General features: G+C 38.7%; 1 protein-coding gene across 1 annotated transcript; it reads left to right on the top strand.

Annotated features, from left to right (window-relative positions):
• Positions 1–39,815: 39,815 nt before the first annotated feature.
• Positions 39,816–46,881, top strand: LOC112765057 (aldehyde dehydrogenase family 3 member H1). Its single transcript, XM_025810920.2, has 10 exons — positions 39,816–40,347; positions 42,957–43,025; positions 43,119–43,215; positions 43,342–43,548; positions 44,970–45,085; positions 45,188–45,292; positions 45,373–45,545; positions 45,658–45,748; positions 45,967–46,116; positions 46,371–46,881. Exons 1-10 carry the CDS (start codon positions 40,111–40,113, stop codon positions 46,602–46,604), a joined length of 1,479 nt encoding a protein of 492 aa, XP_025666705.1. The 5' UTR covers positions 39,816–40,110; the 3' UTR covers positions 46,605–46,881.
• Positions 46,882–72,089: the final 25,208 nt, after the last annotated feature.

The raw sequence follows: 72,089 nt of genomic DNA, 5'->3' as shown, positions 1-72,089 counted from the left end.
TATTTAATAACTCAATTCAATTATGGATTAGACTTGCTAGTCCTTAGCCCTTGTGCATATATGCTTCTTGGGAATTGATTTATTTTGACCAAGCAATTGTATTCATGTAGATAGTTGCATATAGGTAGATTGCATTTAGTTAGACTTCATTGAATAAATGTTGATACCCCTTGTTTCTCTCTTGGTTTAAGCATGAGGACATGCTTGGTTTAAGTGTGGGGAGGTTGATAAACCCCATTTGGAGGGTTTATCTTGTGTTGAATTTAGAGCATTTTGATAACCTTTTCCCACATTTATTCAATGAAATAGCATGGTTTTATAACTTCTCCTTTAATTGTGCTTAAGAGTGAAAACATACTTTTTAGGTCTTAAAATAGCTAAATTTAATTCACCTTGATTCTATTAGATGCCTTGATATGTTTGTTAAGTGATTTCAGATTTAGGAGGCAAATATTGGATCAAGAGAATGAAGGAAAAGCATGTAAAAATGGAGAACTCATGAAGAAATGAAGGAATCGCAAAAGCTGTCACGCCGACCTCTTTGTACTTAATCGACCATAACTTGATCTACAGAGGTTCAAATGATGCAGTTCCAGTTGCATTGGAAAGCTAAAATCTGGGGCTTCCAAATGATATAAGATTTATCATAGTTTCATTGCGGATAAGGGCGTGCACGTGCACGGTATACGTACGTGCCAATGGATCAGCGTGATTCACTAAAGTGAAATCGTGGCCAGCAATTTTAGAAGCCTTGTGGGCCCAATTCAACTCATTTCTGATGCTATTTAAGCCAAGGATTGAAGGAGAATTAACATACTTTGATCATTAGTCATAGTTTAAGTTTGAGAAGTAGTTAGAGTTAGTTTCTAGAGAGAGAAGCTCTCACTTCTCTCTAGAATTAGGATTAGGTTTTAGATCTAGATCTACTTCTTCTTCTCTCTTCTAATTTTCCTTTTCTTTCCTTAATTATTCTCTTATAGTTGTAGAATCCTTCTTCTCTTGTAATTCCTTTGTATTGTTAGTTGTAGTTTATGAACTTTCTTTTGTAGATCTACATTTCTCCTTCAATGCAATTGATAAGTTCTTTGTTGTTTCATAATTGTTTTGCCTTTCTATTGTTAATCTCTTGCTTTTGTAGTTGTAGATTCCTTTAATTCTTGAAATTAATAATGTTTACCTTTTATGCCTTCTAAGTGTTTGATGAAATGCTTAGTTGGATTTTAGTATAGAATTTTATGCTCTTGGCTTGGGAAGGTAACTTAGGAACTCTTGAGTTACTAATGTCCAAGTGATTAATGATTGGGAGCCATTAACTCTAGATCTCACTAATTGATTTGGTGGAGAACTAGGACTTATGGACTTGGATTGACATAGCTCACTTGACTTTCCTTTACTATTATTTAGGGGATGACTTAGTGGGATTGATCCTTGCCAATTCTCATGTTGTGGTTAGTGATTAGGATAGAGATCCTTGACCATCAACCCTTGCCAAGACCTTTTTAGTTGTTAGTTTATTTCCTTGCCATTTACTCTTCATGTTTCTCATCCAAAACCCAAAAAACATACCTCATAACCAATAACAAGATACTTTGTTGCAATTCCTAGGGAGAACGACCCGAGGTTTAATACTTCGGTTTATAATTTTAGGGGTTTGTTACTTGTGACAAACAAATTTCTGTATGAAAGAATTAGTGCTGGTTTAGAAACTATATTGCAACGAGTTTTCATTTGTGAAACTCTAAACCGTCAAAAGTCCTCTCATCAAGCATTTGTGTTCTTATGTGGTGTTCTTTCTTCCAAATCAGAATCATGATTGTTGTCAGGATTGTCTGCCATGACGGTGGGATGACTTCCAAGTTCCCTGGCAACGGCGCCAATGTTCTGAGGGTTACCTGAAACTGAAGGTTGATCTCGGATGAGATCTTTGAGTGTGATCGGAGCTGTTGTGTCCGACTTGCTGAATCTTGAGATGATGCTGATCCTTGGTCACCGGAGGGTGGTGGTACCTGCAAGAGACTCTGATGCTTAAGTTAGCACGGGCTTTAGGCAGGTCTTTTGTAGAATTGGAGTATGAGTTATACCTGGGTGCTCCAGTGTATTTATAGTAGTGTGGAGTGACCTTCCTTTAGGTAAGTTTGTTATCTTATCTTATCTTTTGTGGGTAAGATCACCTATCTTTTTGGTTAGCCGTCTCCAGGTGGTCTGTGATCCTCTACTTTGGGCCAGCTTGGGCCTCGATTGCGAGTTTGTCCGAGCTCTTTACGAAGTGATTGGAGACGACCAACCTTTACAAGAAGTCGGTCATTTTGACATTGTCCAACCCGAACCGTACATCTCGGCCCAGGGTATGAACAGTTTCCTTCCTAATTTTGCTTCATGGTTTAAAACATGCTTTTTTAACCCTAAAAATTCTATATTTTAATCTTTTTCTATTACCATTCGATGTCGTGATGTGTTTGTTGAGTGGATTCAGGATCTATAGGTTAAGAATGGTCTAGAAGATGGAAAGGAAGCATGCACAAATGAAAGGGACATGAAAAATAGAGCTTTGGAGAACTGGAGACGACGCGCATGCGTAGATTGGCGTAGCAGTGACTGACGTGCACGCATGCTCGACGCGTACGCGTGACTCGCAGAACTCAGATAACGCGCACGCGTGGCTGATGCACATGTGTGATGCTCAGCACGTGACTTCATTAATAAAATCGTGGCTGGCAATTTCTGGCAGGGGAAAAGACGCAAGGAACCAAGGGGAAAAGGGGGGATCAATCATTCACACCTTACATATAGTTTTAGCTAGTTTTTGGGTTCTTATTTTCTAGAGATAGAAACCCCCACTTCTCTCTAGATTTAGTTCGTTTTTGACCTTCTTTTGTTGAAATTCTGAATTGGGTCTTGTTAATTTTAGTTTCAATTACTTAATCTGAGTTCTCTAGTTATAATTTTGTTTAGATCTTGTGTTAGAATTGTGTTCTCTTGTTGTTTCCCTTTCCTTCTCATTTAATGAACTTTGTGGATCTTGAATTTCTATTAGTGCATTGATGCTTTCTATAATTGATAGTGTTAATTGAGTTGTTTTCTGTTGATAATTGTTAGTGGGCATTTGTGATTTCCAATTAATTTACAATTTTAATATGTCTTTTGTTAATGCATACCATGTGTTTGATGAAATGTTTCCTTTGATTATGGAGTAGTTTTCTATACTCTTGGCCTAGGCTAAGGGAATTACGTGAACTTGAGTCATTGGGTCTAATTAATTTAGTGATTTGAGAACCCTTAGTCGTTAAAGTGATACCCATTGACACTAATCTACTACTAAGTCAATTAGTAGTTGGATTAGGACTTATGAGTTGAAATTGATCAAACCATTTGACATACTTCAAGCATAGAAGTAGACTTAATGAGCTTGGTTCCTCATAATTGTCAAGATATGGTTATTAGAAAAGGATGGTGACCAATTCCCACGCCTAGCCAAGAGTTCCTTTTATTATTCGTATTTGAAACCCAAAAATTCCAATTGCTTAATTCTTGTTATAGTTAGTTTAGTTGTTTACTTAGTTCTAGAATAGAGGTAGATTTATACGTTCCCTTACTAGATTGAATTTGTTTACCCTTGGCTTTAGTTGCTTTGATTTTGTTTCTTGCACTTTAAGATTCCTTGCATGTTAAGTTTAGTAGTTTAAATTCTTATTTATAACTCTCAACCCCGAAATTCTAACCAATATTGATGCACATATTTACCCATTCTCTTGAGGACAACGCGAGACCAATACTTTCGGTTACTTTATATTGGGGTTGACTTTGTGACAACCAAATCAAAATTTGACCAAGAGGATTATATGTTGGTTTAGGACTATACTATGACAATGACATTGGTTTTCTATTGATGAAAATTCTAGACCAATGATAATTTTCTCATCAAACTCTAGACTTAATCGAGTTTGATCCCCAAATTGAAAGAACCTTGTTACACACTCGGCAGGCTAGACGGCGGTTGGATTACACGGTTAGTGCTTCGGCCTCTCTTGAGGAACCTTCCGAAACACTAGACGGAACCGAGAGTGACTTAGAGTCCTCAACTTCCTATTTCTCTGTTGGCACTACTGATACATCTTTGCATCCTACAGGTAAAAATCACATGGCAGAGCCACATAGGATTACCTTGCACGAACAAGGAGCATCGAAACTCATTCTTCAACTGTTGCAAGCTAGGTATCCAAATCTTGATCCGAATTTTGAGTTGAAAAATAGTCTGATTAACTTGCTTCCTAAGTACCATGGACTACTGGGCCAAGACCCCATTAGGCATTAGAGAGACCTTCAAATTGCTTGTTCTACGGCCCGAAGGCATGGTGCCGATGAGATTGCTAGCATGGTTTTTGCTTTTCCTTTCTCTCTTGAGGGGTCGGCAAAAGAGTTATTCAACTCCCAACCGGATGAAGTGGTGACTAAATGGGACTTATTGAGAAGAGAGTTCTTAGATAAGTTCTTTCCGCCGGAGAAGACTGACTACATCCGGAAGGAAATTTCTAGTATAATGCAAAGAGACCAAGAGACACTCTATGAATACTGGATTCGATTTAAGAGGTTGTTAGAATCTTGTCCACATCATAGGTTAGACACTCACTTGCTCATTAGCTATTTCACTGGAGGTCTTTGTGTAGCAGATAAGAGATTGTTCACCGCCTCTAGTAGTGGTTCTCTTTCTAAGAACAAGACGGCGGCAGAAGCATGGAGTTTGATCAATGATGTCGCCGAGGCTTCCCAACATGTGAGAGTGAGGAACAATCCTCCCAAGAGTGTGGTGGAAGCACCTCCTTCCGAATCGGCTTTAACTAAAGTTCTTGGAGACATGACCACTCTCCTCATGGAGATTCGCAAAGAACAAAAGGCATTTCAATCAATCCAAGCCATCAAAGCCCCACCTCAAATCCTCCAACTTGAAGGACCTCCTAGAGTATGTGCTTTATGCTCTAGTACTGCATATTACACCGACCAATGCCATCAAGTCCAAGAGGATTATACTCTCGCAGTAGCCAAATGTGAACTACAACAACTGTCCACCCTATCAATCTCAAGGCCAAAATAATTACTCTCACGGTAATAGTTCTAATCAAGGGTGGAGGGATAACGCTCAAGGGAACAACCACAATCAAAGATGGAACCAAGGCAACTCATCTTCTCATTACCACAATAATAACCAATCTTCTTCCCAATACCACAATAATAACCACCAAGCCAACCAAAACTACTATAACCAACCATACCAACACACACAACAAAACCAAAACAACAACTATAGATACCAAACGCCTCACCAAAGATAACAATCCAACCAATCCTCTTTCTCTTCCACCAACCAAGGTGATGACTCTAACCATGCACTCTACTAAGAGTAAGAGAGACTTAGGGCTATGGTAGAGAAAAATGAAGAGAACACTAGGAATCTTAATGCACAATTTGGTAACATGAGTGCTCAATTGTCCAACATAACCGAAATACTTTCAAGCCTCAAGCTCTTTTAACCTTCCATCCCAACCCCTTCCAAACCCAAAGGGCGGTCTCAATGCCATTACTCTACGGTCGGGGACTACATTGGAGGAGTTACCCCCTCGGGCCATGGAAGATATTCATGAGGAGGAAGTGGTTGTTGAAGTTCCGCATGAGGATGAGGGAGACACAAAGCAAGAGGAAGGAGAAGTGAGCCTTAAGGAGCCTAAGAGGAAGGCTATAATGGATGAATCCATTCCTATTCCATTCTCTTCCATAGTAAAGATGGCCAAGAAAATTCCGGAGTTTGATCCAAACATGCTTCAAGTATTCAAGAAGGTTGAGGTAACCATCCCACTTCTTGATGCCATTCAACAATTTCGAAGTATGATAAGTTTTTAAAGGACTTTTGCACACACAAAGATAGGTTTAGTGAGTTGGAAACATTGTCATATTCCAGAAAAGTATAGTGACCCCGGACCATGTTTAGTATCTTGTTGGATTGGTGGAGTTGCCTCTTACAATTGCATGTGTGATTTGGGGGCTTGTGTGAGTATCATGCCACTCTTTATATTCGCAAGGTTGAAGTTAGCCCTATTGAAAAGGTCGGCCACCAAATTTGTCTTAGCCGATAAGAGTGTGATCACTGTAGTAGGGATAGCAGAAGATGTGTGATAAACCCCATATTTAGGGTTTATCTTGTATTAATTTTAGGGGATTTTATCACCTTTTATCCACATTTATTCAATGAAATAGCATGGTTTCATGATTGTCTCCTAATTTGTACTTAAGTGTGAAAACATGCTTTTAAGCCTTAATTAGCTAAATTTAATTCACCTTTGATTCCACTAGATGCCTTGATGTGTGTGTTAGTGATTTCAGGTTTAGAAGGGTAGGACTGGATCAAAGGAATGAAGAGAAAAGCATGCAAAGTGGAGAAATCATGGAAAAGCAAGGATTTGGGATGAGATCAACGACGCACACGAGCAGCAGACGCGCACGCGTGGATTGTGACGTCGCATGGCGACACATACACGCACATGACGCGTATGCTTGGATGAAAAATTGTCAAGCGACGCGTATGCGTGACCTGCGCGTACGCATCGATGTTCACACGTGACCCACTTAAAATAAATCCACTGGGAGCGAATTATGGGATTCCTAGGCCCATATCCAACTCACTTCTGATGCTATTTAATCCAAGGAATGAAGAGGAATCAAGACACCACTTCATATTTTAGTTTTAGTCTAGTTTTTTGAGGGAAAGTTAGTTTTAGAGAGAGAAGCTCTCACTTCTCTCTAGGATTAGGATTAGGTTAGATCTAGATTAGGATTTCTTAGATCTAGGTTAATTTCATGCTTTGATTCACTTTTCCTTTTGTAATTCTTCTTCTTCTACCTTTCCTCTCTATAGTTTAGCATTTAATTCATGTAATTCTCTACTTTTATGTTGATGCACTTTTTGTTTCTTCTATTTTCATTTTAATGCAATTTATGATTCATGTTCTTTTATTGTTGAATTGCTTAATTCGTTTTACTTTCCTTTTATGCCTTCCATGTGTTTGATGAAATGCTTGGTTGGATTTTAGTATAGAATTTTCTCCTCTTGGCTTTGGTAGAGTAATTAGTGACTCTTGAGTTATCTAATGCCTTTGTTGATTGATAATTAGAAGTTGCTAATTGATTTGAATGCCACTAAAGCTAGTCTTTCATCTAGATTAGGCTAGGACTTGTGGACTCAATTTAATTCATCCACTTGACTTTCCTCCATGGTTAGAGGTTAACTAAGTGGGAGCAAGGGACAATTGTGGTCACAATTGAGGAGGATAACTAGGATAGGACTTCTAGTTCTCATACCTTGTCAAGAGCCTTGTTAGTTGTTAGTTTATTTTCATTGCCATTTACATTTCATGTCTCTTATCCCAAAAATCCCAAAACATACCTCATAACCAATAACGAGACACTTTATCGCAATTCCTTGGGAGAACGACCCGAAGTTTAAATATTTCGGTATACAATTTTAGGGGTTTGTTACTTGTGACAAACAAATTTTTGTATGAAAGGATTATTGTTGGTTTAGAAACTATACTTGCAAAGAGAATTCATTTGTGAAATTCTAAACCATACAAAATTCATTCATCAAAATGGCGCCGTTGCCGGGAAATTGCAATGGTGTTATGTTATTGGTTATTGTATATATGAGAATATTGTGAATAGTTTTATTTTTGGATTGCTTGTTAGTTTTTGCTAGTTTGAGGACTTTGTTTCATTAATTCCTATTTGCTTTTGTTTCTTATTTTCTCTTTTCATTATGAATTCTCACTTTGGCTCTAAATTTAGTTTGAGGGCTACAATGAGGATGTGTATAAAGGATGGGACAATTAAAGGTGGGAGGAGCCATGTGCATATGATCAATCTTCATGGCAACAACCTCCACCAATGCACTATGAACAAGAGCCATTCTATGATGCATATCAATCTAATGGCTATGGTGAATATCTTTGTGACTTTCAAGAACCACCACCATATGTCTATGAGTCATATCCTCAATATAACCCTCAACCACACTCACAAGCCCCTTCTTACCAACCACCTTCATATGACCCTAATCTATATCCACCATTCCAACAACCATTTGAGCCATATGAGCAAAATATTGAACCACCACCCTTCCAACCTCAATACTTCCAAGAACCATGTAACGACCTAATTTTCAGTACGCTTAGGACATACCAGAAACTGAGTGCTACCAATTTGTCATCCTATATATTATCTATTATTTATTATATGAGCCTGATTCGTTGTTAAAAGCGTAGTTAGTTAGCGAGGTACTTTTTTTTTTTGAAAACATTTGGATCAATAGATGGAATCATTCATAATCAACTCACAGCTGATAACAGATAAAACAGTTATAAGCAACCACACATAAATACATCACAAGTAGCTAGCAAGATTCAGTTATCCAGCCTTTATTAGAGTATAGACCTTTAGTTAGAACATCCCTAGGTATAGCTAGATAATAACTATATATATATACACACATACAACATCCCAGGTCCTGACCTGTTCAAGAGGTCCCTAAGCTGGCACCTAGGCTAGCCTAGACTCTATACTCACCTAGTCCCTCTAAACTACTAAAGCAAGGGAAAGTACGTTCTAAGTCTTCACAACTCAAGTCAGGTGGAACGTCATCAAAAGATAGAACATCATCTGCTACTCCTCTGCACGATCAGACTTTTCCACAGGACGTCTCTCTGGTACCTCATGAAGTATCCACAAAATAGGAATCTCGTACACAGGATTTAGGTTAAAGTGCGCATACGAAGGGGTGCAGACGCTGGCTGGTCTCACAGTATTTACATATAATCAGAGAACGATATTCACCCTAGACTCAAAAGACTATCTAGAGCAGAATTCTCTTCTTGCGAACGGTCATCAGCGAACTATGGTAAGGTACTCTTACTTCCATCTGAAGGGGGAAGGGAGACAGAAGGGGTAAGAACTGGGGAGTTCTTAGTAGGGTCGGGGTTATTAGTTACGTTCATTAATTCTATGTTGTTTAGTAGACTATTAGCAGAATACAAGGAAGCAGTAATTAGAAAACACAGATAAGTAGAGAAGATAGAGAAAACAGATAGTAGAACACAAACAGAAGAATATAAGAAAATATCACAAGCGCAGAGAATAGAATACAAACAAGGAAAGCATACATTCATACCATAAACATAACAAAGGAAATGCGCAACCAAGTATGATGCATGTCTAGCCCTAGTGCAGGTAATGAGCTCATCTGTCGGTTACTAACCCGCTCCCGACGTTATCCAGCAACCTCTGTCTGGATAAGGCTTTCCTATTGGCTATACCCCTATGTACAGGAAATAACCCCTCTCCCACCACAGGGTCCACTACACGCAGGAAATAACACATCTGCCACTGTAGGGATGTACGCCGACTCACCTTCTGTATACAGGAAATAACCCCTCTGCCACTACAGAAATGGAACAGGTGGTCACGGTACTTCTGTAGCAAGAAATAACCCCTCTGCCTTACAGAAATAAAATATGGATCTGTACCGTAGGAAAGCGTTCTCAGTGATCACACCATTATCTATCTGACTGCCTCACTGCAGCAGATGATCATACAAGTATATCTGGAGTTGCATTAACGCAAAAAATGAATAAACACATCTCTTGGGTTGCCTCAAGCAATAAATCATCACATAATCATTCTCATTATCATCATTCATCATCATTCTAATTATTCATCATCATTTTCACATTCTTATGCAGTACCTCTTTCTCTCTCTATTCAATCATACTGTACAAACTTTACATCTTTCACTTTTACAATATCCTGGCTCAAACCATTTCTCTTTATCATATTATTCTTTTCTCTTTGTATCTCTTTACTTTACTCTGGTTACTCTGTGCTTTATGTTACTTTATTCTGCTCTGATTTCTCTGTTTAACATGTGTATTTAAAGCTTATGTAAATTTCGGTATGAATAGTTAGCCTGTCCCAGGTATAGGTTTATTAAGTCTATACTGAAACAGTTTAACTTCTCATATAACACCTAACCCTAGTCTCAACTCAAGTACTAACTAAGTTGCCCTAGTTCGTTCACTAGTCTCTATCTGTTTTTCTGTCATTAAAATTTTACAGACTTTTTTTTTGGTTTTTATCTTTTCTTTAACTTTTTATCTTTTCTTTATCTTTGCCTCACTAATATGTTTTTACCACTCCCTAAGTGTTTTATGAAAGTAATTATGAGATTCTGTGCTTAAAGTTGTCTTTCTAAAGGTTTTACAGAAAACTGCCTTTTCTGTATTATTTTATTAATTTTATTAAAATATTATTTTTAATTAAATATTATTATTTAATATTTAATTATTATTTATTATTTTATTAATATATTTTCGAAAATTACCCCACTTTAACTTTTAACCTTTAAAAATTCACTTTTTACCACCCGTAACTTTTAATATTTCTACTTTAACCACCCTAACTCTCAGAAATTACAAAATAACCCCCCAAACACCAAATTAATTACTTCATTGCCCTTTTATGAATCAAAAAGTTGTTCTTCATTGTTCTTCATCACACTCAAAGTGTTCTTCATGTTCTTCATAAATTCTTCAGATTCCTTCTCTGTTTTTACCCGTTTTCAGTCTTTTCAGCAACCGATTTTTACTATAATTCATAATATATTAGCATCCACTAAAACCCCATCTTTTCTACATGATTTCAACACAAATTGAACCTCAATTTAAACTTAGGGTTTCGTTTTTCCAGCTTCCCCAAGAACATGAACTTTAAAGCTTAAATTTCATCAAATTTCATCAAAATTTCACCAAATTTTCACCAAGAATCAATAATATATGCAACCAATTTTTAGCACAGCCAAATCATACAACATTCACACAACTCAAACACAAATAATCAAGATTAATTTCGTGACACCCTATCTGGTTTTGTTGCTCCTAATTCGGTTAAACTTTCAGGTGGTCCTTAAGCACTTTTTCCTCCTAAATAACATCAAGAACAACTTTAAATCCAAAAATTCTCAACTGACCAAATCTCACTCAGTATGTTAGGAAGAGATATCTCACCTTAGACTTGCTGGAAATTAACGTTTCTTGGCCCTCAAGTCAAGTTAAGCATGATTCCTAAGGAAGAACATCAAGAAAACACATGTTTTGCATGGTTTTCCTTGAAAACCAAATTGAAATGGGAGGGAGACAGCCATCTCACCTTATTTTCATCCTTGATAAGTTACATGGTTATGTAGAGGAAGAAGAGAGGATCATTTTGGTGAAATCAGAGTCTTGATTTGAGTTTTAGTTCAGAAGAAATCAAGCTTTGAAGATTAAGTGTTCATGAAAGTTTCTCTCTTTTTTCCCTTGTTATTTTCGGCCAAAACGATGAAATGAGACAGCCTTGGAGGTCTTGGGTGTGTAAGGTGAGTTGTGATTGGTTGGCTTGGAGGTGGATTAAAATAATATTAAAATATCTCTGGTGTACAACTACTAAAACTAGGTGTATCGGAACACTCGTAAAAACATCTCTAAAAATTATTTTCTGAGCTACTAGCATAAATGACACTAGTAACATATTTATTATGAGAATAGTACATGTATAATGAGGCCTTAGCATTGCAAAATTCATCAGAGAGTGTTGGTGCTAAGCTGCACCAGTAAACCGTAAACCCGGTTAAACCGATTTTCTGTTTTTAACTAAAACTGACCTGGTAACCTTATAATATTATTCAAGAAGCTTCTAATACTAATATAATGATAATATCATCCTATTATTTCTCTTCTCTCATAAATCGAGTCCGGTTCGTCAAACTGAGACTATTTACAAAAAACCAAATCAAAACTTCTAACCGATACGGTTCAAAAACCAGGTTCTTCGTGACCGTGTTATCGAGCTTGTCTCGGAAAAGCTTCTAACTTAAAGATGACATAATGACAATGAGGATTGAGATAATTGATGATATATCAAAGGTTTTCCCCTTACTGATCTTCCGGAGAAATCCGTACTTTCAGAAAAGATTTCGCGTTCTCGAAAACCGGGGTTGTTACAAACCACCTCCTCCATACTATGACCAAGATGAGCCACCTCCAATGTACACAAATTTTCAACCTCAAGATGAATTCTATCTCCCACCACAACCCACCATGGAAGAATATCAATGTCCATCTCTCAAGGAAGCCATGGATCGGCTTCAAGCAACCGTTCGTCAAAAGTTAGATGCATGGGACTCATACCACATGTCCACAGATGATTGTGGGAGAACAACCGAAGAGGGTAGTTTGAAGGGGATTGTAGAATCTCAACTTGAGAATAATGGATTAGAGTGTTTTGAGCAACAAGAAGAACAAATGAAAAACATGGAACCACAACATCTTTACTATGAGGAACCACCTTCCTACTATGAACCCTTCCATCCACCCCAATGTCCAATGGATGGCGTCCTTGGCACTCTTCTTTAAGGGCAAGAGGAGATGAAAAGGGATGTGCAACAATTCGCGGCTGCCTTGGATGAGGTGGTAAACTGGTTGGCATCCCAATTCTTGGAAAACCAAAGTACTCCCATGGCTACATGTGAAGAATCCAAGGAAGAGCATAGCATGAAAGAGAGATTAGATGATGAGAATTATTGCTTTGTGTTAGAATAATTGGAGGAAGCTATAATCATTGAAGAAAAGGAAGAAGTGGTTGAAGACTTAGGAGATGCGGAACCTCCATAGGAACATAGAGTTGAAGAAAACCCATCCAAGAAGATTGAATTTGATGCTAAAGAGGAATGTGCACAAACTCCAAGGCATATTCCTTATGAAGACTTGGATGGGATAGAGCGAGAATCGAGTTCCCTTGGTGATGAAGATCAAGCGTCAAGTCTTAGTGGTGAAGAATCCTTTGAGCATGAAGAACTTTCTCCCATTGGATTTGAAAGCGTTGTGGAGGTAAATTTCTCTCACCCTCCCAATTATGATTTGAGTAAGGAAAAAGGCTTAGATAAATTTTTTTGAACAAAGGATTACATTTGAGAAAACTTATGAAGAGGTAGAAGTCCTTAGAAAGAGAAGGACGGGAGTTGGATATGCTTTGTCAAGACCCGTGGAATCGTCTTTGCCTAGGTTGCCATCTACTCCTTCGTTTGAGTGGGTGAAATTCATTTCTATTAGCTTTATTATCCCACTTGAACATGGCTTGCTTTAAACGGATGGCCAACTTAGGAAACTTTGTGGGATGAAGCATAACCGAAAAAGGTTTTGTGGTTGGCGTTGCAAATCAAGGCTCATTAGGGTTGATATATCAAACATGAAATATAAAGGTTGGAGTAGTGCTCAACTAGATGGGTCTAGGAGGATTGTTGGTCACTTTATTGAGAATTCACCTTACTTGCCACCTGGATGAACTAATGATGATCAATTCAAGGATGGGTGTAGAAACAAGATATGGGATCCGGAAATATATGAGAATCACCTTTGGGAGCCCCACGCTTGTGAAGAACTCCATCAAGACTTGGTGCAACTCATGATAAATCTTGGGGCACAATGGAGAACCAAGCATTGGTGGATGTTCAAAGATAGCTTCAAGCACAAGCCACCTTGAGAGGAGCTCCCCATAAGTCCAACTTAAGGACAATAAACAAAAGTGCTAGGTGGGAGACACCCTACCATGGTAAATTCTTTTCATTTTTTTTTGTACATATTGGTAAAAGTAGTTTAATTTCCTGTCTAGAGTAGTTTATTTGGTAGTTTAGTAGGTTGAATAAAGTTTTATGGTGTTTTGGTAGCTGTTTGGAGATTTGGAGTGCTTGGATTATTGCAAAAACATAGAAAAATTTTAAAAATCAGAGCACCATCCACGCGTACGCGCACTTCACGCGTATGCGTGCATCAAGCGTTTTCGACCATCCATGCGCACACGACATGCACGTGTACGTGTGAATTGAAAAGTTCCACCTCCCAGCAAAAAACTCGAGAGTTGCGCGTGCACCGTACGAACACTGCGCCTCTCTCGCAAACCAACCCACGCGTAAGTGTGAAGGACGCGTGTGCATCCTCTCTCTGTTTTGCCATGCACGCGTACGCGTCGCGTCCATTGCACCATCACCCACGCGCATGCATGATACAAGCGCACGCGTGGATCACCGTATTTCACACACATCTTTTCTTCTCCTCTTTCCATTTCTTTCCTTCTTCTTTCTTCTCCTCTATTCTCTCCCTTCTCCTACCATCATCCAACACTTCCAAACACCGTTTACAACCACCTAGGTAGTTAGTTAGTTAGTTTAACTTTCATTTAAATTTCTACTTTTTTGTAAGTATTGAATTGTTAATTTTGTTTACCATTAATTGCTGCTGAGTACTAAAAAGAAGGTTATCTTAACATCATTATGTCTATAATCTTTGTTGGATTCCTTGATTGAGGTTATATTTTGCTACTTGGTTCTAAGTTCTTCATGCTTACCTTTTGAGAATACCAGGTGATGAGAATCGCCTTCGAGCTTGTACATCCTTTTAAATTGCATGATTTGGCCACCATGTAATTTGAATCCTTTTCCTCGATTAGGCGAGTTCTTGATGGTTGATTGATGAGCGGATATTTGATACGCTTTTTGGGGATAATTTCATATAGTTTAGAGTATGTTTTAGTTAGTTTTTAGTCTATTCCTAGTAGTTTTTAGGAAAAATTCATATTTCTGGACTTTACTATGAGTTGTGTGTTTTTCTGTAATTTCAGGTATTTTTCTGGCTGAAATTGAAGGAGCTGAGCAAAAATCTGATTCAGGCTGAAAAAGGACTGCTGATGCTGTTGGATTCTGACCTTCCTGCACTCAAAGTGGATTTTCTGGAGCTACAGAACTCGAAATGGCGCTCTTCCAATTGCGTTTGAAAGTAGACATCCAGGGCTTTCCAGAAATGTATAATAGTCCATACTTTGCACAAGAATAGACGACGTAAACTGGCGTTCAACGCCAGTCCTCTGCCCAATTCTGGCGTCCAGCGCCAGAAAAGGATCAAAAACTGGAGTTGAACGCCCAAACTGGCACAAAAACTGGCGTTCAACTCCACAAATGGCCTCTGCACGTGAATAGCTTAAAGTCTCAGCCCCAACACACACCAAGTGGGCCCCAGCACACCAAGTGGGCCCCAGAAGTGGATCTCTGCATCACCCATCATAGTCCACTCATATTTTGTAACCCTAGGCTACTGGTTTAGTATTTAAACAACTTTTAGAGACTTATTTTGTATCTCATGACATTTTCAGATCTAAACTTTGTATTCTCTGATGGCATGAGTCTCTAAACCCCATTGTTGGGGGTGAGGAGCTCTGCTGTGTCTCAATGAATTAATGCAAGTATTTCTGTTTTCCATTCAAACACGCTTGTTCCTATCTAAGATGTTCATTCGCGCTTAACTGTGATGAAGGTGATGATCCGTGACATTCATCACCTTCCTCAAACCATGAACGCGTGCCTGACAACCACCTCCGTTCTATATACGATTGAATGAGTATCTCTTAGATTCCTTAATCAGAATCTCCGTGGTATAAGCTAGAACTGATGGCGGTATTCATGAGAATCCGGAAAGTCTAAACCTTGTCGGTGGTATTCCGAGTAGGATTCAAGGATTGAATGACTGTGACGAGCTTCAAACTCCTGAAGGCTGGGCGTTAGTGACAGACGCAAAAGGATAGTAAATCCTATTCCAACCGGATCGAGAACCAACCGGTGGTTAGCCGTGCTGTGACAGAGCGCGTGAGCGTAGTTTTCACTGGAAGGATGGAAGGTAGCCATTGACAACGGTGATCCACCAACACACAGCTTGCCATAGGAGGACGTGCGTGCGTGAGTCAGAAGACAGAGGAAAGCAGAGATTCAGAAGACAAAGCATCTCCAAAACTCCAACATATTCTCCATTACTGCACAACAAGTAACCTTTAATTTATGCTCTCTTGGTTATTCATAATTCAACTGATAAACATAATTGACTTCCTGACTAAGATTTACAAGATAACCATAGATTGCTTCAAACCAACAATCTCCGTGGGATTCGACCCTTACTCACGTAAGGTATTACTTGGACGACCCAGTGCACTTGCTGGTTAGTGGTACGCGTTGTGAAAAGTGTGATTCACAACTCGTGCACCAAGTTTTTGGCACCGTTTCCGGAGATTGTTCGTGTTTGAACAACTGACGGATTATTTTGTTGCTTAGATTAGGAAAAATCTTTCTTTTTTTTTTTGGTTTAGAGTCTTATATTATTTATCCCTTGTTAAAATACTTTAAACTTATAGCTCAGTTATTTAGAACGTGGTGTTTATGTTCATGATAATTGGCTATCATATTTTTTTTAAAACCTTTTTCAAAAATAATTTTTCTATTAAATCCTGTGCCAAACTTTAAGTTTGGTGTTTTCAAAAATAATCTTTCTTAAAATTTTTGAAGGTCCCATAACTCATTTGGCTAGAGCGTTAATCTGTGTTCTTGGTAATTGGGTTAGAATCTTTTATACTCTTTTCAAAACCTTCTTTTTCAAAAATATTTTTTCTATTAAATCTTGTGCCAAACTTTAAGTTTGGTGTTTTCTTGTTGATTTCCCTTTGATTTTCGAAAATTTTGGTTTGGTTTTCTAAAAATTTTAAGTTTGGTGTTCTTCCTTCATGTTCTTGTGTTCTTGTGAGTCTTCAAAGTGTTCTTGAGTTTCCTTGTGTCTTGATCTTAAAATTTTTAAGTTTGGTGTTCCTTGGTGTTTTCCCTCTAAAATTTTCGAAAACAAGGAGCATTAGATCTAAAAATTTTAAATCTTGTACTATCTTATTGTTTTTCTCTCTCCTCACTAAATTCAAAAATATCTTTTCAAAATATCTCTTCTAACTTCCTAACTTCTTATCTTTTCAAAATTTGTTTCAACTAACTAACTAACTTTTTGTTTGTTTCTTAACTTTTTCAAGACTACCTAACTACTCTCCCTCTCGCTAATTTTCGAAAATATCTTCCCTCTTTTTCAAAAATTTCCTTTTTTTTTTAACTAATTATTTTTAAAATTTTTTTTTTTTACGAAAAAAAAATTTTCAAAATTCAAATTCTTTTTAGTTATTTTATTTCATTTAAGTATTTACTTCTTATAAAATAAAATAAATAAAAAGATAAATCAGTCCAAGTTATATCCATATATCCATCATGGACATAAGTGGAAATGAACAGTCCAGGAGGACTCTGGGGTCATATTCTAACCCCTCTACTGCTTCATATGGGAGTAGCATATGCATACCCTCCATTAGAGTTAGTAGCTTTGAGTTGAATCCTCAGCTCATTATCATGGCGCAGCAAAGTTGCCAGTATTCCGGTCTTCCACAGGAAGAAACCTACAGAGTTTCTGGCACAATTTTTACAAATTGCTGACAAAGTACGTGATAAGGAAATAGATCAGGATGTCTACAGACTATTACTGTTTCCATTTGCTGTAAAAGATCAAGCCAAGAGGTGGTTAAATAACCAACCTAAGGCCAGCATAAGAACATGGAAACAACTGACAGAAAAATTCCTGAATCAATATTTCCCTCCAAAAAGGATGACACAGCTAAGGCTGGACATCCAAGGCTTTAAACAAGGAGATAATGAATCTCTTTATGATGCCTGGGAGAGATACAGAGAGATGCTACGAAAATACCCCTCTGAAATGTTTTCAGAGTGGGTTCAGTTAGACATCTTCTACTATGGGCTTGCAAAAGGAGCTCAGATGTCTTTAGATTACTCAGCTGGTGGATCTATCCATATGAGAAAGACAATTGAAGAAGCTCAAGAGCTCATTGATACAGTTGCCAGGAATCAGCATCTGTATCTAAGCAGCAACCCTTCCATGAATGAAGAGGTTGAAACAGTAACTGCTGAATTCAGTACTGTAAAACAAGCTGCTGAATTCAATCAGCAATTAGATTTTCTAACAAAACAGCTAGCTGAATTCAAAGACAGGTTACAGGAGACAAGGATAGCTAATATACATATGGACGAACAGTTTAAGCAAACAAAGCAGCAGCTATCAAAGCAAATAGCAGAAGAATGCCAAGCAGTTCAATTAAGAAGTGGGAAAACATTAAATACCCCACCTCAAGGCATCAAAAATTCAAGAAATGAGCGACCCACCAAAGATTCCCCTGAGGACAGTAAGAGCCCAGGGAAAAATAATTCTGGCACTAAAACGCCAGAAAATGGGTGGAAGGCTGGCGCTGTACGCCCAGACCATGCCCAAAACTGGCGTTCAGCGCCAGAAACAAGGCAGGATTGGCGTTCAACGCCAGAAATGGGCAAGAATCTGGCGTTGAACGCCCAAAGGGGGCCTAATCCAGCGTTGAACGCCCAAAATGGGCACATTTCTGGCGTTCAGGCGCCAGGAACAAACAGTGAGTTGGCGTCTAACGTCACTCCAGCTTCTGACTGTGGTACTCAATTGCCAGTGAGGGATCAGACACACACAAGTGCTGATAACAACCCCTCTAAAAAGGCTTCTTTAACCACTAAGGTTGAGGAATATAAAGCCAAGATACCTTATCCTCAAAAACTCCGGAAAGAGGAGCAGGATAAGCAATTTGCTCGCTTTGCAGATTATCTAAGGACTCTTGAAATAAAGATTCCTTTTGCAGAGGCACTTGAGCAAATACCTTCTTATGCCAAGTTCATGAAAGAGATCTTGAGTCATAAAAAGGAGTGGAGAGAAACAGAAAGAGTTCTCCTCACTGAAGAATACAGTGCAGTCATTCTGAAAAGCTTTCCTGAAAAGCTTAAAGACCCTGGGAGTTTTCTGATACCATGCATATTAGAAGGTGATTGCACCAAGACAGCTTTATGCGATCTTGGGGCAAGCATCAACCTAATTCCTGCATCCACTATCAGGAAGCTTGGCTTAACTGAAGAAGTTAAACCAACCCGAATATGTCTCCAACTTGCTGATGGTTCCACTAAATACCCATCAGGCGTGATTGAGGACATGATTGTCAGAGTTGGGCCATTCGCCTTTCCCACTGACTTTGTTGTGCTGGAAATGGAGGAGCACAAGAGTGCCACTCTCATTCTAGGAAGACCCTTCCTAGCAACTGGACGATCCCTCATTGACGTCCAACAGGGGGAAATAACCCTGAGAGTCAACGATGACGAGTTCAAATTGAACGCTGTCAAAGCCATGCAGCATCCAGACACATCAACAGACTGCATGAAAGTTGACCTTATTGACTCTTTGGTAGAAGAGATCAACATGGCTGAGAGTCTCGAATCAGAGTTGGAAGACATCTTTAAAGATGTTCAGCCTGATTTGGAGGATTCAGGGGACATGAAAGAGCCTCTGAACTTTCTTCTGAAAGAGGAAAAACCTCCTAAACCAGAGCTCAAGCCACTGCCACCATCCTTGAAATATGCATTTCTAGGAGAAGGTGACACCTTTCCAGTGATCATAAGCTCTGCTTTAAATTCACAGGAAGAGGAAGCACTTATTCAAGTGATAAGGACACACAAGACAGCTCTTGGGTGGTCCATAGGTGACCTTAAGGGCATAAGCCCAGCTAGATGCATGCACAAAATCCTACTGGAGGATAATGCCAAACCAGTGGTTCAACCACAGAGGCGGCTAAATCCAGCCATGAAGGAAGTGGTGCAGAAAGAGGTCACCAAATTACTAGAGGCTGGGATTATTTATCCCATTTCTGATAGCCCCTGGGTGAGCCCTGTTCAAGTCGTCCCAAAAAAGGGAGGCATGACAGTGATTCATAATGAAAAAAATGAACTGGTTCCTACAAGAACAGTTACAGGGTGGCGCATGTGTATTGACTACAGAAGGCTCAATACAGCCACCAGAAAGGATCATTTTCCTTTACCATTCATAGACCAGATGCTAGAGAGACTAGCAGGTCATGATTATTACTGCTTTTTGGATGGCTACTCAGGCTATAACCAGATTGCAGTAGATCCCCAGGATTAAGAGAAAACAGCATTCACATGTCCATCCGGAGTGTTTGCTTATAGAAGGATGCCCTTTGGGCTATGCAATGCACCTGCAACCTTCCAGAGATGCATGCTCTCTATTTTCTCTGATATGGTGGAAAAATTTCTGGAAGTCTTCATGGATGACTTCTCAGTATATGGAGACTCATTTAGCTCCTGTCTTGATCACCTGAAACTTGTTCTAAAAAGATGCCAAGAAACCAACCTAGTTTTAAACTGGGAAAAGTGTCACTTCATGGTGGCTGAAGGAATTGTTCTTGGGCATAAAATCTCAAACAAAGGAATAGAGGTGGATCAAGCAAAAATAGAGGTAATTGAAAAATTACCACCACCTGCCAATGTTAAGGCAATCAGAAGCTTTCTGGGGCATGCAGGATTCTATAGGAGGTTTATAAAGGATTTTTCAAAAATCGCAAAACCTCTAAGCAATCTGCTAGCTGCTGACACGCCATTTGTGTTTGACACAGCATGCCTGCAGGCGTTTGAAACGCTGAAAGCTAAGCTGGTCACAGCACCAGTCATTTCTGCACCAGACTGGACATTGCCATTTGAGTTAATGTGTGATGCCAGTGATCATGCCATTGGTGCAGTATTGGGACAGAGGCATGACAAGCTTCTGCATGTCATTTATTATGCCAGTCGCGTTCTAAATGATGCCCAGAAAAATTACACAACCACAGAAAAAGAACTACTTGCAGTGGTTTACGCCATTGACAAGTTCAGATCATACTTAGTAGGATCAAAAGTGATTGTGTATACTGACCATACTGCTCTTAAATATCTACTCACAAAGCAAGATTCAAAACCCAGGCTCATCAGATGGGTATTGCTTCTGCAAGAGTTTGATATAGAAATAAGAGACAGAAAAGGGACAGAGAACCAAGTGGCTGATCATCTGTCCCGGATAGAGCCAGTGGAAGGGACGTCCCTCCCCTTTCTTGAGATCTCTGAGACGTTCCCTGATGAACATCTATTTGCCATTCAGGAAGCACCATGGTTTGCCGATATTGCAAACTATAAAGCTGCAAGGTTCATACCCAAGTAGTACAATAGAATACAAAAGAAGAAATTAGTTACTGATGCAAAGTACTACTTGTGGGATGAACCCTATCTCTTTAAGAGATGTGCAGACGGAATTATCCGTAGGTGTGTCCCCAGAGAGGAAGCACAGAGAATCCTATGGCATTGCCACGGATCTCAATATGGAGGCCATTTCGGAGGTGAGCGAACAGCCACCAAGGTCCTCCAATGTGGCTTCTATTGGCCCACACTCTATAAAGATTCCCGAGAGTTTGTACGTAATTGTGACAGTTGCCAAAGAGCTGGTAACCTGCCTCATGGTTACGCCATGCCTCAACAAGGGATCTTGGAAATAGAGTTGTTTGATGTATGGGGAATTGACTTCATGGGACCTTTCCCACCATCATACTCAAACACTTATATTCTGGTGGCAGTTGACTATGTATCAAAATGGGTTAAGGCTATCGCCACACCCTCCAATGATACTAAAACAGTGCTGAAATTCCTCCAGAAACATATCTTTAGCAGGTTTGGTGTCCCTAGAGTGTTAATCAGTGATGGGGGCACTCACTTCTGCAATAAACAGCTTTACTCTGCCATGGTTCGGTATGGAATTCGCCACAAGGTGGCCACTCCATATCATCCACAAACCAATGGGCAGGCTGAAGTCTCTAACAGAGAATTAAAGAGAATCCTGGAACGGACAGTAAATACCCGTAGAAAGGATTGGGCAAGGAGCTTGGATGATGCTCTGTGGGCTTACAGAACAGCATTCAAGACCCCTATAGGGACCTCTCCATACCAGCTCGTGTATGGTAAGGCATGCCACTTGCCTGTGGAACTGGAACATAAGGCCTACTGGGCAACCAGATTCCTAAACTTAGATGCCAAATTAGCAGGAGAAAAACGATTGCTCCAGCTAAATGAGCTAGAGGAATTCAGATTCACAGCTTTCGAAAATGTCAAGCTTTATAAAGAAAAATCAAAAAAATGGCATGACAGAAAGCTGTCATCTAGAATCTTTGAACCAGGACAGAAGGTCCTGTTGTTTAACTCTAGACTCAGGCTATTCCCCGGGAAACTGAAATCCCGGTGGAGGGGACCATACGTGATTACAAGTGTGTCACCATATGGTTATGTGGAGCTTCAAGATATTAATTCTGATAAGAAGTTCATTGTCAATGGACAGAGAATCAAGCATTATCTTGAAGGCAACACTGAGCAAGAATGCTCAAGGCTGAAGCTAGATTAAAAGCTCAGCAAGGTCCAGCTAAAGACAATAAAGAAGCGCTTGCTGGGAGGCAACCCAGCCATGGGGCAACAATCCTCTAAGCATTTTGCCCTATTTCTATCTTTATTTTTTATATAGAGTTCATTGACAACAAGGTAAATAATCATTTACAGAAGACCTCGGCACACAAAACAGAGTAACAGAGCTCAATGGCAAGAAAACGCCAGTAAAGGGGCATTTTGGGCGTTCAGCGCCCAAAATGGGCATCCACTGGGCGCTGAACGCCAGTAATGGCAGCATTTGGGCGTTCAACGCCAGAAATGGCCACCCACTGGGCGTTGAACGCCAGGAATGGCAGCAACTGGGCGCTGAACGCCCAGGAGATCAGCATTTGGGCGCTGAACGCCCAAAACAGGCAGTGTTTGGGCATTCAAACGCCAGGAGGACAGGGAGGAGCCAAATCCAGTAATCCCACACGTATTTCCATTCTAATTTATAATTTTATGATTCAATACATGATTTTATTTACATAAACATGTCAAGAACCCTGATTTCTAAAAATCCTACCCTCAAAATATCAAATGTATCTTAATTTATAAGCACACACCCTCTTTGCAAAATCAATCCAACTCTTTTCAAATCTTTTCCAAAAACAAATCTATCTTTTTCACTCTAAAATCTTTTTAATATCTTTTTCATATTATCTTTTTCAAAAACCCAGATTTATCTTTTTCAAAAATCTATCCTATCTTTTCAAAATCAAACTATATCTTCTATCTTATCTTTTTCACTCAAAAAAATCTTTTCAATATCTTTTCCATATTATCTTTTTCAAAAACCCAGATTTATCTTTTTCAAAAATCTATCCTATCTTTTCAAAATCAAACTATATCTTCTATCTTATCTTTTTCAACTCAATCTTTTTATCTTATCTCTTCCAATTTTTCGAAAATCCACCCCCCCACCCCTTTAAATTGGGTTCGGCCTCCCCCCTCCTCCATCACCAAGTGCACCTCGATCTCCTTCTATCCCTCTCCTTTCTTTTCTTTTGCTTGAGGGCAAGCAAACCTCTAAGTTTGGTGTGTTTTTCCGAGATCACTAAGATCATGGCTCCCAAAGGGAAACAATACACTCCAAGAGGCAAGAAAGAGAGCGTTCCAAAACCACTTTGGAATCAAGGGAAGTTCTTATCTAAAGAACATTCAGACCATTATCTTAAAGTAATGGGTCTGAGATCAGTGATCCCGGAAGTGAAATTCGATCTGAAAGAAGATGAATATCCGGAGATCCAGGAGCAAATTCGAATCAGGAACTGGGAAGTCCTAGCTAATCCTGAAACGAAAGTAGGAAGGAACATGGTCCAGGAGTTCTATGCTAATATGTGGCAGACTGACAAGCAAAGACTATCTGGAATAGCCTGCTACGAATTTCGGACCATGGTCAGGGGAAAGATTGTTCATACCACCCCTGACAAGATCAGAGAGATATTAAAGCTACCGCAGCTAAAGGATGATCCAGACTCCTTCATCAGGAGGATGATGAGAGCAGACATTGGCCTGGATAAGATTCTAGAGGACATCTGTATCCCTGAAGCCAGGTGGACCACCAACACAAAGGGCATCCCAAATCAACTCAAGAGGGAGGATCTCAAACCAGTTGCCAGAGGATGGCTGGACTTCATTGGGCGTTCTCTGTTGCCCACCAGCAACCGTTCTGAAGTCACAATTAAAAGAGCAGTGATGATTCATTGCATCATGATGGGAAAGGAAGTGGAGGTTCATCAGCTGATTTCAACAGAGCTCTATAAGATTGCTAACAAAAATTCAAGAGAGGCCAGGTTGGCTTATCCAAGCGTGATTTCTCTGCTCTGCAAGGACGCTGGAGTCAAGATGGGAATAACTGAATATATCCTAATTGAAAAGTCAATCACCAAAGCATCAATGGAGAGACAACAAGCACAGGAGGAACATATCAAGAAGAGAGCACAGGAATTCCTCCCAGAGATTCCTCAAGCGGAATATTGGGAATATCTTGAGACGTCTGTCACCAAGATACAGGAAGCTATGGAGCAAATAATAAAACAACAGAAGGAACACAGTCAAATGCTGACCCATATGCTTAAAGAACAAGAGGAGCAGGGACGTGACTTAAGGGAACTGAAGCGCCAAAAGTTTTCTGTGATACCAAGTCTCCCAAGGATCAGAGGAACTCCCATACCCCCAGAATAAAGGTTGTTAATTTCCAATTTCTGCCGTAACTCTGTGACAGTGTCCTTATAAAAAGCTTACCTTAGAAGTCATATAATAGTAATTAGTATCTATTTGATTTTATCTCCAATTAAGCTATAGTTTATTTTTCTCATCATCATTAGACATGAATAAAATAGTAGATCTTTTGAATAAGAAGCAATAAAATTTCGAGTTTAAATAAAACAAATTCTAATTGGTTAAATGTGGTGGCAATGCTTTCTGTCTTCTGAATGAATGCTTGAACAGTGCATATGTCTTTTGAATTTGTTGTTTAAGACTGTTAAATATGTTGGCTCTTGAAAGAATAATGAACATGAGACATGTTATTGATAATCTGAAAAATCATAAAAATGATTCTTGAAGCAAGAAAAAGCAGCAAAGAACAAAGCTTGCAGAAAAAAAAAAAAAAAAGCAAGCAGAAAAAGCCAATAACCCTTAAAACCAAAAGGCAAGGGCAATTAAAAAGGATCCCAAGGCTTTGAGCATCAGTGGATAGGAGGGCCTAAAGGACTGAAATCCTGGTCTAAGCGGCTAAACCAAGCTGTCCTTAACCATGTGCTTGTGGCGTGCAGGTGTCAAGTGAAAACTTGAGACTGAGCGGTTAAAGTCAAGGTCCAAAGCAAAAAGAAGAGTGTGCTTAAGAACTCTGGACACCTCTAATTGGGGACTTTAGCAAAGCTGAGTCACAATCTGAAAAGGTTCACCCAGTTATGTGTCTGTGGCATTTATGTATCCGGTAGTAATACTGGAAAACAAAGTGCTTAGGGCCACGGCCAAGACTCATAAAGAAGCTGTGTTCAAGAATCATCACACTGAACTAAGAGAATCAATAACACTATCTGAATTCTGAGTTCCTATAGATGCCAATCACTCTGAGCTTCAATGGATAAAGTGAGATGCCAAAACTGTTCAGAAGCAAAAAGCTACTAGTCCCGCTCATCTAATTAGAATCTGAGCTTCAATCAAAAACTCTGAGATATTATTGCTTCTCAACATATTAGTCTTCTATTTTATTTGTCTAGTTGCTTGAGGACAAGCAACAGTTTAAGTTTGGTGTTGTGATGAGCGGATATTTGATACGCTTTTTGGGGATAATTTCATATAGTTTAGAGTATGTTTTAGTTAGTTTTTAGTCTATTCCTAGTAGTTTTTAGGAAAAATTCATATTTCTGGACTTTACTATGAGTTGTGTGTTTTTCTGTAATTTCAGGTATTTTTCTGGCTGAAATTGAAGGAGCTGAGCAAAAATCTGATTCAGGCTGAAAAAGGACTGCTGATGCTGTTGGATTCTGACCTCCCTGCACTCAAAGTGGATTTTCTGGAGCTACAGAACTCGAAATGGCGCGCTTCCAATTGCGTTGGAAAGTAGACATCCAGGGCTTTCCAGAAATGTATAATAGTCCATACTTTTCACAAGAATAGAGGACGTAAACTGGCGTTCAACGCCAGTCTTCTGCCCAATTCTGGCGTCCAGCGCCAGAAAAGGATCAAAAACTGGAGTTGAACGCCCAAACTGGCACAAAAACTGGCGTTCAACTCCACAAATGGCCTCTGCACGTGAATAGCTTAAAGTCTCAGCCCCAGCACACACCAAGTGGGCCCCAGAAGTGGATCTCTGCATCACCCATCATAGTCCACTCATATTTTGTAACCCTAGGCTACTGGTTTAGTATTTAAACAACTTTTAGAGACTTATTTTGTATCTCATGACATTTTCAGATCTAAACTTTGTATTCTCTGACGGCATGAGTCTCTAAACCCCATTGTTGGGGGTGAGGAGCTCTGCTGTGTCTCAATGAATTAATGCAAGTATTTCTGTTTTCCATTCAAACACGCTTGTTCCTATCTAAGATGTTCATTCGCGCTTAACTGTGATGAAGGTGATGATCCGTGACATTCATCACCTTCCTCAAACCATGAACGCGTGCCTGACAACCACCTCCGTTCTATATACGATTGAATGAGTATCTCTTAGATTCCTTAATCAGAATCTCCGTGGTATAAGCTAGAACTGATGGCGGTATTCATGAGAATCCGGAAAGTCTAAACCTTGTCGGTGGTATTCCGAGTAGGATTCAAGGATTGAATGACTGTGACGAGCTTCAAACTCCTGAAGGCTGGGCGTTAGTGACAGACGCAAAAGGATAGTAAATCCTATTCCAACCGGATCGAGAACCAACCGGTGATTAGCCGTGCTGTGACAGAGCGCGTGACTGTAGTTTTCACTAGAAGGATGGAAGGTAGCCATTGACAACGGTGATCCACCAACACACAGCTTGCCATAGGAGGACGTGCGTGCGTGAGTCAGAAGACAGAGGAAAGCAGAGATTCAGAAGACAAAGCATCTCCAAAACTCCAACATATTCTCCATTACTGCACAACAAGTAACCTTTAATTTATGCTCTCTTGGTTATTCATAATTCAACTAATAAACATAATTGACTTCCTGACTAAGATTTACAAGATAACCATAGATTGCTTCAAACCAACAATCTCCGTGGGATTCGACCCTTACTCACGTAAGGTATTACTTGGACGACCCAGTGCACTTGCTAGTTAGTGGTACGCGTTGTGAAAAGTGTGATTCACAACTCGTGCACCATTGATGTTGTGCATTACCTTAATACATTGTGTTTTATGATCATATGCATCCATATTCTTTTAGCTTGAATGCTCTCATGCTTCTTTAATGCTTGTTTTACCTTACAAGTCTATTAGAGCATTTCAAGCACACTAGGATAAGTGAAGTGTATGCTTCTTTTGTGACATCGCTTTTTATGCTAATGTGTGTTCTAAAAAGATACACAATTTAGAATTTACACACCTGTTTGTTATTAATGTCACACTAATTCACTCACTCAATTCTAGTGAATTACCTCGTTCCAACAATGTATGCTTCCTTGCTTTTGTATCTTCTCATCTTATGGCGTTATGTTTTTGTTTTCATGAATGATGCACCATAAACAAAAACGGGAGCGGAGAAAGAATACGCAGTAACCGGTTGATCTACCAGCTGAAAGTGGCAATCCGGAGAGTCGCCGTACCCCCTTGCTCATCTACCAGCTCAATACGGTGCAAACTTTTAAGTGTGGGGAGGTCGTCCAACCGAATCGGCGTCTTTGGCTGACAAATTTCTAATTCCAACACTTTTGCATATCATTTTAGGTTTTTAGGATTTTTACTTGCATTTTCCTATTTTTGCATATATATACACAATAAGCTTAGTCAAAATAATGAAAGTTTTCAAGAAATTTATCTATAGGGCACCTCAATTAATTTGAGTGAAAACTTTTCATTGAACTTGCTTGAATCATATCTATATTGTGGAAGATGTTTTGAGCTAAGAACACACAACCTAGTGAGTTTTGAGCCTAATGGTGTGGTTACATCTTATAACCACTTATTTTTCCTTCTTGTGTCCATTATTCTCTTTCTATGAGTGTGATCTTTGATTTGTTTAATTCTTTATGTCCATTATTTTGTGTATTCATGCATTTATATGATTGAGGCCATCATTTCATTTAGCTCACTTACCCAAATAGCCTTACCTTTTATCTTCCTTTGTTAGCCAATTTGAGTAATTTAATTCATGTAATTCTCTACTTTTATGTTGATACACTTTTTGTTTCTTCTATTTTCATTTTAATACAATTTATGATTCATGTTCCTTTATTGTTGAATTGCTTAATTCATTTTACTTTCCTTTTATGCCTTCCATGTGTTTGATGAAACGCTTAGTTGGATTTTAGTATAGAATTTTCTCCTCTTGGCTTTGGTAGAGTAATTAGTGACTCTTGAGTTATCTAATGCCTTTGTTGAATGATAATTAGAAGTTGCTAATTGATTTGAATGCCGCTAAAGCTAGTCTTTCATCTAGATTAGGCTAGGACTTGTGGACTCAAGTTAATTCATCCACTTGACTTTCCTCCATGGTTAGAGGTTAACTAAGTGGGAGCAAGGGACAATTGAGGTCACAATTGAGGAGGATAACTAGGATAGGACTTCTAGTTATCATACCTTGTCAAGAGCCTTGTTAGTTGTTATTTTATTTTCATTGCCATTTACATTTCATGTCTCTTATCCCAAAAATCCCAAAACATACCTCATAACCAATAACAAGACACTTTATCGCAATTCCTAAGGAGAACAATCCAAGGTTTAAATACTTCGGTATACAATTTTAGGGGTTTGTTACTTGTGACAAATAAATTTTTGTATGAAAGGATTATTGTTGGTTTAGAAACTATACTTGCAACGAGAATTCATTTGTGAAATTCTAAACCATACAAAATTCATTCATCAATGTGCTTGTGACAATCAAGGATTTAGTGTTTCCGGTTGATTTCTATATCCTTGAATTGCCTCGGACGGATACTGGAAGTTCTTCCTCTGTTCTGCTTGGTAGACCTTTCTTGAAGACCTCTAAATTTAAATTGGATGCCTTTACCGGCACATATTCTTTTGAGGTAGGTGACAAGACTATCAAGTTTAATTTGGAAAAGACCACGAGACATCCACCTGAAAAGCACTCCGTCCTCCATTGTGATGTGATTGATGAGGTAGTAGCGGAGATTCAAAGAGAAGATTGTAACAGGTTGTACTATCCTGTTATTGAAGGGAAGGACAATCATGAGGATAAACAAGAGAAAACCGATGAGGATGAGCTTCATGATCTTGGTGAAAAAGAACCTCAACTTGAAGCGAAAACCGAATTGAAGCCTCTACCTTCCCACTTGAAATTTTCATTCCTTGAGGGCAACCAAGGGTTTTCGGTAATCATTGCTAGTGAACTTTCTAGCCAAGAAGAAGAGAAGCTCCTAAAAGTCCTAAGGAAGCACAACGGTTGGAGCTTGGCCGACATTGTGTGGATTGACCTCCATATATGCATGCATCGCATCTTCCTCCAAGAGGGAGCTCGGCTGGTGAGACAACCCCAAATAAGGCTCAACCTCACCATTCTTGATGTGGTGAAAAAGGAAATCACAAGGCTGCTTGATGCGGGTATTATTTATTTGATTTTCGACAGTGAGTGGGTGAGCCCAGTTCAAGTTGTTCCAAAGAAATCGGGAATCACTGCTATCAAGAAGGAAGATGGTGAAGTAGTCACAACAAGGGTGCAAAATGCTTGGCAGGCATGCATTGATTATAGGAAGCTAAATGCCGCAACAAGGAAAGACCATTACCCCTTACCATTCATTGACCAGATGTTGGACCGACTTGCAGGTAAATCTCATTACTGCTTTCTTGATGGTTTTACTGGCTACTTCCAGATACATATTGCTCCTGAGGATCAGGAAAAGACCACCTTTTCTTGTCCCTTTGGCACATTTGCTTACAAAAAGATGCCATTTGGGTTATGCAATGCACCCGTCACTTTTCAGCGGTGCATGACTAGTGTCTTTTCCGATCTTATGGAGAGTTGTCTGGAAGTCTTTATGGACGATTTCAATGAATATGGGACTTCTTTTGATAGCTGTTTAGGGAACTTGGCTAAGGTCTTAGAATGGTGTGTTAACACTACCCTTGTCCTCTATTTCGAAAAATGTCACTTCATGGTGAGACAAGGCATAGTGTTAGGACACGTAGTTTCTGATAAGGGCATTTCTGTGGACCCGTCCAAGGTTGATGTCATTACCAATTTACCTCACCCCTCTTCTGTGAGGGAGCTCCATTCTTTTTTGGGGCATGCAGAATTCTATAGGCGCTTCATCAAGAATTTTAGCAAGATTGCATTGCCAATATCGCGCCTGTTACAAAAGCACATAGACTTTGAGTTTGATAGTGCTTGTGCAGAAGCATTGGAGGAGTTGATGAGAGCTCTTATTGTGAGGAGTCCTAATTGGACACAGCCGTTTGAAATCATGTGCGACACGTCAAACCATGCCGTAGGTGCTGTGCTTGCAAAGTACGATGGTAAGCTCCCTTACATTGTTGCTTATTCCTTAAAGACATTGGATGCGGCGCAATCCAATTACACCACTACAGAAAAAGAGCTTCTAGCAATTGTTCAGGCATTAGATAGATTAGATCTTATTTGCTAGGCTCCAAAATAGTGGTGTATACGGATCATGCAGCCCTAAAATATTTGTTCACAAAGAATGAGTCGAAACCTAGGCTCATACGTTGGATCTTGCTCTTGCAAGAGTTTGACGTTGAGATTAGGGATCGAAGTGGGTCACAAAATTTAGTTGCGGACCATCTGAGCAAAGAGCAAGAGTGATGTATTTTGTTGAGTGGATTCAGGATCTATAGGGTAAGAATGGTCTAGAAGATGGAAAGGAAGCATGCACAAATAGAAGGGACATGAAAAATAGAGCTTTGGAGAACTGGAGACAACGCACACGCGTGGATTGCTGCAGCAGTGACAGATGCGCATGCATACTTGACGCGTATGCGTGGCTCGTAGAACTCAGATGATGCGCACGCTTGATGCTCAGCACGTGACTTCATTAATGAAATCGTGACAGGCGATTTCTAGCAGGCTTCAGGCCCAATCTGAGCTCAATTCTACATGGAAAAGACCCAAGGAACTAAGGGAGAAAAGGGGGGGGGATCAATCATTCACACCTTACACATAGTTTTAGCTAGTTTTTGGGTTCCTGTTTTCTAAAGAGAGAAATGATGCGCAAGAGGATGCTCGGTAAAGAATCTTTCAATAAAGTTGCGTTGCAAGTATAGCTCTACCGACAAGAAGCCTCGAGGATCAAATTTAGAGAGAGATTTGGTTGTCACAAGTTCAACCCAATAGAAATAATCGAAGTATTCAAACCTCGGGTCGTCTCACAAGGAATGGACAAACATGTGCTTCAACATTGGTTAGAATTCCGGGGATGTGAGTCATGAGCAAGAAAATAAATGGGAATCTTATCAAACAAGCAATCTACAATGCAAGAAGTTAATTCAAATAACTAAGCAAGACATGAGCAATTCCAAACTAACAAAGTAACATCCAATATGATTCTATTCTAAACTAAACAAGTAACTATAACTAGGACAAGTAATCAAGAATTTTGGGTTTTCAAATATGAATAATAAAAGTAACTCTTGGATAGGCATGGAAATTGGGGTCACCATCCTAGTCTAATAACCATATCTTGACAATTATGAGGAACCAAACTCATTAAGTCTACTTCTATACTTGAAGTACATCAAATGGTTTGGTCAACATCAACCCATAAGTTCTAACCTCACTACTAATTGACTTAATAGAAGGTTAGCGTCAATGGCTATCAAATTGACCACTAAGGGCTCCCAAATCATCAAATCCATTAGACCCAATGACTCAAGTTTACCATATTCCCTTAGCCTAGGCCAAGAGTGAAAAGAACTACTCCATAATCAAAGTAAACAATTCATCGACCACATGGTAAGCATTAATAAAAGACATGTTCAAATTGCAATCAAATTGAAATTAACAAGCACCCACTAACAATTATTAACATACAATCGTCCAAACAACACAATTAATCATAGAAATCATCAATGTAACATCAACAAAGCAAGATTCACAACATTTATGAAATGGGTATAAGATGACAATTGATAAGAATTCATAAAACTAACACAAGATCTAAGAAAAATTATACTAAGGAATTCAAATTAAACTATTAAAACTAGTAATTAACAAGATTCAATTCAGATTTCAACAAGGGAAGATCAATTTAAAACTAGATCTAGAGAAAAACAAGGGTTTCTCTCTCTAGAAGAACAAAGAACCAAAAACTAGCTAAAATTGTGTCTTAGTGTAAAATGATTGATCCCCCCTTTCCCCTAGCATCCTTGGGTCTTTTTCATGCAGAAACAGCTTGAATTTGGGCATGACAAGCCTCAAAAATCGCCAGGCACGATTTCATTTAATGAGGTCACGTGCAGCTTCCCGCGCGTGCGCGCCATGCGTGCGTGCGCGCCGATTGCTTTTGTGATCCACGTGTGCGCGCCAAGTGGGCGTGCACGTCGATAGAAATCTTCTTATCCCCACGGATGCATCCATCCTTGCGCGCCGCTTCCAGCCATTCTCATCCATGCGTGCGTGTAGAGTGCGCATGCGCGCCAATGCTGATTTTTCCAAAAATTCAAATCTTCATGTTCCTCCCTTTTGTGCATGCTTTCTTTCTCTCTTCTAGGCCATTCCTACCCTATAATTCCTGAAATCACTCAACAAATACATCACGGTATCGAATGGCAATATAAGAGGATTAAAATATGGTAGTTTTAAGGCAAAATAAGCATGTTTTTCATCATGAAGCAATATTGGGGGGAGAACACAAAACCATGCATTTCTTGTGTATAAGTGCGAGAAATATTGACAAAACCCCCCAAATTTTACACAATATAAACCACAAAATTGGGGTTTATCAAATCTCCCCACACTTAAACCAAGCATGTCCTCATGCTTAGAATAAAAAGACTAAAGATCATGGTGAGAAAGGGTTTATGAAATGCAAACTACCTAAGTGAATGCATGCAACTAATGTAAAATCATCTGCTTACTTGGTCAAGGGTAAATCTATCCTCCAAGAACACATGTGAATATATGGGGTGAAAATAGTATGTAGTTCATGAATCCTACCAAATTGAACATCACTAAAGAGTGCATATAACTTGCTAGATGAACTCTTGTGAAAGCCGGAAACAAGGGATTGAGCATCGAACCCTCACCGGAAGTGTATTCGCTCTATTCGCTCAAGTGTATAGGGTTCGTCACTCAATCCTCTCCTAATCATGCTTTCCAGGATTCGTCTTTCATCTAACAATCAACAATTACTTAATGCATGCTTACAAGTATCATGAGGTCTTATTCATGGGTTGTAATGGGGCTAGGGTGAAGGTAAGGATGTGTATGGCCAAGTGAGCTTAAAATTTGAGTCCTTAATTAACCTAGGATCCCACTAGACACATAGAACAACCTATACAACTATAATACATTACCTAGCTACCCTTGAGTTTCACTTTTTTGCATACTCATGCATTCTTTTCAATTCACACCCATATACATCGTTTTCTTTATTACTTTGTCTTGGGATTTCTTTGTCCCTTTTATTGCTTCGTTTGTTAGTTTTTTTTTTTTTATGATCCCCTTTTCTTAGGGCCTTGTGTACAAAAGTTTCAATGCATATAGTTCAATCATTCAATGCATGATCATGTTCCCAAACCCTAGAATTTCAATTACACTAAAATTATACACCTATATATCTACCCAAAATTTCCAAGTATACCCTCCTAATTGAATGATATACATTCTAACTTACCTAAGCTAATCAAGGATCCAAATTTAGGGACATTCATGGTTTTTCGCTTAGGGTTGTTGATGTGCTCTATTTAAGAACAAAAAGGGTTTATCATGGGCTCAAAATTGATTAGCAATGGTAGATAAAAGGGTTAAGGCCATTTGGAAAAAGTGACTATTGAAATGATGGCCTCAATCATGTAAATGCATTCATACACAAAGTAATAGACATATATAATCAGACAAAGCAATGATCACAATCATAGAGAGAGAGATATGCACACAAGAATGGGAATTAATGGTTAGAAGATGTAACCATGCAATGGGCTCAAAACTTACATGCTTGTTTTCTTAGCTCAATCACTATGTTCCAAAATACATTCTTAAAGCAAATTTACTGCAAAAATTTTTCAAAATTTGGTAGGGTACCCCAAAACACAGTTTCTTGGGGAAGAAGTTATTGTTTCGACCAAGCAACTCTATAGAAACTAACTATCATGCAAGGAGTATTTACAAGCAAAACTAACTACACATGCAATGTACTAACAATGTACTAACTACTAAGCAAAAGATAAATCCATGGCTATTGAAAGAAGGAGATTGTTACCCATGGAGATCGGTCGAATGACCTCCCCACACTTAGAATTTTCCTTCGTGCTACAAACAATGCACAAAGGGCGGTCGGAACCGGAACCGTCACTATCCTCTCCTTCAGAGCTCCCATCACTTGGGTTTGAGGTGGATGTGAATATTTCGGGTTCCTCCATGCTAGGGGTAACACAATGCAGAAGCTTCTTGATGTGAGTGTATCGGCGTTGATTGGGCCACTCATATCTAACAAGCTTCCGATGTAGATCTTCTATCCTTTGAAGTGTGGATCTTTGCCGTGGTGGTGATGATGAGGTGGAAGGGATAGTAGATGGAAGGGCTATGTCAAGGCTTGGGTTGTTCATGGGAAGATGTAAGTATTTTCCGCTTGGGACCACATTGCCCTTAGCCAGAACTATAATCTTCCTGTCCTTGGCTTCTCAAGGAACACCCGCAGCAGCAACTAAATCAGATACCAATGCTGAAAATGGCAAATTACCCCGGGCGTGGACTTGACTCATTGCTTGCTTGACAAGAAACGGACTGTTCACCGGCCTCTCTGTGAGAACACACCAAACAAGCAAGGCGAGATCCGCCGTGAAGGACGACTTGTGGGTGCTAGGTAGCACATAGTGGGATAGCATCTGGGCCCAAGCTCTAGCTTCTACAGTGAGGAAGCGAGCGTCAATGCTCTTGGGCCTCATCCGGAGTCGACCTTGGGTCCAAAATGTCTCCGGCTCAGCAATGACTCGGAGGATTGAGTCCCAATCAAATCCAAATTTCTCTCGCTGATGTAAGACTTCTTGGTAGCCATCCATGTCACTCGGTACCGGTAGGACATTAAGCACTTGCTGAATAGCCTCTTCTGAAACTGAGACTTGCTTCCGGCGCATCTATACCGATTAAAGAGAGGAGAGATGGTAGTTAGTGTAGAATTCTTCCACCCAAGAGAGGTTGATCTCCCTTTGTTTCCTCAAAAGAAACTCCCATCCTCGCGGTTCAATGCGGGATAGAATATAAGGAGCAACCTTGTCCGGCGGAGCGAGTAGATGCTCAGGATGATAGTTCCTGACAACCATGGAGGGGAACACAAGTTCACATAAGCGGTTGGGGAACCTTGAAGAATCCTTTGCCGGTTTGCTCTTTTCTTTCTCATCAATAGGAGCGGGTATCTCAGCCTTCTTGGATAGGGGTTTGGCTTCTAATGAAGAGTGCGCCTTAGAAGTTGATCTTTGAGGTGCCCTCTTTGCGGCCGGTTTCCTTGGAGCTTTCTCCTTGCCTTTCTTGGTGGTCATCCTGAGAAGGGAAGGGAAATAAGAAAACGTTAAACCCAAAGAATCATTTTAACAAAAATATGCAAGTGAAAGGTAGTGCCCAAAAGAAACATTGCAATAATCTAATCATAAAGACATGGGTCATAACACTTGGCATGGGATGCAAGAGGAAGTGAAGCATGCAAAATGACATGAGAAGTATAGTCTCAAGCATCCATAACAAAGAGTAAGTCATGTTTAATGAGTATCTAATCAACAAGAAAAGTGGACTCAATGCGTATAGAAGACAACAAGTGAATGAGGAGAAGCACCCAATTGAAAGTACATTATTAAAAGAAACCAAAATAGCATTGATGCATTTCCTCGAACACTTGGTGGGCAATTATCAAGCAAAGAGCAATTATAAGATACTCAATCAATTTAAAGCCCAAAATGAAATATCAATCATCACATAAACATCACATCTTGGCAAAGAACAAAGAACCAAAAATAGCTAAAATTGTGTCTTACTGTAAAATGATTGATCCCCCCTTTCCCTTTAGCATCTTTGGGTCTTTTTCATGCAGAAACAGCTTGAATTTGCGCATCATGAGCCTCAGAAATCACCAGGCATGATTTCATTTAATGAGGTCACATGCAGCTTCCCGCGCGTGCGCGCCATGCGTGCATGTGCGCCGATTGCTTTTGTGATCCACGCGTGCGTGCCAAGTGCGCGTGCGTGTCGATAGGAATCTTTTGATCTGCGCGGATGCGTCCATCCTTGCGAGCCGCTTCCAGCCATCCTCATCCACGCGTGCGCGTGGAGTGCGCGTGCGCGCCATTGCTGATTTTCCCAAAAATTCAAATCTTCATGTTCCTCCCTTTTGTGCATGCTTTCTTTCTCTCTTCTAGACCATTCCTACCCTATAATTCCTGAAATCACTCAACAAATACATCACGGCATCGAATGACAATAGAAGAGGATTAAAATATGGTAATTTTAAGGCAAAATAAGCATGTTTTTCATCATGAAGCAATATTAGGGGGAGAACACAAAACCATGCATTTCTTGTGAATAAGTGCGAGAAATATTGACAAAACCCCCAAATTCTACACAATATAAACTACAAAATTGGGGTTTATCAAAAAAACCCCACTTCTCTCTAGATTTAGTTTGTTTTTTACTTTTCTTTGTTGAAATTTTGAATTGGGTCTTGTTAATTTCAGTTTCAATTATTTGATCTGAGTTCTCTAGTTATAATTTTGTTTAGATCTTGTGTTAGAATTGTGTTCTCTTGTTGTTTCCCTTTCCTTCTCATTTTATGAACCTTGTGGATCTTGAATTTCTATTAGTGCATTGATGTTTTCTATAATTGATAGTGTTAATTGAGTTGTTTTCTATTGATAATTGTTAGTGGGCATTTGTGATTTCCAATTAATTTATAATTTGAATATGTCTTTTGTTAATGCATACCATATGTTTGATGAAATATTTCCTTTGATTATGGAGTAGTTTTCTATACTCTTGGCCTAGGCTAAGGGAATTGGGTGAACTTGAGTCATTGGGTCTAATTGATTTGGTGATTTGAGAATCCTTAGTGGTCAAAATGATACCCATTGACACTAATCTACTACTAAGTCAATTAGTAGTTGGATTAGGATTTATGAGTTGAAATTGATCAAGCCATTTGACATACTTCAAGCATAGTAATAGACTTAATGAGCTTGGTTCCTCGCAATTATCAAGATATGGTTATTAGACAAGGATGGTGACTCCAATTCCCATGCCTAGCCAAGAGTTCCTTTTATTATTTGTATTTGAAACCCAAAAAATCCCAATTGCTTAATTATTGTTATAGTTAGTTTAGTTGTTTACTTAGTTCTAGAATAGAGGTAGATTTATACGGTCTCTTACTAGATTAAAATTGCTTACACTTGGCTTTAGTTGTTTTGATTTAGTTTCTTGCACTTTAAGATTCCTTGCATGTTAAGTTTAGTAGTTTAAATTCTTGTTTATACCTGTCAATCACGGAATTCTAACTAATATTGATGCACATGTTTGCCCATTCTCTTGAGGACGATCCGAAACCAATACTCTTGGTTATTTTATAATGGGGTTGACTTTGTGACAACTAAATCAAAATTTGACCAAAAAAATTATATGTTAGTTTAGGACTATATATACTATGACAATGATATTAATTTTTTATTGATGAAAATTCTAGACCAACAAAAATTTTCTGATCAGCTACAACACACAGCTCTACCTCGAAGAGCCAAAATATGTTATTAAACTTCTCCCGTAAAGGCAACATCATCAAAACACATGGTGTAACCTTGGTAAAACAGATTAAAAGCAAAAACTAGAACTTAGAAAATACAGGAACCCGATATTTGACCTCCTGTGTTTGGAGGGCTCTGTTCTAGACATTCCCTTTGGTCCCAATAAAATTACTTAACTCACTGCCCAAATCAAACACGGTTTGGAGACTTTGAATAACAACCATAAACGGCATTTCATAATTTAAATCATATAAAATGATATCATTATATTTGAATCACACCTCCATGTTTAAAACGGTATCATATCTTATCTAAACTTTTTCTGAAAACATGAAAAAAGGTTAACTAAATCCATCACCTTCTTTTAGAGATAAGCAATATAAATAAGGGAGTTATTAGTTTCCCCAAGTGCGATTTTCACATTCAAAAATATTTATATTATCCATTATTTCACCTAAAAAACTCTTTTGATTTGAGTATTAAAATCTCTTATAGATATACCCCCACTTCTATGGAGATGCTAACCTAGAATAAGAAAATCCATCACAACTTCATGTTCTAATCTTATAAATCTATGTTCTGTGAGATAATCCTAAATTCACCTCGCTAGCAAATAATAATAATAATAATAATAATAATAATAATAATAATATTTTAAGGCTATCAAATTAAAATAGTTTGTTTGGATATTAATAGAAAAAATTTTATAAATTCTAAATATTTTTGTAGAATATTTTATTTAATTTAAAATAAAAAATTTGAGATACTTTTACAAAGGAAGAAATTTTCAAAATTTCTCCTCTTTAAAACTTGATCAACAAAAAGAAAATAATTTAAAATTAAACTTCCTACACATGTAAATCATCTTATGTTATTTTGTTGTATATATAAACAAAATATTTTAAAATTATATATATATATATTTAAATTCTAAAATTATATAATATCTTAAAAAATGTAATTTTAATGTACTATTAATATAAAATAACTTTATACGTATATTTAATTATATAATATCAAATTATAAAAAATAATTATTATTTTTATTAATTATATAAATAATTATTAAAAAATAAATATAATTATATAATTGTATAAAATATTGTATAATATTATATGAAAAAATTAAACTCTATTTTGAACTGTTCAAAATTTTAAAATATTCTATACAAAACAGGGTTAAAAGTTAAAACAAGGTAGAACCCTTACAATATCTTGTGCCCGAAATGGTAAGGACTAGGGGTGTGTATGGTCCGACCCGATTCGAAGATTCAACCTGGTTCCGAATACTTTAGGAGCTAATTTGGTGTGATTTCATCGGGTCTATGGCCGGATAAGGGTCTCAAAAATAGACCCGGTCATTATTTCGAGTCGGATCCGGGTCATGGCTCGAGTCACCTTCGGTCCGGTGGCCCGGTCATTATACACAATTAATATTTTGTGTTATTAGTGATAGATGATAGCTATTCTTATGTGGAATTTAAGTATTCTAAACCTTAATATTTTGTGTTATTAGTTATTATAAGACTATAAGTTAATGTTTTATGTTTAAAATGCATAAGATTTTAGACTAATGCATAATCTTGTGTTATTTGTATTGATTTAAATATTTGGTGTTATTAGACAATATTAGTATTGATTATGGTTATGCTTTAATTTTAGAGAAGAGTTGCTTCTTGTTATATTTTTCTAAGTGAATTTTACCATGTCAAATAATGGTTGGAATCTTGTAAATTTGGATATTTTCATATGCTAACTTATAAGAAGATATCAAGGTAATGTAATGTTAACAGCCCGATTTTTACCCGGTTTTTACCCGGTATAATTGTAGCCCGAAAGTGTATAAGTTTCATCGGGTCTAGGGTCGAGTTCAGGTTTAATAAATAGGTCTAGTATATATTTCGAATCGAATCTGTATCACATCAAACCCAGTTTCACCCGACCCATGCACACCCTACTAAGGACGACCACCCCAAACTCCAGGAGGCGCCCGTGGGGAAGAACAGACACGACGCGATCAATACCATATATCAAATGATATAACTATATAAGCAAGCAGTACAAGACACTACAGCACCCGTTACACCCTATCCTTAGCTTACTCCGCTCTTTACAATTCCCTTCGTCTTATTATAATTTCTTTGCACACGCTTCGCTGCCAACTTCCAATTGCAAGCCCCCACACACTCATCTCATCTTTTCACCTTTTTTATTTCATTGACTCTGGGTTGGGCGTCTCGCCTTCGGGTTCAACAATAACAATGTCGTCTTCTACGGATGCAGATGAAAAGAAGAAGGAATCGTTCAACGCAGAAGCAGCGTCACTTCTTGTCAATAACTTAAGGGCGACTTTCGCTTCGGGTACAACGCGAAGCTACGAATGGAGAGCGTCGCAGCTCAAGGCGCTTATCAAACTCTGCGACGCTCACGAGCAGCAGATCATCGACGCGCTTTACTCAGACCTCGCCAAACCGCCACTCGAAACCGTCGCTTACGAGGTCTCTGTTCTTCTTCTTCTTTATCAACCACCGCCACCTCCTTTGTCGTTTATTCTTCTCTCTACTCCTACATGATTGAGTTTTACTTTTTTTCCCCCTCTGCTTTTCAGCCGTTTACACCTTGTTTATTGGCTAACCTGCAATGAGTTCTCTGCGTATCAATAACCAATAACCAATTCGTTGCTTGATAATTAGTATATCTCATGATTTTCCCCCTCATTTAGAGTTGTGGTTGCGGTCAGTTCGTAGAATATTCTGAAAAATTGCGTTTACTAACTAATTAAGTCGCATTATTCCAGTCATAGCAATGAATACGATTGAATAATATTAATTACTAATAACTTATTTTGTCTTCTACGCCGTCGGCCGTAGCAGAGCACGGACTAATTTGTGGCGGATCTGATCTCCATTAAATATTTGCTGCTGGTCAATGAATTTCGGAGGACAGATACACCTAAGTTGCTATTTAGAAAATAGATAAGTAAAAGAGTTTTAAGTCAAACTCATACTATAGTAGATGCAAGTGTAATCACTAATAATATAGGAGGGCGTTGAATTTCGTGTGCTATGATAAACATTAATCCCTCGGTTTTTATTTTATCTTATTCCTGATGGTTCCGCTACGATAATTGTTGTCCCGAATTCTGAATACTGAATAAAGCTCCTGTGGTCTTCTGTCCTTGTCAGAGACATTGTTCTGGATGGTTGTTATACAGTATTGCAGTTCATTTATGATGGAAGGCTCCAGTTCCGCGGGGATTATACGATGTTAGGTTAGCTTATACCATATGTAACACTTTCATGCTGATGTGTTGTGCTGTTTCTTCATTTTGGAAAATTTAAGGCGGCGTTTGGTTTCAGAGAGTAGATAGAATTACAAGGGACTGAAATGCAAAAACTCTATCTATATCTTACGTGAAATAAGAAATAGAGACAACTATTTTAATTTTTTACCTTTTATTTTACCTCCAAAAAGTGAGGACTGTGAAAGCAAAACATGTAAAAAGAAAATTCTTTTATGCTATCTATCACTACCAGACATGATATAAAAATAGTTATTTTTGTATGTCAAAGTTTGTGGTAGGGGTGCATGTTTTGTGTGTAAAAACTAAAAAGAAACTAGATGTGTGTCTTTGTGGTAGGGTGCTTGGTTAGTGCTAAATAGCAATTCATTTATTGATGATTCACTTTGGTGTTGGAAGTGTTGCTGTGTGCGGTTGCTGTGAGCATTAATGGCACTCTCTTCAGCTCCCACATGGCCTTTCTCCTTTTTATGTGGGGGGCCACTCTACCTTTGCTTGTGAAATTTTCGTAGGTTGTATAGGTTCTTACATTTATTTCGACAACTACAATGGTGGTAAGGTTTTTCTTGAACAACCGTCACAGGGTGTGAAGTGAGTATTGCTTTGGTAATTGGTTGTGGCCTTTCTTTTTTTACCCTTTTCTTTTTCTTCTTTATTTATTTATTTATTATTTTTTTTTTTGGAGTTTCCTTCCTTTTTTGGTTTGTGGTAGACAGGTAGTACACCTGTTCATACATTGTGGGTTGTTGAACTAAAACAATTGGATTATTTTTTACCTTCCTTCTTTCACAAAGTTGAAAAATAGAATTCCAGTCAGTTTAGCTCAGCAATGCTACTGGTTAATTGTTATAATAAATAATCAGATTATTAAATGAAGCATGAACGGTTGATTTTGGATGTTGTGTCTATGAAGGATTTTTCATTTTTGATATTATGTGCCTATTTAAGTTTGAATCATGTACCAATTAAGGTGCCTATATGGATCGGATGGTATTGTGTTGCAGAAGACCTTCCCAAGTTTTACTCCTAAATGTCTTCCTGAAACACGTTTGCACCAGAGAAGGGGAAAACTCTGCGCATTTGGAGCCGGAGTCTTGCTTTGATACTCTCTTAAATTTTAAGTAATGAAAAACTAATATGGTTAAAATTCCATAAAGTCAAAAACTTCAATGATGCATATTGGACTGGATAATTCTCATTTGAATTTAGTTTGGATCTTAGGCTGCTGCTGCTCAGTTCTGCCTAACTTAGTTCTGCACATTTTGTTTATATTATCAAAGTTTGTAACATTTTATCTTGTTGTTCTGTCTGTTTATGGAGGTAGTGTGACCTCTGATATGTAATCAGTTGGTGTACATTTGACTATTTATGGTTCACAGGTGTGAAACAGTTGTAGTGTTTAACATAGATAGCCACAAAATTCCCCCCCTCCCCCCCCCCCTTTTTTGTTCGGCCTTTGGTATTATATATATTTTGGTAATTGGAGTTTTCAGCATGGGCATGAAGGGCAAAATGTAGGATGAAACTGTAGTGCCTAGTGGTTTCTGTTTCCATTCTTAATATTTTTATTTTCAGGATTTTGTAAATGGAAAATAATAAATAATTAAAATAAGAATTTATTATTTTCATTGGTTTCACTTTCTTATTTACAAAATCCTAAGAGTAGAAGAAAACTAGAAACTAACCAATTCCTCATTGTTGTTTGTTAGGTTGTTCGTTTATTGAACAAATTATGTTTACCGTAAAGTACAATAGTATTAAATATGCCATTTTGTGGCTTTGCATGACTGATGGTATTTATTGCAGATTGCTATGTTCAAAAATTCATGCAAAGCTGCACTCAAGGAGTTGAAACGCTGGATGACTTCAGAAAAGGTACTATTATTTTTTTATAAGCGAGAAATTTATCCCTTGGACAGAAAGTGCTTTGCTTGATTCTTTTATCAAATGCGTTTCTGTGTTATGTAGGTCAAAACTTCAATTGCAACCTTTCCTTCTACAGCTGAAATTGTATCCGAACCACTGGGGGTTGTGTTAGTCATCTCTGCATGGAACTATCCGTTTTGTATGTTAATATTTGGTTAAAGCTTGTTTCAAATGTTGAGTTGGCAACTTATGTTCTCATGCCGTTAAGGTCTATCTTTAAAGTGTATAAAGATGTTAATAATACATTTTCGATCTGTTTTTACAGTGTTGTCACTTGAACCAGTCATCGGAGCTATTGCAGCTGGTAATGCCTTGGTTCTAAAGCCATCAGAAATTGCTCCAGCCACATCATCACTGCTGGCAAAATTGCTAGGGGAGTACCTAGATAACTCCTGTACAAGAGTTGTTGAGGGAGCGGTTGATGAAACATCTGCATTGCTGCAGCAAAAGTGGGACAAAATTTTTTATACAGGTCCTTATCATTTTTCTAGAACTTTCTGAATTTCTTTCATGGTTTAAGATTTTGAAATGATATGGTTTTCTGTTTTAAATGGTGAAAACTCCCCTTATGATTGATCTTCATTAAGATGTTATGCAAGTGTCTAATTGTAAAAGCTTTCTGGATAGTTCAACAAGTGCATTGTTTTACCAGAAATCTTTAAAGATTAAAAATCATGTGCCTCATTCAAATCACGAGTGTTTCCCAGCTTGCAATTTACAGTTTCTATGTCATTCATATCTTGTTTGATGATGTTGTTTTAGTCATAAATGATATCCTGTTTGATACATGGGATTGACAATGATCATATGAACCTTACCGTATCTGATGTCACTTATTGCATCTGATAGCATTTCGTATTCATTTCAATTTGTCCCGAAATCATTAGTGTACGATTGTTGAATTAATGTATGCAGGTTTCATGAATATGTACTTCCAGAGAGCATTTTCTTTTTCATTATATAGTGGCCAACCTACAAGTTGTTTCTTATGAAAAGCTTTATTCTTTCCCCCACCTTTTTTTGGGAATAGGAAATACATTTTTAAATAATGGCTGGCTGGGTTGCTATGGAATTTTGGTTGTGGATATATCACAGTATACCTCTATAATGCAACTGTTATTTGCTGTCGAATTGGTTATCTTAGATTGAAATTTAGAGCAGGGACTCTGCATCTTGAGATATTTTTAGTGTCATGTACAATATTAAATCATATAATTAATTGGTCAAGAATGTGTTAAGTATCTAAGGAAAGTGGAAAACCACACCCGTCCACGGAAGCTTCACTCTATCGACATTGACCTAGTGATAACCAGTTTGCTACTGGCTATCAGTGTTCGATATTTACCTTAATTCAGCCTATAGGTAGCCTTTTCCATGGCGTCGACAACTGAGGCTCTGATATCATTGTTAAGTATCTAAGGAAAGGGAGAAACCACACTTTAAAAGCTAGTTATTAAGTGGGAAGAACCACTCCTTAACTACAACATCAAGCATCCCGTATGTGAGATGTTCACATATCTTGTTGAACAAGGCAGTATGGCAGTTGCAGCTCTTCTAAGCAGTATTCATATATGCCTGCTATAATGATAGATAATTGATGCATAGATATGAGTTAACTTTGTATCTCTTGGCATTATTGTTCATTCAAAGGAGGACAGTGAATGAGGTTATGCCTTGCTCCATGCTCAATGGGTGTGACCAAGTACCTTAGTTTAGCTGCATTGGTTGTTCTTGTATCTGGAACATATTGAGACTCTTATTGTCGGTCTTATGTATGAATTCCAATTATTAATTAATATAGGGGGATTTATTATCTTCTCCTGTTATGATTACTTGAGATTTCTGTTGCACACAGTAATCCCTGACACTAAACTAACTTTCTTTTAATTTTAGGAAATGGAAGGGTCGGGCGCATAGTGATGGCTGCTGCTGCTAAACATCTGACACCAGTAGTGCTGGAGCTTGGAGGAAAATCTCCGGTTGTTGTTGATTCAAATATTGATTTGAAGGTATAACTTTGCGTCACTTTTGTATTGTCAATCACTTGCTACCATACTGATTTCCTTGCATTTGATTTTGACTTTAAATAAATTTGAAATTGACCTGGCAAGGTAGCAACTAGACGAATAATTGCTGGAAAGTGGGGTTGTAACAATGGACAAGCCTGTGTTTCTCCAGATTATATTATTACGACAAAAGACTATGCTCCCAAGTTGGTAATAACTTCCACCCCAAGTGTAGTTGGGATTATAAATCTTTCTTTATTTCTTAAGTGCTTAGTGTTTCCTGTTTCTAGGTGGATTCCCTCAAGGCCGAATTGGAGAAGTTTTATGGAAAGAATCCGTTGGAATCAAAAGATTTGTCTCGTATAGTGAACTCCAATCACTTTGGTCGTTTGACAAAGTTCTTGGATGATGAGAAGGTTTCTGGGAAGATTGTATTTGGAGGCGAAAAAGATGAAAGCAAACTGTAAGCTCTCTGTCTGCTCTAAAGAATAACTTCATCGATGAAGTATTTATTTAGTGTATACTGTATAGTAAAGATCTTGACACTATCATTTATATTTTCCCTTAAATTGCAGGAGGATTAGCCCCACTATTCTATTGGATATCCCACGAAATTCCCTGATAATGCGTGAGGAGATATTTGGTCCTTTACTTCCCATCATAACGGTGAGAATTAAGACCCCAATGTAACTTTAGTGAAAGGTCTTTTGTAAAGATTACATTGTTTGCTTGTATTTTTTTCCCCGGTTGCTTTTACAAGAAATCTAATATACAAAATGAATAGTTGCATCCTTGCATGTTTACCAGATGAGAAAGTAAGTTGTATGTGCATCAATACGTGGGACAAGTGCATTTCGGAAATAAGATTCACTTGTTTGAAACAGGTTGATAAACTGGAAGAAAGCTTTGATGTGATCAATTCAGGAACAAAGCCTCTCGCTGCGTATTTGTTTACGACCAACAATAAGCTCAAGGAGCAGTTTGTAATGAATATTTCTGCAGGAGGTTTGGTTGTCAATGACACTGCATTACATGTAAGTATTGTTTATGATTTGAAATGTATCCCTGAATGCCTCCTATAACAAGCGATTCACAAGTCTTTTGTAAAACATGTTTTATGTACCCAAGTCTTTGTTATTGGTTCATACAGAAATTAGTTCTACTCTAAGTAATATTTTGGCTTTTACACCTTTACATCCGTGCTATTCATTTCATTATGTTTAATTCATTTGAAATCTCAACACACTTGTGCTTTTGTTTTTCCATTTGGCCTTTTTCCTTGGGGCAGCTTGCAGTAAATACTCTGCCTTTTGGGGGAGTTGGGGAGAGTGGAGTCGGTGCATACCATGGAAAATTCTCATTTGATGCATTTAGCCACAAAAAAGCAGTTCTTTATCGGAGTTTTCTCGGCGATGCACCAGTAAGGTACCCACCATACACAAATATAAAGATGAGATTGTTGAAGGCACTAGTTGGTGGTGGCTTACTTGGTATAATTCGTGCCCTGTTTGGATTGTCCTAGGCTCAGTTAGTAGTCTTGGAAACTTGATGCTACTGATATTTGATTCATCATTTGTTCTACCTTGTATTTTAATGTCCAGTGACATACTCATACTTTGCTATTTTCTTTTAAACTATCAAAAGTTTAATTTTTAAGATGTTCTGTGGTTACTCTTTCTTGAGCGAGTAATCCAGGTTCAAATTTATGTATTGATAATTTGATATTCATTTGTAGTGTTTCTGGGCACGAAATTTATTTCTTCTTAAATGAAAATTTATAAATACCTGCTTGTTACAAACCTTTGTGCTTTGATGTTCTCTTATCGAAGTGGCTCGGCTTTGACATCCAAGGCCGTCTATTTAACTTGTCAAAAAGGGCGAACAAGGCTAGAAAATTTATCCCGCCAATAAAATAATGCCTGGCTTTTTAGATAGCAGTATATTAAGATAGCTGAGCAGTTAAAGGAAATGAGCTACCAACTGCCATAACTAAATTAGTTACACTTACAGTTTGTAGAAGTTAGTTAGTTAGCAATAGCAGTGTGTAGTTAGTTAGGCAAATTAGAGTAGTTAAGATTATAGTTAAGCTTATGGCAGCCAGTACATAAGCAATGACATGTCTCTGTAGAAATGTAACGATTCATCATTCTAAAGTCAGAATTCATATTAGAAACTTTTCAAACTCTACTCTTGCAATCTCTCTTCCCTCACCCACTTTCTCTGCCACCAAGAATAGAGATTCAACATGGTGCAGTAAGCTTGATGGTTTTCTGAGATTTGTGAGTACCTTCAATTTCAAGGTTTAATCAAGTTTTGTGAATTCTGATCTTGTGATTCAAGCTCATTTTCAGCGAGATCACAAGAAAGAACGATGGATCTGATAAGTCCAGAAACTCATGGACACTCAAAATTCAAATGATCAAGATTTCTCCATGGCTGAATTCCAGCGATTCACGAAAATGATGGCACAATTCTCGTCAATTCAAGCTTAAGCCATGAAAGCGACATTGAATCTCAATCAAGATCCCTCAAGCTTTACTTCTTACATCCAAGTGAGAATCCAGGTAACGCTCTCACTTCAACTCCACTAACGAATCAAAACGACCACTGGGGCGCATTCTACATGGAAAGAATAAGATCAAGTTTGTGGATGGTTCATTGCTAAAACCTGATGAGGCAGATAGCAAGTTCGATGCATGGGATAAATGCAATATACTTGCACTCTCATGGCTACTTGCGCCACTAAGTCAAGATATTCTCCAAAGTGTATGCGTGTGAACTTTGGAATGACCTAAAGCACAAATTCTATGAAGGGGATGCATTTAGAGTAAGGGAGTTGCAAGAAGAACTGTTCTCAATAAAGCTAGGAGAGATGCCAGTGACGTCATATTTCACAAAACTTAAAAGGAATTTGGGAAGAACCCGAAAAATTTGAACTAGTTCCTAGTTGCAAGTGCATGAAAGAATGTGGTTGCGTACTTGGTATAATGAGACGATACAAGAAAAGAACAAATGCAATTCGATTTCTAAGGGGCTCAATGACTAATACTCCACTGCCAAATCCCGAGTAATGTTGATGAAACCCTTCCAAGAGATTGCTGCGATTTATCAACTTTTTTTGTAGCAAGAAAGACAGCTAAACCAGCCAGAGATGCTAAATTCCAAGATTCTGAATTTCTGATAAACGCAACACTTAGCAATGGGTTGCCAAACATTAGAGGGAGAGGAAGGGGATGTGGAGTTAATGGAAGTGGTTGAGGACAAGGTCCTCCCAAGCTGTGTGCTCACTGTGGCATCTGATTGATAGTTGTTATTACAAACATGGGTCCCCCCATATGCAGCGAGCTCAACAAGGAACCACCATAAACAGCTTGATGGTCGTTGAGAGCAATGAAGAAGACAACAACAAGCTCTCGACTCAGGAAGGAGAATATCAAGATTTTGGGGAATTGTTCACTAATGATCAAAAGAAAGCCTTAATCGCAATGTTCCAACAACAAACACAATTATTTACTCGTAACAATGATTCAGCAACAACAGTTCTTGCCCCCTCTTCAGATGTATTTGAAATTCTCTCATCATATACACAATCTGATTTTTCTCAAAAATGGATCTTAAATACAAAAGCAACTGCTCATGTATCATTTGCACTGAAATTCTTTCAATCTTACAAAGTCATTAGCCTAGTAATTGTCAAAATGTCGAACAATTCACAGACTGTCTCCACCATATGTGGCATAGTTTCCTTCACTAAAGAATTCTACTTAACTGATGTTTTATATGTCCCTAGCTTCTCTTTTAATCTGATTTCAATTTCTAAAGCCACCAACTCTCTGTCATGTCAAGTTTTGTTCAATCATATTAATTGAGGTGCAGGATTAGCTTTCGTTGAAGACGATTGGAGTAGCTGAGCTTGAGAAAGTATTTACATACTGAAAGAAAGACATGATATAGAGGCAAAAAAATCTAAAGGCACCAACTAAGCACACTGACACAGTCAAACACATTAATGCTGTTAATCAATCAGATGAGTTCCATCTCTGGCATTGTAGGTTAGATCATGTGTCAAATGATAGGTTAAAAATTTTGAAAAACAATACAATGAGTTAGATTACACTCCACATGTTCTTCCTTGTGAGTTCTGCCATTATGTCGAGAAGAAACATTTATCTTTTAGCACAAGTAAGAATCGATCAGATAAACAATTTGATCTACTTCATGTTGATATTTGGGGGCCACTGGCCAACCCTTCATAAATGGTCACAAGTATTTCTTAACCATTGTAGATGATCATAGTAGGTTCTTTTGGTTACATTTCATGAAGAACAAATCCGAGACACCTTTGCAAAATTTCATTCTTTTGGCTGAAAATCAACACAATACTCATGTCAAAAATGTAAGACCTGATCATGGCATTGAATTTAAAGCTTTAAAAAAAATTTTCAACTCAAAAGGCATTCTTCACCAGACCTTGTGTGTTGAGACTCATCAACAAAATGGGTCATGGAGTGCAAACACCAATATATATTGTACATTGCTAGAGCCATAATTTTCAAATCAAATATGCCTAAGTGCTTATGGGATTATACTGCAGCATATGCTGCATTCATAATAAACAGAATCCCAAGATCATCTTTAAAGGATAAGTGCCCATATAAGATTTTACGTAATAAGCTGCCTTTTATTGAGCATTTAAGAATTTTTTATTGTTTGGCCTTTTTATTTGCACTAACTAGCAATAGAAGAAAACTTGATAAAAGCGCATCAAAGTGTGTGTTTTTGGGTTTACAACAAGGCACAAAAGGATATGTTTTAATGAATCTAGACAATAGGAACATTTTTGCCTCCAGACATGTCATTTTCTATGAAAACAGCTTTCCATTTCATGATCTCTTCAAAATATGCACACACAAACAGTTGAGTCAATACCACCTGCTACACCAGTTTTTCATGCACTAGATCCAAACGACACTTGCTTTTCAAATCCCACCAAAGATGTTAGTTTTGACTCAACACCACATGAAATACACAATTCTTCTCTACTTGAAAACTTAGAAGCTAGTGACACTTAATGCAATACCAACTCACAACTTTCACTACACTTACCACAATATAACACTGTGTTCCTTCAAACACAGCCGCACCAACATAATCAATTTCACACACCTCTACGAAGATTAACAAGATTAAGAAATAAGCTTCTTTATCTCAAAGACTTTCAATGCATGCAAATTTCAGTATCAAGTACAGATGATTCCAATTTCAAAAAATATCCCACTTGCAATTATGTTAGTTTGAATAGGTATAGCCCTTCACAGAGAGCCTTCTCTATTGCCATATCCAACAACACAGAACCATATTCCTATGAGCAGGCAATTATGCATGACTGCTGGAAGGATGCGATTAAGGCCAAACTTGATGCATTAGAGACCAAGAATGAGAGTTCTTTCAGTGGCTAGGAATGGTCTTCCAAGAACGATGGAGGCATTTTCATCCTCCTCCATGTCATGGATCACAAAATCTGATGGGAGAAAAAAATTTTCTAGTTCGATCACTCAATTCTATGTTTCCACCCTTCTTATCATGCATTCTTGCAAGTTGCTTCTTTTTGATGAGTTGGATCAATTCAATAGATTTTGTTTGCATTGAGTTAATTCTTTGCTTAGCCCTATATGTCTATATACTATCTTGGGAATTTGATTGTTTGTTTTCACCAACTTCAAATAGGATACATAGATAGATATATATAGAACTCACACTTATGCACCAAAATAGAACTCACACTTAAGCACCAAAATAGCATACTTTTGTATTTTGTCCCCAATTTGATCTAAATGTGAAAATATGCAATTTTGAGCTTGAAGTGAGCAATTTAATTCCACTTTTATTCCATTTGATGCCACGACATATTTGTTGAGTGTTTTCAAGCCTTGGAGGCAAGAATGGATAGCCAAAAGTGGAAGAAAGCATGAACAAGGGAGAAAACATGAAGAAAACAAGAAAAAGCACACACAGTGAAGTGTGCGTGTCTGCGTACAGGAAAGAATTTCCATGTGTGCGTGCGCACAAGCACCTGTGCGTACGCACAGGTCAACTTTCAGCCAAGTGTGCGGACACACACATCTGTGCGTCCGCACAGGTCCCTGCACGTGATTTCATTAATGAAGCACGTGTTTCTCGAATTCTGAGGCCTCTTGGCCCATTTTGGAAGGCTTGGTTGCTGATTGTGGATGCTATATAAGGGGAGATTCAACACATATGAAGACATTAGGTTTTATTAGCTTACATTAGGTCTTAGATTTTATTTTTTTCCATAGTTTTTACATAGTAGGAGTAGGAGTAGTGTAGAGTAGAGAGCTCTCCTAGGGTTTATCAATTTCCATTGTAGCATTTTATAGCAAGCTTTGATCTTTGATTTTGCTTCCTTAATTGTAAGTACTCTCAATTTCCTCTTTAATTATAGCACTTTTACTCTCATTTCCTTTTAGTTCAAGTTACTTACTCATAATTGTAATTTTGTGTTTCCTGAAGTTTTGATCAATGAATTTTATGTTTCATGCTTCTTTTATGTTTGATTGCTTGTTTATGTTTGGTTTTGTTGATAGTTGGTTATAGTTTTTCATTTTACTTTGCAATTTTTCATATTTTACTTTTATGCACACAAGGTGTTTGTGAAAATGCCAACCTTAAGTTTTGAGTAGATTTTCATACCTTGGCTTATTAGGATTTGAGTTCCTAGGATACTAGAGTCATAATGTCCGACATTTAGTGGTAATTCTTGGGGAGTTAGTTGACTCTTGTTTCCATTAAAGCTAGCCTTTAATCAACTAGTTTGGTAAGTTGGTTGGGATTTATGGATTAAGGTCAATTATGCTTGCTTGACTTACTCCTCGATGGTTGGGGTTAACTAGGCGAGATTAACTCATGATAATTGCCATAGTTGTGGTTATGGCAATGATAGGATTCCTTGAATCCTCTTATTCCCATGTCAAAGCTCTTTTACATATCTTTGAATTTTCACTAGTTTTGATCTCATATTCTCTTTACTTGCATTAATTACAATTTTGCTCATTCCTTAGTTCTTTGATTACTTAGCTTCTTTAATCTCTCGTTCTTTAATTCAAAACCCCTTTTTTCCTCCACAACCGAAAGAGAAACACTTCGATTGCATCCTAGGGAGAACGACCCGAGGTTGAAAGACTCTCGATTTATATGTTTTGAATTTGAAAATACTAAATTTTGATGTTGAGAGTTAGTTGTTGATTTAGCTATACCTGCAACGAAGTGATCTTATTTTGAGAAATTCTAGATCAACACAAGCTTATCACATCAAGTTTTTGGCGCTGATAAACCACTATTTTATGATTCATCTTGTGCTCAATTGAGTGTTTTTATCAATTCTTCACCCACTTATTCATATAATTTGCATGGTTTTACAATTCCTTCCTTATTATGTGATACATATGAAAACATGTTTCCTAAGCCTTAAAAATGATAATTTTAATTACCCTTTATTACCATTCGATACCGTGATCTGTGTGTTAAGTAATTTCAGGCTTCATAGGGCAGGAATGGCTTAGAGGATAGAAAGGAAACACGCAAAAATGGAAGGAACGCACAAAATGGAGTTTTGAAGAAAATGGCAGCGACGCGCACGCATGGACGATACAGACGCATGTAATGTGCAAGGATTATCGTTGGAGTGGAATTTCTCAATGAGAACCGCATTGGTAGTATAGCTCCACCCAACAACAATCCCCGAGTATCAAATTTAGAAAGGGATTTGGTTGTCACAAGTTCAACCCCAATAGAAATAACCGAAGTATTCAAACCTCGGGTCCTCTCACAGGGAATAGGCAAACATGTGCTTCGACATTAGTTAGAAATCCGGGGTTGTGAGTCATGAGCAAGAATTTAAACTAGGAATCTTAACAAGCAAGTAATCTTAAATTTCAAGAAACTAATTTAATTAACTAAGCAAGATGTGAGCAATTCCAAACTAACAAAGCAACATCCAATATGATTCTATTCTAAACTAAACAAGTAACTATAACGAAGACAAGTAATCAAGAATTTGAGTTTTCGAATATGAATGATAAAAGCAACTCTTGGCTAGGCATGGAAATTGGGGTCACCACCATCCTTGTCTAATAACCATATCTTGACAATTATGAGGAACCAAACTCATTAAGTCTACTTCTATACTTGAAGTACGTCAAATGGTTTGGTCAACATCAACCCATAAGTTCTAACCTTACTACTAATTGACTTAATAGAAGGTTAGCGTCAATGGCTATCAAATTGACCACTAAGGGCTCCCAAATCATCAAATCCATTAGACTCAATAACTCAAGTTTACCCAATTCCCTTAGCCTAGGCCAAGAGTAAAGAGAACTACTCCATAATCAAGGTAAACAATTCATCGAACACATGGTAAGCATTAACAAAAAACATGTTCAAATTGCAATCAAATTGAAATCACAAGTACCCACTAACAATTATCAACATACAATCATCCAAACAACACAATTAATCATAGAAATAATCAATGTAACATCAACAAGTCAAGATTTACAACATTCATGAAATGGGTATAAAATGACAATTGACAAGAATTCATAAAACTATCACAAGATCTAAGCAAAATTATACCAAGGAATTCAAATTGAACAATTAAAACTAGTAATTAACAAGATCCAATTCAGAATTCAATAAGAGAAGATCAAATTACAACTAGATCTAGAGAGAAACAAGGGTTTCTCTCTCTAGAAGAATAAAGAACCAAAAACTAGCTAAAATTGTGTCTTAGTGTAAAATGATTGATCCCCCCTTTTTCCCTAGCATCCTTAGGTCTTTTCCATGCAGAAATAGCTTGAATTTGGGCCTGATGAGCCTCAGAAATCGCCAGGCATGATTTCCTTTAATGAGGTCACGTGCAACTTCCCGCGCGTGCGCGCCATGCGTGCGTGCGCGTCGATAGGAATCCTCTGATCTGTGCGGATGCGTCCATCCTTGTGCGCCGCTTCCAGCCATCCTCATCCACGCGTGCGCGTGGAGTGCGCGTGGAGTGCGCGTGCACGCCAATGCTGATTTTCCCAAAATTCAAATCTTCTTATTCCTCCCTTTTGTGCATGCTTTCTTTCTCTCTTCTAGGCCATTCCTACCTTATAATTCTTGAAATCACTCAGCAAATACATCACGACATCGAATGGCAATAGAATAGGATTAAAATATGGCAATTTTAAGGCAAAATAAGCATGTTTTTCATCATGAAGCAATATTAGGAAGAGAACACAAAACCATGCATTTCTTGTGAATAAGTGTGGAAAATATTGACAAAACCCCTCCAAATTCTACACAATATACACTACAAAATTGGGGTTTATCAAATCTCCCCACACTTAAACCGAGCATGTCCTCTTGCTTAAAATTAAAAGACCAAAGATCATGGTGAGAAAGGGTTTATGAAATGCAAACTACCTAAGTGAATGCATCCAACTAATGTAAAGTCATCTACCTACTTGGTCAAGGGTAAATCTATCCTCCAACAACACATGTGAGCATATAGGGTGAAAATAGTATGTGGCTCATGAATCCTACCAAATTGAACATCACTAAGGAGTGCATATAACTTGCTAGATGAACGCTTGTGAAAGTCGGGAACAAAGAATTGAGCATCGAACCCTCACCGGAAGTGTATCCACTCTATTCGCTCAAGTGTATAGGGTTCGTCGCTCAATCCTCTCCTAATCATGCTTTCCAAGATTTGTCTTTCATCTAACAATCAACAATTACTTAATGCATGCTTACAGGTATCATGAGGTCTTATTCATGGGTTGTAATGGGGCTAGGGTGAAGGTAAGGATGTATATGGCCAAGTGAGCTTAAAATTTGAGTCCTTGATTAACCTAGGATCCCACTAGACATATAGAACAACCTATACAACTATAATACATTACCTAGCTACCCTTGAGTTTCACTTTTTTTTTTGCATACTCATGCATTCTTTTCAACTCACATCCCATATGCATTGTTTTTTTGTCCCCTTTTTCTTGGAGTTTCATGCACAAAAGTTTCAATACATATGGTTCAGCCATTCAATACATGAGTATGTTCCCAAATCCTAGAATTTCAATTACACTACAATTACACACCTCTATATCTACCCAAATTTCCCAAGTATACCCTCCTAATTGAATGATACACATCCTAACTTACCTAAGCTAATCGAGGATCCGAATTTAGGGACATTCATGGTTTTTCACTTAGGGTTGTTGATGTGCTCTATTTAAGAATAAAAAGGGTTTATCATAGGCTCAAAATTGGTTAGCAATGGTAGATAAAAGGGTTAAGGCCATTTGGAAAAAGTAACTGTTGAAATGATGGCCTCAATCATGTAAATGCATTCATACACAAGTAGTGGACATATAGAATCAGACAAAGCAAGGATCGCAATCATAGAGAGAGAGATATGCACACAATAATAGGAAATAATGGTTAGAAGATGTAACCATGCAATAGGCTCAAATTTGGTAGGGTACCCCAAAACACAGTTTCTTGGGGAAGAAGTTATTGTTTTGACCAAGCAACTCTATAGAAACTAACTATCATGCAAGGAGTATTTACAAGCAAAACTAACTACACATGCAATGTACTAACAATGTACTAACTACTAAGCAAAAGATAAATCCATGGGTATTGAAAGGAAGAGATTGTTACCCATGGAGATCGGTCGAACGACCTCCCCACACTTAGAATTTAGCATGGTCCTCCGTGCTACGAACAATGTGCAAAGGGCGGTCAGGACCGGAACCATCACTATCCTCTCCGTCACATCTCCCATCACTTGGGTTTGAGGTGGAAGTGAATATTTCGGGTTCCTTGATGCTAGGGGTAACACAACGCAAAAGCTTCTTGATGTAAGTGTATCAGCGTTGATTGCGCCGCTCATATCTATCAAGCTTCCGGTATAGATCTTCTATCCTTTGAAGTGTGGATCTTTACCGTGGTGGTGATGATGAGGTGGAAGGAATAGTAGATGGGAGGCCTATATCAAGGCTTGGGTTGTTCATGGGAAGATGTAAGTATTTTCCGCTTGGGACCACATTGTCCTTAGCCGGAACTATAATCTTCCTGTCCTTGGCTTCCCAAGGAACACCCGCAGCAGCAACTAAATCAGATAACAATGCTGGAAATGGCAAATTACCCCGGGCGTGGACTTGACTCATCGCTTGCTTGACAAGAAACGGAATGTTCACCAGCCTCTCCATGAGAACACACCAAACAAGCAAGCCGAGATCCGCCATGAAGGACGACTTGTGGGTGCTAGATAGCACATAGTGGGATAGGATTTGGGCCCAAGCTCTAGCTTCTACAGTGAGGAAACGAGCGTCAATGCTCTTGGGCCTCATCCGGAGTCGACCATGGATCCAAAATGCCTCTGGTTCAGCAATGACTCGAAGGATTGAGTCCCAATCAAATCCAAACTTCTCTCACTGAAGTAAGACTTCTTGGTAGCCATCCATTTTACTTGGTACCGGTAGGACATTAAGCAATTGCTGAATAGCCTCTTCTGAAACCGCGACTTGCTTCCGGTGCATGTATACCGATTGAAGAGAGTATAGATGGTAGTTAGTGTAGAATTCTTCCACCCAAGAGAGGTTGATCTCCCTTGGTTTTCTCAAAAGAAACTCCCATCCTCGCCGTTCAATACGGGGTAGAATACATGGAGCAACCTTTTCCGGCGGAGCAAGTAGATACTCAGGATGATAGTTCCGTACGGCTATGGAGGGGAACATAAGTTCACAGAAGCGGTTGGGGAACCTTGAAGAATCTTTTCCCGGTTTGCTCTTTTCATTCTCATCAATAGAAGCGGGTGTCTTCGCCTTCTTAGTTAGGGGTCTGGCTCCCAATGAAGAGTGCACCTTAGAAGTTGATCTTTGGGGTGCCCTCTTTACGGCCGGTTTCCTTGGAGCTTTCTCCTTGCCTTTCTTGGTGGCCATCCTGAGAAAGGAAGGGAAATAAGAAAACATTAAACCCAAAGAATCATTTTAACAAAAACATGCAAGTGAAAGGTAGTGCCCAAAAGAAACATTGCAATAATCTAATCATAAAGACATGGGTCATAACACTTGGCATGGGATGCAAGAGGAAGTGAAACAAAAGTAAAAAAATCAACAAAAGTAAGTAATATAATCATGCAACTAAAAGAGAAACTAAATAAATCAACAAAAAAGAGTCTAACTAAAGGAAGAAATAATGTAAAGAAAATGAAAGAAAAGAAATGGAAGAAGTAGAACCTTGAGAAGTGTAAAAGAACAAGGTTGAATTTTCTTTTGTGAAGATGAGAAAGAAATAGGAGAGATTTAGTGCCACCGAAAGAGGTGGCTGTCGCCAGTGAGTGGCCGGAGATGGTAGTGGTGGATTGTGGAAGGAAAAGAAGAAAGGAGAAGTGATGGAGAGGGAGCAAGGAGAAAGAAGAGATGAAAAGAGGTGAGAAAGGGGAACAGAACAAGGCGTGAGGCTTTAAAACTGATTCGCGCATCCGACGCGTGCGTGCGCACAGTGCGCTGGCGCGTCGGCGACGTGTTGGCAAAGGACGCATGCACATCAGTGGTGCGCACGCGCGAGGTTAGTTGTGCCCGTGGCATAAGACTGGCACAAAGTTGGCATAATTCTCTGGGTTTTATACCAGAGTTGGTAAATGGCGCAGGCGCGCGGACGCGCACAATGCGCAAGCGTGTGCTTAAGGGAGTTCGCAACCGGCGCGGATGCACGTAGTGCGCGGACGCGTCGGCGTGGGCACAAGTGTGGAATAAGTGTGGCATAACTCTCTGGTTTTTGTACCAGGCAGTCCACATAGTGCCATCGGCGCACGCGCGCACAGTGCGCTTGCGCGTCGATGGGTGAAGTGCAAAGGTGTGCGCAGGCGGCAAGTACACGGACGTGTAAATGCTTGGCGCGAGATGGGCATGAATTGGGCATGACTTTCAGGTGTTTGGCCCAAGAGTTGGAAGTGCACCACCGGCGCGCGCGTGCACAGTGCACTGGCTCGTCGGTGCCTATTTTTCCTTTTTCTCTTCTCTTTTCTTTTTTTTTATATATAACAAGATCTATTCTAACACATTCTTGGTAGGTGTCTAAGTTAGTAGTCAAAGAGAACACTTCACAATTTCATGTACTATCCAAAACATAGCATTCTTCCTACTTCAACAATCCATCCATACCAAAATGATGAAAACTATATGAACATCCTATCTATTCACAAGAAGAACAAAACTAGCATTCCTATGCAATTAATCAATCATCAAGAAGTCGCAAAATTCACAGGAATTTAAGGTTACAAACAAGATGGTATATACAAGGAAGATCTTACCACGGTGGGGTGCCTCCCACCAAGCACTTTTTTTAACGTCCTTAAGTTGGACGGTTCTTTTCTTAAGCTTCCTCTCTCCTTGGTGTATCCTCCAATAGGAACACCTCTAGCTCTTTTGGGGGCTTGTAGCCATGATGCTTCTTCACTCTATGTCCATCACTTTGAAAGTTGCTTCACTCTTGGGATCAAACAACTCCATCGCTCCATAGGGCTTTATCTCCTTCACCTTGAAAGGTCCTTCCCATCTAGAACGGAGCTTGCTAGGCATGAATCGAAGCCTCGAGTTGTAGAGGAGAACCTCATCACCTTCTTGAAAGTCCTTCTTCTGGATGTGATGGTCATGAAATGCTTTAGTCTTTTCTTTGTAGATCTGGGCATTCTCATATGATTCGTTCCTTAAACACTCAAGCTCCTCTAGTTGTAACTTCCTGGCTTCACCCGCCTTGGCTAAATCCATGTTGCACTGCTTTACCACCCAATAGGCTCGATGCTCAATCTCCACCGGAAGGTGGTATGCCTTACCATAGACGATCCAGAAGGGACTCATCCCTATCGGAGTCTTGTAGGCCGTTCTATACGCCCATAGTGCATCTCCTAACCAGAGGCTCCAATCCTTTCTTTGTGGATTGACTACTTTCTCCAAAATTCTCTTAATTTCCCGGTTGGACACTTCCGCTTGTCCATTTATTTGCGGACAGTAGCAACCTTATGCGACACTCCATAGCGCTTGAGCAATGCCTCTACCTTCCTGTTACAAAAGTGGGATCCTTGGTCGCTCACGATTGCTCGTGGCGACCCATAACGGCATACAATGTTATTCCTAATAAAAGAAACAACGGTATTGGCGTCGTCAAGGCGGGTAGGTATGGCCTCTACCCACTTTGACACGTAGTCAACCACTAACAGAATATACAGATACCCACTCGAGTTGAGAAACGGTCCCATAAAGTCAATGTCCCATACATCAAATATCTCACAAAACAACATAGGTTGCTGAGGCATTTCATCCCTTTGGGATGTGTTTCCCGACTTCTGACACTGATGGCAAGACACACATAACCGATTAGCATTCTTGAACAAGGTTGGCCACCAGAATCCACAATCTAACACTTTTTTAGCGGTTCTTTGTTGGCCAAAGTAGCCACCACATTCTGACGAATGGCAAGCTTCAAGAATGGGTTGGATTTCAGACTCTGGGACACATCTTCAAATTACTTGGTCCACGCCCCTCTTCCACAAGTGAGGATCATCCCAAATATAGTATTTGGAATCACTCCTCAACTTATCCCTTTGGTTTTTCGAAAAGTTGGGAGGGAAGATTTTCGCAACCAAGTAGTTCGCCATTGGGGCAAACCAAGGAAAGCTATCCGACATAGCATGCAAACTATCCAATGGGAATGAGTCATTGATCGGAAATGGATCAAATTTCAAATTCTCAATGCGGCTTAAATGATCCGCAACCAGGTTTTGAGATCCACTCCGGTCCCTAATCTCAATGTCGAATTCTTGCAAAAGCAAGATCCAACGTATAAGTCTAGGCTTTGACTCATTCTTTGTCAATAAGTACTTTAAAGCTGCATGATCCGTGTATACCACTATCTTTGATCCTAACAAATAAGATCTGAATTTATCTAAAGCATGAACAATAGCTAGGAGTTCTTTTTCAGTAGTGGTATAGTTGGATTGTGCTGCATCCAGTATTTTAGAAGAGTAAGCAATGACATAAGGGAGTTTACCATCGCGCTGTGCAAGCGCGGTGCCTACAGCATGGTTTGACGCATCGCACATTATCTCAAATGGCAACGTCCAGTTGGAGCCTCGCACAATTGGTGCTGTGGTAAGAACTCTCCTAAGCTCTTCAAAAGCTTTCACACATTCGCTGTCAAACTCAAAATCTACATCTTTTTGGAGTAGGCGCGACAATGGAAAAGCAATCTTGCTGAAATCTTTGATAAAGCGCCTAGAGAATCCTGCGTGTCCCAAAAACGAGTGGACCTCCGTCACAGACGAGGGATGAGGTAAAGTGGTGATAACATCGACCTTGGCCGGGTCTACAGAAATTCCTTCATGAGATACTACATGTCCTAACACTATACCTTGTCGTACCATGAAGTGACATTTTTCAAAATTTATGACAAGTTTAGTGTCAACACATCTAGCTAAGACCTTGGCCAAGTTCTCTAAGCAACAATCAAATGAAGTACCATAAACGTTGAAGTCATCCATAAAGACTTCCAGACAATTCTCCATTAGATCGGAAAAGACACTCGTCATGCACCGCTGAAAATGGCAGGTGCATTACATAGTCCAAATGGCATCCTTTTATAGGCAAAGGTGTCAAACGAACAAGTAAACGTGGTCTTCTCCTGATCTTCAGGAGCAATATGAATCTGGAAGTAGCTAGTAAATCCATCAAGAAAGCAGTAGTGAGATTTACCCGCCAAACGGTCCAACATTTGATCGATGAAGGGCAAGGGGTAGTGGTCCTTCCGTGTAACGGCATTCAATCTTCTGTAATCAAAACACACTCGCCACGCATTTTGTACTCTTTTAGTGACCATTTCACCGTCGTCCTTTTTGACCGTCGTGATGCCCGACTTCTTGGGGACAACCTGGACTGGGCTCACCCACTCACTGTCGAAGATTGGATATATGATACCCGCATCCAGTAATCTGGTGACCTCTTTCTTCACTACATCGAGGATGGTCGGGTTGAGCCTCCTTTGCGGTTGCCTAACCGGCCTAGCTCCATCTTGGAGAAATATCCTATGCATGCACTTGTGGGGGTTAATTCCCACAATATCCGCTAGGCTCCATCCTATTGCTTTCTTGTACTTTCTTAGAATATCTAGGAGCTTTTCTTCTTCTTCACTTGAAAGCTCACTAGCAATAATGACCGAAAACCTTTGGTTGTCCTCTAAGAAAGCATACTTCAAATGAGATGGAAGGGGCTTCAGTTCACTTTTTGCCTCAAGCTGAGGTTCCTTTTCATTAAGCTCATGGAGTTCATTCTTGACAACTTTCTCATGTTTATCCTCTTGGTCATCTGTCTCCTCAACAATAGGGTAGCACAACTTGTTGTGGTCTTCTTCTTGCACTTCCGCTACCACTTCATCAATTACATCACATCGGAGCACGGAATGTTCTTCGGGAGGATATTTCATGGCTTCTTCCAAATTGAACTTGATAGTCTTGTCTCCAATCTCAAAGGAATATGTGCCGGTGAAGGCATCTAACTTGAATTTAGAGGTCTTGAGGAAGGGTCTACCAAGTAGAACGGAGGATGAGCTTCTATTTTTTGTTGGAGGCATTTCAAGGATGTAAAAGTCAACCGAAAAAACCAAATCCTTGATCGCCACAAGTACATCTTCCGCTATTCCCATCACCGTGATTACACTTTTATCGGCTAAGGCAAACCTCGCCGTCGACTTCTTTAATGGAGCTAAATTCAACCGCACATAGATAGAAAGTGGCATGATGCTTACACAAGCTCCCAGGTCACACATACAATCATGAAAAGTGCGCCCACCAATACAACAAGACACCAAACAAGGTCCAGGGTCACCATATTTCTTTGGAAAAGGTTCCATCAAGGAAGAAATTGAACTACCCAAGGATAATGTCTCCAATTCTCCGTTCCTATCTTTGTGTGTACACAAGTCTTTCAAAAATTTTGCATACTTTGGAATTTGTTGAATAGCATCAAGAAGAGGTATGGTTACCTCAACCTTCTTGAACACTTGAAGCATGTTCAAATCAAATTCCGGTGTTTTCTTTGCCTTCTTCACCATGAAAGGGAATGGAATAGGAATGGACTCATCCACTATAGGTTTCCTCTTGGGTTCCTTGAGGTTTACTCCTTCTTCCTCATGCCTTTTGTCTACCACCTCTTCTTCATGTAGAGCTTCAACAACCACTTCTTCCTCATGAATGTCTCCCCTGACCCTTGGAGGTATCTCCTCCAATGTAGTCCCTGATCGCAGAGTGATAGCGTTGAGACCGCCCTTTGTGTTTGGTTGGGGTTGGGATGGAAGGTTAGAAGGAATTGAGGGTTGGTTGGTGTTGTTGTTGGGAGTTGATGGTTAGTTGGACATGGCCATCTTTGAAAGCATGTTGGTGAGGTTAGCCATTTGAGTGCCCAAGGCATCAAATTGAGCCTTGTTGCTCTCATCTCATTTCTCTATGGCGGCTCTAAGCTCATCAACTTGATTGTTGGAAGATGGAGGAGTTTGGTAGGATTGTTGTCTATGGTGTGGTGCTTGGTACTTGGTGTAATTTTTTTGGTTTTGGTTGGAGTGGCCTTGGTTGGCTTGGTAGTTGGTGTTGTTATGGTGGTATTGGGATGAAGATTGGTTGTTTTTTGGTGAGAAGAAGAGCTGTTCCATCTTTGGTTTTGATTGCTTCCTTGTGAATTATCTCTCCACCCTTGATGTTGGTTACCACCTTGAGGGTAATTGTTTTGGCCTTGAGAAGGATAGGATGGACGGTTGTTGTAATTCACATTGGCTACTAAAAGAGCATGTTCCTCTTGAATTTGATGGCATTGATCGGTGTGATGTGTGGTGCTAGAGCACAAACCACAAATCCTAGGAGGGCCTTCAAGTTGAGCAACTAGAGGTGGGGCTTAGACGGCTTGGATGAAGTAGTATTCCTTTTGATCCTTTTGTATTTGTGTAAGGATGGTGGTCATATCCCCAAGTGCTTTGGTTAGGCTAGATTCGGAAGGGGATGGTTCTACCACACCCTTGAGAGGATTACTTCTCACCCTTGTATGTTGTGTAGCCTCGGAAACATCCTTTATCAAATTCCATGCTTCTCCCTCTGTCTTGTTTTTCGAAAGGGAACCACCACTAGAAGCGGTGAGCAATCTTCTATCTTCCATACAAAGACCTCCAGTGAAGTAGCTAATGAGCAAGTGAGTGTTCATTCCATGGTGTGGAAAAGATTCCAACAGCCTCTTGAACCGAGACCAATACTCATACAAACTCTCTTGGTCTCTTTGCATTATGCTCAAAATCTCCTTCTGGATATAGTCGGTCTTTTCCGGTGGGAAGAATTTATCTAGGAACTCTCTTCTCAAGAAATCCCAATTAGTCACAATCTCATCCGATAGCGAATAAAACCATGTCTTTGCTTGCCCTTCAAGAGAGAAAGGGAAGGCAAAAACCATGATAGCCACCTCATCGGCTCCATGTCTTCAAGCCGTAGAACAAGCAACTTGAACATCTCTTTGATGTCGGATGGGGTCTTGACCCGGCAACCCATGATATTTAGGAAGTAGATGTATCAAGCTACTCTTCAATTCAAAGTTTGGATCAAGGTTAGGATACCTCGCTTGCAACGGTTGAAGTATAATATCCGGAGCTCCTTGCTCATGCAAAGTGATCTGTCATGGCTCCGCCATGTGTGGCTCACCTGTAGGATGCAAAGATGTATTATTAGTGCCAACAGAAGAATAGGAAGTAGCGGACTCCAAGTCACACTCGGTACCGCCTAGTGATTCGGTATGTTCCTCAAGAGACGTCGAAGTACTAGTCATATAATCCAACCATCGTCTAGCTTACCGAGTATGTAACAAAGTTCTTTCAATCTCGGGATCAAAATCGGCTAAGCTAGAATTCGGTTGAGACCGAGTCATCAAACTTGAGAGTCATAGCACAAATGTAAAAGAAATCTAAACTATAGCTATGTATTGAAAGCAATTAAACTATCTACAATATTCACATATTCACATAACCAATATCAAGGCATATGTTGCAACCATTCCCCAGCAACGGTACCAAAAATTTGATGTGCAAGGATTATCGTCGAAGTGGAATTTCTCAATGAGAACCACGTTGGTAGTATAGCTCCACCCAACAACAATCCCCGAGTATCAAATTTAGAAAGGGATTTGGTTGTCACAAGTTCAACCCCAATAGAAATAATCGAAGTATTCAAACCTCGGGTCGTCTCACAAGGAATGGGCAAACATGTGCTTCGACATTGGTTAGAAATCCGGGGTTGTGAGTCATGAGCAAGAATTTAAACTAGGAATCTTAACAAGCAAGTAATCTTAAATTGCAAGAAACTAATTTAATTAACTAAGCAAGATGTGAGCGATTCCAAACTAACAAAGCAACATCCAATATGATTCTATTCTAAACTAAACAAGTAACTATAACGAAGACAAGTAATCAAGAATTTGAGTTTTCGAATATGAATGATAAAAGCAACTCTTGGCTAGGCATGGAAATTGGGGTCACCACCATCCTTGTCTAATAACCATATCTTGACAATTATGAGGAACCAAACTCATTAAGTCTACTTCTATACTTGAAGTACGTCAAATGGTTTGGTCAACATCAACCCATAAGTTCTAACCTTACTACTAATTGACTTAATAGAAGGTTAGCGTCAATGGCTATCAAATTGACCACTAAGGGCTCCCAAATCATCAAATCCATTAGACTCAATGACTCAAGTTTACCCAATTCCCTTAGCCTAGGCCAAGAGTAAAGAGAACTACTCCATAATCAAGGTAAACAATTCACCGAACACATGGTAAGCATTAACAAAAGACATGTTCAAATTGCAATCAAATTGAAATCACAAGTACCCACTAACAATTATCAACATACAATCATCCAAACAACACAATTAAATATAGAAATCATCAATGTAACATCAACAAGTCAAGATTCACAACATTCATGAAATGGGTATCAAATGACAATTGACAAGAATTCATAAAACTATCACAAGATCTAAGCAAAATTATACCAAGTGATTCAAATTGAACAATTAAAACTAGTAATTAACAAGATCCAATTCAAAATTCAACAAGGGAAGATCAAATTAAAACTAGCTCTTGAGAGGAACAAGGGTTTCTCTCTCTAGAAGAACAAAGAACCAAAAACTAGCTAAAATTGTGTCTTAGTGTAAAATGATTGATCCCCCCTTTTCCCCTAGCATCCTTGGGTCTTTTCCATGCAGAAACAGCTTGAATTTGGGCCTGATGAGCCTTAGAAATCGCCAGGCACGATTTCCTTTAATGAGGTCACGTGCAGCTTCCCGCGCGTGTGCGCCATGCGTGCGTGCACACCGATTGCTTTTGTGATCCACACGTGTGCGCCAAGTGCGCGTTCGCGTCGATAGAAATCCTCTGATCCACGCGGATACGTCCATCCTTGCGCGCCGCTTCCAGCCATCCTCATCCACGCGTGCGCGCCAATGCTGATTTTCCCAAAATTTAAATCTTCATGTTCCTCCCTTTTGTGCATGCTTTCTTTCTCTCTTCTAGGCCATTCCTACCCTAGAATTCCTGAAATCATTCAGCAAATATATCACGGCATCGAATGGCAATAGAAGAGGATTAAATTATGGCAATTTTAAGGCAAAATAAGGATGTTTTTCATCATGAAGCAATATTAGGAAGAGAACACAAAACCATGCATTTCTTGTGAATAAGTGTGGAAAATATTGACAAAAACCCTCCAAATTCTACACAATACCACAAAATTGGGGTTTATCAGCGTGCCTAGCGCAAAGCACGAGCGACGCGTACGCGTGACTGATGCGTACGCGTGACAAGGAAAACTTCCAAACGACGCGCACACATGACCTACGTGTACGCGTGACAGACGCTACGTGCAGAAAGTTGCAGAATTTGCCCCCAGCAATTTTTGGACCTTTTTTCGGCCCAAATCCAAGCCCAGAAACATAGAATAGAGGCTGGAGAATGGGAGAATCAAATAATCCATCAATCATTCTTTCAATATAGACAATTTTTAGGTTTTAGATGTAGTTTCTAGAGAGAGAGGCTCTCTCCTTTCTCTTAGATTTTAGGATTAGGATTTCTTTGTTTTCTTAATTCCAGGTTCAATGTTTCTTTAATTTAATTTCTCTTCTACTTTTAATTATTCTATTACTTTAGTTTGTTTATTTTCCCAAATTGGTTTATGGATTCCTATGTTTAATTTGATTTTCTATTTAATATAATTCAAGGTATTTCAGATTTATGGTTGCTTCCTTCTATTTATGATATAAATAATTTGGATTTTTTCTCTTTTTGCTTTGGTTGAGTAATTGGTGACAGTTGAGTTGTCAAACACAGCTGTTGATTGAAAATTGGAAATTGCTGATTAATTTGGATCCCTCTAAAGATAGTCTTTCCACAGGAGTTGACTAGGACTTGAGGAATCAAATTGATTAGTCCATTTGACTTTCCTTTATTTAGTAAGGGTTAACTAAGTGGGAGCAATAACAACATTCATCACACCTGATAAGGATAACTAGGATGGGATTTCCAGTTCTCATACCTTGCCAAGAGTTTTTCTAGTTATTAATTTACTTTTCTGCCAATTTATTTTCTTGTTCCCTAATTCAAAAACCCAAAAATATAACTTTTTCCATAACCAATAATAAATCATACTACCCTGCAATTTCTTGAGAGACGACCCGAGGTTTCAATACTTCAGTTATAAATTTTATTGAGTTTGCTTAAGTGACAACCAAAACTTTTGTACGAGAGGATTCTCTGTTGGTTTAGAAACTATACTTGCAACGCGACTTTATTTGTGAAAATTCATTACCTTCAAAAACCATCTCGACAAAAATGGCGCCGTTGCCGGGAAATTACAATTGTGTGCCTTATTATTAGTTATTGTAAATATTTTCTTTTGCTTGTTTATTTGTTTTTATTTTTGTTTTTAATTTTTATTAGCTACTATGAATTCTCACCCCTCTGACTTTAAGTTTGGTTCCAATGTTGTGGTAAGGAATGGAAGCTATAATAGGAACATGCATCAAGGTCAAAACAATCAAAGATGGAAGGAGCCACGAGGATCTGATCAACCCTTTCGGCAACAACACCTTCCAAGATACCATGGACAATGACCATTCTACAATGCATGCCAAGACAATAGTTATAGTGGACCCTGTTGTGACAAACCACCTCCACCAAATTACTATGGTCAAGAGCCATTCCGAGGTGCGTACCAAGATGATAGATATGGTGGACCCCCTTGTAGTTACCAACAAGCCCCATCATATGCCAATGAACCACCTCCTCAACATAGCTTCGAACCACCATACTCACAAGTCACCTACAACCATTCACCTCCATATGATCCTAACCTTTATCCACCCCAATTCCAATCCAATTACTCTCAAGAACCACCATTTCCATATGCACCATGTCCATATCCATCAACCCAAGAATCACAGGCTCGCCTCAAGGAAACAATAGATCAATTTCATGCAACCCTCCATCAACTGGAGCAAGCGATAAATCAATTAGCTTCCCGACGTTCGGGCACTCAAGGAACTCCCATGGCTTCATGCGGAGAATCTAATGAAGAACGTAGCATGGAGGAGACACTAGAAGCTCCGGTTGACAGTACAGAACATGACTTTGTACTGGAACAAGTAGAGGAAGCTGAAATTATCAAGGAAGAAGAATTGGTTGAAGACTTAGGAGACGCTAAACCTCCATGGGAATCAAGAGTTGTGGAGAATTCTGCCCAGAAATTTGTAATTGATGCTAAGGAGGATAATGCACAACCCACAAGGCATGTATCCTATGAAGAACTGGACGGAACGAATCAAGAAGCAAGTTTCCTTGGTAATGATGATTATGAATTAAGCTCTCCTAATGAAGAACTTGCATCCGTAATTGAATTCTTTGAGATTGAAGAATCTGCCCCAAGTGAATATGAAGATGATGTAGAGGTAGATTTTTCTCAACAACCCAACCCATGACTTAAGTGATGAGGAAGAAATTGAAGACTTTGATCAAGTCATGGTTACAATTGAAGAGGTTTGTAAAGAAGTGGAATTATTCACAGAAAAGTACAAGGGAGTGGAACTTGAAAGACCACTGGAAACTGTAACAACCCTAGTTTTTGAAAATTAAATAATTAATTATTTGTGATTTATTTTAAGAAAATTATTTTGCTAAAGGTAATTAAATGGAGTTTCATGATAATTGGAGTTTAAATTAATTAGAATTTTTATATAAATTTTATTAGATATTTGGTATAATTGAAATTATAATTTTGATAATTGAAAAATAAGAAGAATTGCATAATTTGATTTAAATAAATTCTATTTTGAATGAAATATGTTATTAATTTGAACTCCTAGAAATTATTTTATTAGAAATGATTAGATTAATATTTATAAATACTTTAAGTTTAAGTCAATTAATATTTATGTACAATTTATATTATAATTAATTATTTTATAAATTGAAATTAAAGTTTCAGAGATAGAAAAATAATAGAGATTTGTATGATTTAATCTAGAAAATTGATATTTGAATTTAAATTGTACTTTACAAAATATAATTAACTTGTTCATTTTATAATTTAAATTAGAAATAATTGATTGAACTTAACAATATGTTGATAAATAATGTTCCTAAATATTTTTAATAGAGTATATTTGATTTTAAAATTACTCTACTATTCAGTTTTATCAAAATATCTATTCATATCTATCCATATTACTTTATAAAATCCCTAATTTCTAACCCTAATTCCCAAATTGAATCAGAAACCCTAATTCCCAAATCCCAGAAACCCTAACCCTTCCACCCAATACACACGCACACTGAACCCAGAGGGAGACAGAGGAGAGTACGGGAAGAGAAGAGAGGGAGGAGAAAGGAAACGGCGCAGGCTGGGGAAGGCCTCGCCGCCGTCGCCGTCGAACTGAGGGAAAGAGAGGGAGCTTCACCGCGCCATCATCCAACTGGTCGCGTCTGCTGCCCATCGCCACCTCCTCCATCGCGCGCTACTGCCGGCCTGGAACCGCCGCCACCGCGCCTTGCTGTCGACCTAACCACGTCGCCGCTGACCCGTGATGCTACCTCTAGAACTGCGCAAAGGACAGAGGGAGGAGAGGGAGAGAGTTCGCGTCGGAGGAGAGAAGGAGCTCGTGCCTCACTGCCGTCACCCATGGAGCCACGAGCTGCACCGGTCACCGCCGCATTGCGTCGGAGAGGAAGCCTGAGACTGAGTGCCGCTGGGAGGGAGGAAGACGCGGGCTGGAGGAGCTGCATCCAGTCGCTGCTATTGTGCCACTGACCACCGCCGTTTCGCCGTCGCTGTCAAAGGGGTACTGCCAGGAGAGAGAAGACCGGCGTGCATGAAGAAGAAGGGGAGAGGTCCGAGGCTGAGATGGTTCCCGTCACTGCCGTTCTGATTCTGCTGGAGCTTGTCCAGGGTTCTTGCTCGCCCCTATTCTCTATTCAGCCTTCGTCAGAGCGCTTTCATCGGATAAACACTACTAAAACCGGGCCAGATTCACCGGTAATGCTACTTATTGCGGTTGCTGCCATTCTAATTTTTGTGAGTTGTCGGAGCTCTCTACCACCGGGAACTAACATTCGAGCTGCCCAGGAAACCACCATTAGAACCACTACTGTTTTGGTAAGCTCTACCCCCTGTTTCTGCTTCCTTGTCCTACCAATTTTTTTATACTTTGAAGCTTGTCCCTGAAACTGTTTGTATTGTATAAAGAGATTATTGTAAAATTACCTTGCCACCGTCGTTACTGGAGGTAGCTGCCGGCTCTATTTGGAGATTGCTAGTGCTATTGGAGTCACCGGAAACCAATGTTGGAGCCGCTCTTGATGATTCTGATGCTGCTACGTAGGTCCCGAGCTGCTGTGTTGTTGCCAGAGGAAGGGAACTAATAGGAAAAACATCACCGAGGCTGCTGCTTGGTTTAATTGCATTGTTAATGCGACATTGAGGTAGGGGATTTTATTTGAAATTAACAACTTTTAACTTATGAATGCCAAAGAGGTTTAGTGAGTAATTGCAAATAATTCATAAACATGATTAATTGATAGGAATAAGCTTAATTTGAGGTTGTGAAATTTGGATTAAGTTTGGTATTGAGATGATTTCCTAGTATTTTAATTAATTTATTAATTTTAGATTGTGGCTGTGAATGTCATTAGGTGTTCTTGTTGGAGTGATTATTCTGATTTATTATTAGAATTGAATGTGGCTGTGATTACGCTGAATTGTAATTGAAACTAGATGCGGTTGTAAATTGTATTCCGAATTATTGATTTTTGCGATGAATGAGTTGACTGAGGTTCTGATCCTGAATGAATTATTTTGAATTGTTTGATATTGTTTTGGAAATTTAATATATTGGAATGGCTGTAAAATGGATTTGTGACGGGTTGGAATTGGTTGAACTATGGCTGCGATTAGTGATTTATTTAAGTTTACTTATTAAATTGAGATATGAAGAGTTAATCATTGAATGAAATGTATTTGAGAAGAGTTAGTTGTGGTGATTATTCTGAGTTATGATTGAAGTTGGATGCGAATGTGAATTGAGTTTGGGTTATGGCTGTGATACTGACTGGTTTCGTTGTCGTGAGTAATTAATTGATGAGATTTGCTTTAGTTTGAAGCTGTAATTGATATTGGTGTTTTCTGATTTTGATGGGATTGTTAAAAAGTTCTGATTCTATGTGATTATACTGAATTAGTTGAGTTGTGTGGCTATATTCTGGTTATGAAGAGTAAGTGCTTGTTGTTGTTTTTAGTTATTTGATGTATCGGAATGGCTATGAAATTGACTTGTGACTAGTTGGAACTGGTTTTGGTAGTTGTTAATGTTGGTTCATGATTAATTAGAATTAAGTTTGAGAACTGTTAACAGATTGAAGCTTGATTATTAAATTTATCTTATGAAATCTGAATTTAAAGATAAGAACAGTAACTCTAAAAGTATAAGGATAACTTGTGATAATTGGGAATTATATGGAGCAGAATTTTTGGGTGGACATATTATAAGAGAACTGGAATTATGTAAATAATACATACTCTGTGTCTTGGTGTCAATATTGCTAAGATTTTGGTTAAGTTAGGTGATAATATGTTTTGGGTATTCGGAAAGTGAAAAACTGTTAGTCCTTTGGTTAAAATAATTGATGAATTGATACAACGGAAGTTATTGATGGATTATGTGGAAATTAATTATGAATTGATAAGAATAGAATTGAATTAATGGATTATGTGGGAATCTCAGAGTATAATCGAATTACTATTTATTATGAGTTGTGAATTTCTGTTTGATTGAGAATATTCTGTTTGATAGTTATTGAGAAAAAGGATTGATGAATTGTTGAGAAAGGTTTGATGAGATGTGAAGGAAGAGGGAACCCGTAAGGGTGGTTAAGTCCGAGTTTTAGGGGAGGTGCTGCCGAAATTTTATGAAAATATGAGGTTTCATTTGAAAAGTTATTTTAGAAGCTTTGAATTTGGAAAATTATATTACTTGAATTTTATTTAGTTAATAAAGGAATTATAATATTTTGTGTTTGATTTACCAAAGAAAAGTCTGTAAAGTTTTAATGACAGAAAAACAGACAGAGATTAGTGAACAAACTAGGGCAACATAGTTAGTTCTTGAGTTGCAACTAGGGTTAGGTATAATATGAAAAGTTAAACTGTTTCAGTATAGACTTAATGAACCTATACTTGGGACAGGCTAACTATTCATACCGAAATTTACATAAGCTTTAAATATATACGTTAAGCAGAGAAATCAGAGCAGAATAGAGAAATACAAAGAACAGAGTAATCAGAGTAGAGTAAAGAGATACAGAGAAAAGAAAAACCA

This window comes from Arachis hypogaea, chromosome 17 (assembly GCF_003086295.3).
Source record: "Arachis hypogaea cultivar Tifrunner chromosome 17, arahy.Tifrunner.gnm2.J5K5, whole genome shotgun sequence".
NCBI lineage: Eukaryota > Viridiplantae > Streptophyta > Magnoliopsida > Fabales > Fabaceae > Arachis > Arachis hypogaea.
This window is presented reverse-complemented; position numbering and strand designations above follow the sequence as displayed.

What these genes read in the sequence shown, in the direction of transcription:
- LOC112765057 (XM_025810920.2), top strand. Translation starts at nt 40,111, where the DNA reads ATGTCGTCTTCTACGGATGCAGATGAAAAGAAGAAGGAATCGTTCAAC. An exon ending in GCTGGATGACTTCAGAAAAG is followed by an intron (nt 43,026 to 43,118) that starts GTACTATTATTT and finishes TGTGTTATGTAG; the next exon opens with GTCAAAACTTCAATTGCAAC. An exon ending in AAGACTATGCTCCCAAGTTG is followed by an intron (nt 45,293 to 45,372) that starts GTAATAACTTCC and finishes TCCTGTTTCTAG; the next exon opens with GTGGATTCCCTCAAGGCCGA.